The sequence below is a fragment of the Hyaena hyaena genome, unplaced genomic scaffold (assembly GCF_003009895.1).
Source record: "Hyaena hyaena isolate Hyena2069 unplaced genomic scaffold, ASM300989v1 scaffold_1258, whole genome shotgun sequence".
Classification (NCBI taxonomy): domain Eukaryota; kingdom Metazoa; phylum Chordata; class Mammalia; order Carnivora; family Hyaenidae; genus Hyaena; species Hyaena hyaena.
This window is the reverse complement of record NW_024081893.1, coordinates 325008-385980: the sequence shown is the minus strand read 5'-3', so window position 1 is coordinate 385980 and position 60973 is coordinate 325008. Positions and strand designations below refer to the sequence as shown.

The window sequence follows — 60973 nt, the reverse complement described above, 5'->3', positions numbered from 1 at the left end:
TCACCTGTCTCTCTTGTGTCTCTTTTCTACCTTATAAACTTCAAGGTCTTCTCAGTTTACCCTCTGTGTCTACTTCTAATCAAACTACAATACAGAATTTAAACACATTGTTTATAATAGTTGCTATATTGCTGACAAGTTTTGTTCTCTGTTCTTAATTACCAAACTTAGTATCTAAAAAGTTTTTCATTTCTCTCTTAAAACTTAAAAGTATCAAATTGGACCTATTTACCTAATTACTTTTGGTTGATTTTTAATAATTTCATCCAAACCCAAATGCTGATTTTCTTTATAAACTTTAATAAATAATGGGACGCCTGGGTGGCAAGGTTGGTTGAGCATCTAACTCTTGGTTTCGGCTCAGGTCATGACCTCAGAGTTCTCAAGATCAAGCCCCATGTCAGTCTCCACTTTCATAGCGCAGAGCCTGCTTGGGATTCTCTCTCTCTTGCTCTCTCTCTCTCTGCCTCTCCCTCGCTTGCTCTCTCTCTCAAAGTTAATAAATAAACTTTAAACTGCCTGGCTAGCTCAGTTGGTAGAGCATGAGACTCTTAAACTTTGAAAAATTAAAAATAAAGACATCAAAAATACTATAGCTGAAGTTTTCACACTCTTTCTTTAACCCTCTAAATTAACAATTCTAATTCTAATAAGCAAGATAAAATGAAAATATGGCTGTATTAAAAAGCAAGGAGTTCATACATTTCTGAAAAGTAAATCAGATAATCAGTTAAATCTTACTAGGCTGTTAGAACATTTTTATTATTCTTTATAAGAGTTTTCATGTCACATGCTGAGCAATATTATATGCACAATAATGACACAAGCAATACGTTATAAGTCAGAGAGATCTTAATTCAGAAATTCCAATTTCCAGTGACAACCTATCCACTGAGCATCTTTCCAATTCTGTTGTACTCACTATCCTGTACCCCATCGTCTCTCACCTCCGAATCGACTTATCTTCAACCCTCCCCACTCTAAACCTTGAAATTAGCTACTTTAACAAGTCCCTTCCACAATTTCTTCCACCAGCTTAGTTGTATACTTATTTAAATTAATTGTTGTTCTTTTCAAAACTGCATATCCTAATTGCACTGGTTATTGCAAATATGCAGTTTAATTAAATATTGTGTAAACTAATAAAAAGAAAGATATTTAATATTGCTTCAAAGCTAAGGTGAATGTTTTAGAAAGACTTGAAAATGATATAAATCTTAGTCTGCCATGCTTTAGCAAAAATACCATTGACTAGGTAGTATATAAATACTAACAATGTATTTATTAAAATTCTGGAGGCTAGGAAGTCCAAGACCAAGATACCAGCAGATTCAATGCCTGGTGACGACCCATTTCCTGGTCATAAATGGCAGTTCTCACTGTGTCCTCACATAGAGCTTTCTGGGGTCTGCTTATAAGGGTATTAATCTCATTCATGAGGGATTCAGCAAGTAGCAGTGCATGTCTAATAAAAATTGTTGCTAATTTCTCTTCAGGTAATATACCTATATAAAATTAAGATAATTTATTAGAGTATAGAATTTTCTTTTAGAAATTTTCTTATTTTCTTTTGTCTTATAATAGTCTAAAATCTAACATCACTAACTAACTAATTTTATATTATTCTTACAAGAACCATGATGATAATGGCTTATGCAAGAGAGATACTATAATATACTTATCAATGGATGTATACTAAAAACAAGGCATTGATTCAAAATCAGTAAATTGGCTAATAAGTATATAATTAGATGACTTAACTTAAAAGAATATATTCAAATAAGTGCTCCTTATGGTACTTTATTTTAGCTCACTTTCTTGATTAACCAAATAATTTTTACCTGATCATTTATCTCCTTTATCTTTAAAAAATTTTTTTTAAAAAAGTGGATGCAGCCTTTTGGAGAGAGATGTCAAATATAATACATGCATTTACTTTTTCCAGTTTCAAAAAAAATCAAACTAAAGGGAATAAATGAAAAAGGTAAAAAGGAAACACAAATGGGGACAACAGAAAAAAGATTTGGATGGTAGAAAGCATAATGAAAAATTGTAGCAAACTTTTAATAAACCACAGTAAGTTAATCCTAAAGGACCAGTGAAAAAAGTCAAGAAACAATGCAGCATGCACTGTAGAACTTTCCAGAAGTAAGAGGAAAAAAAACAAAAAGTAAAACAATAAGATCAAAGGGACTAAAAAAGAAAAAGGTGACAAATCAAAGAGGTTTGACATATTAATAATAAGAGTTTCAAAAAATATAATAAAGGAAAATAAAGGGGAAGTTCTCTTCAAAAATAATCATTTCCCAGAATTAAAGGGCATGAGTTTCCAGAATGAAAGTTTACAATGAATAACTGGCTAAGTGGAATAAAATTTATACATACCAAGACTCGCTATTATAAAATTTCAGAACACTACCATATACAATGTTTGAAGAATCCAAAAGAATGCAAACTTCTTAACAGCAACACTGGCAGATGGAAAACAGCGGAGAAAGGTTTCAAAATAGGTGGAAAAATACCTAACCCGTTATTCTATACTGAGTCAAAACTAACAATCAAATGAAACAATAATGACATGTTTCAATACCACTCATATATCATTTCTCAGAAAACTAAGGAAGGATATGTTTTTCCAAAATGAGAAACCGAAACAGAAGAAAGCCACAGGTCCAAGTAAAAGAGATCCACATGGGGAAGAGTAAAGGGAATCACCAGGAAACTGATAAGGTGAAATCTCAGAATGACAGCTTAATATCATAGTAAAGTACTGTCTGGGCACCTGGGTGGCTCAGTCAGTTGAGCATCTGACTTGGTCTCAGGTCATGATCTCACGGTTCGTGAGTTCAAGTCCTGCATTGGGTTTTATGCTGACAGCTCAGAATCTAGAGCCTGTTTTGGATTCTGTGTCTCCTTCTCTCTCTCTGCCCCTCCCCCACTCATGCTCTGTCTCTCTCTCAAAAATAAATAAACATTGAAAAAAATTTTTTAAAAATAAGTAAAGTACTGTCAGGTATTTTCAGAGCAAAGTTTCAAGAAATAATTTTCAAAAATAATAAATTAATAAAATATCTCTTGCATCTAAAGTTTTTGGGAATAACTGAAACTGAATTTCTAATTATACATAGGACACTTATACATAAACAACTAGGGGAGGAAAGTCAATTACTAACTTCATGGAAAAGAAAAAACTGACATGGAGCAGGAAAAAGAATCATGTAATAATACTACACGGCTCAACTGTGAATAGCTTTACATAATCATAATAATGTAAATACTAAATTTTGACCCTAGTAACATTACAATGCTTTATTAGAACAACTGTGGGAATTGAAAGTGAGCGTGTATACTTAGCAAAGAAAGACAGCTAAATCCTCATTTATCCAATGTGAGAAGTCAATAGGATATGCCAAAACTAAAAGATTAATAAATAGTAATGTAAGTACAATTTTTAGAGTTACTGAGTCAAAACAAAAGGGGGAAAATGTCACTCTTCTATTATGAGAATTAAGTACATATTGCCAAAAAACAGATAGTCTCTTATGCCATTCTAAATCAAATTTTTATATGACTTAGTGTCAAGTGATATAGCCTCTACGCTCCAGTCACTCAACATAGCCATTGAAGCTATCATAAGTACTTTCTTTCTATAAGATAAAGGACTGAAAACATCTATTGTCAGACATCTTCAACCAGAAGTGACAATTTATATTCATGATTACTTTTTAGGTAAAGTTAGAGTACTTCACATAATTTATATACCTAACACGTGAGTGTTCTCTACCAGGTTGCTGCTTTAGAAGATAATGTAAATTATTTACTTCTATTTCAGGTTTGTTGAAAATCATTCTAGAATTATTCAGGGGTGCCTAGGTGGCTCAGTTGGTTAAGCATCCTACTGCGGCTCAGGCCATGATCTCATGGTTTGTGGGTTTCAAGCTCCCCATCGGGCTCTGTGCTGACAGCTCAGAGCCTGGAGCCTGCTTTGGATTCTGTGTCTCCCTCTCTCTGCCCCTCCTCTACTCATGCTATGTCTCTCTCTCTCTCAAAAATAAATAAATATTTTTTAAAATGTTTTAAAAAAGAGGGATTTACAATCTGAACACATTCCCACCACCTAGGTAGTAGCAGAGTTACAGATAAGCTGTATCTTCTGCTTGAATTTAAATGATTTATAAATATTTTTTTCTATAAAATAGAATTGTAATCTGTACACAAAGTACTTAAAAACATAAAGATATTAGTCTCTAAAATAATAGGACCCAAGCTCATTTGAAAAATTTGATTTCCATTGAGTGCTGGCTGCTATACAAGACGGTAGGTAATAAATTGATGCTATATATTTCATCAATTTTATATGACAACACAAATAAATACATTTCTGACAGCATCATAAATTTTAAGTAATGAGTCTTTAATTAAGCAAACATACTTTAGAAAAAGAAACAAATGAAAAACAAAATGTCCAAGAAGACCTCTTTCTTTGGCCCACTAATTGAGCTTCTTCAGCGAAAGCCCCTTGTGCCTGTATGGTGTGTTTCAATCTCTTTACTTCAGAACTGTGACTGAGATGAAGTTGGAGTGTTCACACTGCTTCCTCCACTCCAGTTGACAAGTTTGTAATTATGACAAAAGCTTTAGCAATTTTATAAATATTTAACACTGCTACATTACTGTGGTAGATAAGATACACTTACATAGTTCTTAGTGTAACTTATAGATGAACGTGTAAGTGTTTTACAGATACGAACTCATTTAACCTCCCCCAAATTAAGGAGGTACTATTTTAAGCATTAAAATATTAAGCCACCACCATTTTAAGCATGGAGGAAGTGAGGTACAGAAACTTGCCCCTTTGCATTTACGAGAGCCTACCAGAAGCCATACAGGTCAAAGGAAACTGCTGCTGTTATTTTTTGATCTCTAAAATTGACTGATTTGGGTGGGAACTCATTTGACCACTTGCCCCAAAAATCAAATTGTCAATCTATTTTAGGAGGGCACAGGTACTTTTTACTTTGTGGGAGTGATGTTTAATATCATACATTTTAACTTTCCTAAATACTGAAAACTTCAGATGGAAATCTGCATAAGTAGAAGTAGGCCATTCAATCTGTAGAAGTTATGATAGTTGAAGGTTGAGGAAACAGGCAAAATTTTAGAATCGCATTTGCAGAGAATTTGAGACCAGTATGTGTTTCACATTATTTTTGTCTCTCCTTTCTGCTAATTTGACTTTTTCCCCTCAATTTTTTAGAAAGAAAGAAATCTTCTTGTAGAGAAAGGAATGCTTAAAAGAAACTGTTAAAAGATAATTAACATGCACACATGACTTTAAAGGATAAACCTGGGTGGGACGCCTGGGTAGCCAAATGAGTTAAAAGTCGGACTTTTGGTTTCTGCTCAGGTCATGTTCTCACAGTTTGTGAGTTCGAGCCCTGCATCCTTGCGGAAGCTGCTTGGGATTCTCTCTCTCTCTCTCTCTCTCTCTCTCCCTCTGTCTCTGCCCCTCCCGTGTCTCTCTCTCTCTCTCTCAAACTAAATAAACTTTAAAGAATAAACCAGGGTATTTAATCATGAGTGGGGATCAACAAACTTTTTTTCCATAAGTCAAATAATAAATACTTTAAGCTTTGTGGATCATGTGTTGTATACTGTAAGTACTTAACTCTGCCTTTGTAGGATGACAATAGCCATAGACGATATGTGGCCAGTGACAAACCCTGACATAAAATTTGATCAACAAATGTATACATTTATACTTTGTGATCTCTCCCTTAAAAGACTTTCTGTTTTCATTCTTTTAAATAAAAAGAAAATATGTAATAAAATATTCTATATATATTACACATCATTTTGAAAGTAAACATTTAATAAGAAATACCTTTAATAAGACACAGGAACAAACATATTTTTGCTTTTAAAAACTCCTTTCATCAATGTTCAATTTTCTGGAAGAATTCTTATTTAGCACATTGCCTCGTATTCTGTTTAGAGTCAGCAAAAGTAAATATAAGGACTATTTCCTCACTGTAATTTCCTTTCTTCTGATATGTTTTGTGTCTTTTATGAGGTATATACTTTTTTTCTTAGCATGTTTTTTAATGTTTATTTTTTCTGAGAGAGAGAGTGAGCAGAGAAAGAGCAGAGAAAGAGGAGGACAGGATCTGAAGCAGGCTCTGCACTGACAGTAGTGAGCCCAATGCAGGGCTCGACCTTATGAACCACGAGTTCATGACCTGAGACAAAGTCAGATGCAAAATTGACTGAGCCACCTAGGCACCTCTCCTTAGTGTGATTTATGATTTGTTCCTTAAAATGTTGATTGAAAAATGTGTTATTTAAAGTTCAAGACATCAAATTAATTTTCTAGATCAAATGTAATTTTACCCAAGGAAATTGACTATATTAAGAATTTATAGGGGTTCCTGGTTGGCTCAGTCAATTAAGTGGCCAACTCTTGATTCAGCTCAGGTCATAATGGCAGGGTTCATTGAGACTGAGCTCTGCATTGGGCTCAGTCAGTGCAGTGCCTGCTTGGGATCCTCTCTCTCTCCCTCTCCCTTTCTCTCTGCCCCTCCCCTCTTGTGTACTCACGCTCTTTCTCAAAATAAATAAACACTAAAAAAAATAATAATTTATAGGGGCACTTGGATGGCTCAGTCAGTTAAGCATCCAACTCTTGATTTTGGCTCAGGCCATGATCCCAGGGTCGTGAGATCAAGCCCCTCATCATACTCCTTGCTGAATGTGGAGCCTGCTTATGATTCTCTCCTCTGTCCCTCTCCCCTACTCGCATCCACTCTCTCTCTCTAAAATAAAAATAAAATAAAATAAAATCTGTAAAGAAAAGAATCTGTAAGATGTTAAACTTTACTCCTGAACTAAAAACTACTAAAGGAAAAACAAATTGGATGAATGATGAAGTCAATTATTTCACTTATACATATTTATGTGTATATATCTAATGTCCTTTCAGAAAATTCTTGGCTCTTTGTTAGTCCACTTTTTTGTCCCTTCATCGATGCTGCTGCAGTCCAGCACATGGATGGCAAACAGCAGGCTAACCATGCAGGCAGCTACCATAATCATTTGTGTGCAGGGGTACATGGAAATAACCAAATCTGTGAAAGTAGCATGAGATACATTAAAAGTCTTACTGTTATAAACTCAGTCTGCAGGAAACCAAATATTAATAAAATGTTTAAGAGATAGATGGGGAAAAAACAGTGAATTGTCCTAAGTCCATATTCAACATTGCTCATTCACCAGCATTTGTTCAATACCTACTATATTCAGGGACTATATGAGTCAAATGATTAGAGCCATTGAGCCATGAACATAAGATTCAAGTCTTTCCCCCACCACTCTTCTGAGACAACATATGGGAAGACTGTTTAACTCGAGTACTTCTCTTGCCAAAAAGATGTACTCTAATTGAGAGGATCCAGAGAGGAGTGACTAAAATGATTAACGGAATGATGGGATTCATTCTATGAGAACAGACTGCAGGAGCTAAAGTTTACTAAGTACCAACCAGGGGAAACAGTGTGTTGTTTACCACTAAGTTACTGCCTTCTGTTGAATTATTTAATAGGACTGGAAGAGCAAAGGATGCAAATTAAGTACAAGATTAAACCTATTCTTTCATTGTACAAGAAACAGTGGCAGAAAATGAAACCACAATAATTCTGGTTTTACTTCACGTTTGTGTATATTACATGTTACAAAACAATGTATGAGACACAAAGTTCTTTCCTTCCCAGCACTAACTGCTAAGGAAATAGGATAAAACATGACCAATGGTGCTAAGGGCCTAACTGATTTGTGAGAATAATAGATGAGTACAAAGGGGAGAATAGTCTTTCTTACCTACTCCATCAATCACAAACCATAGTTTAGTGTCAGCATGAGGCCATGACAACAGTGACGGAAGGATACTAGCACTTTACCCTTCTCCAGTTTTGTGTTCCAAAAGCTCCATGGGTTTGCTCCCCTTTCATATGTATCTAGTTGTGACGGACAACCAGACAATGGTCATTGAACACCCTTAATTGAAGAGAATATGGCCAAGCATTGTGAAGAGTAGTATTTGGGCTCCCTCAGGAGTTCTGGAACTCCTGATCACAACAGCTTCTGGTAGTCTCCTCCGCCTACCCAGCCTCTACCTCTCCCCAGTTCTGCTTAGAAACATTCCATTTTCTAAGGAAACAGTAGATCTGTTTACAGGACTGAGATTTTAAATCTATCATTAAAAAATAGTTTGGGCACAGCTGTGTAGAGGGTTAGTGATTTCATGAGCAGACACACATTGGCAGGGATTGTGATGATTTGTTGTTGCTGCTGTCTCTTCACTTGCTCTGGGAAGGGAATTTCTCTTGTCATCTGCCCCTTCTATAAATTCAAAGAAGCAAGAAGTACAAAACAATGCAAGTCTCTGAAAAAAGTACAGGTGACAATTATGTAGAGTTGATAAAATAAAAACTAGTTCAAAACCATTTTAACACAGCATTTTCAATCATTATTCATACATTTAGCCAAACCCCATAAAGCTAAATAAAGTCAATCATGAATGTAGGAGCATGAAATCTGAGTTCCAAGGCACATACGGAGCTTGCAATCACATATAATGAGTAAAAAAAATTACTCCAAAATGGCCAGAGCTCTACTTAAAGAAGAGGAGTGTCACAGAAAACATTTTTATAACACCATTAATTTAACAAATTTGATAGTGAATGTTGTCCAGACCATGTTTTCTTCTCTTACTAAGGACATCCTTCCAAATACTGGGACAGTGCTTAAAAATTATTGCAAATTCCAAAACCTTTCTTTTATGTAGTGTATGTCACTCAATATTTACCATATTTCAAAGTAGAATAGTAATAAACAGACTACCTGTTAAAATAAATAATATGTTTTTTAAAACATAACTATATCCTCCAAAACACAAAAAAGAAATATAGGCTTCACACCATTTCATATTTTTCAAATCTTGTTAGCATCTAGAAATTGAAAATCACTAGAATCTCACATCTGCTTCTGTATTCTGTTGCAATACCACGTGCTATGCAGCCCTTGAACAACTCCACTGTACACTCGGTGAGAGAATAAGAGTGAAAAAGGTAAATAACATCTTAGTATGGAAATAATTTTGATGTCACAATCTCCTCACAGAGTGTGGGGGGTCCCTGGACTGCACGGAGAACTGCTGCTGCAGCGGAAGGGCCAGCAGATTAAAAACCCAAGTTCCAGATGAAGCCTTGTTCCGTGAAGGCACATCACCTAATTTTCTGGATCTTGGTTCCTTTGCAAAATGAGGATTGGGGTAATATGATCTCGGTTCTTCCCGACTCTAATATTCTGTGATTCTGTAAAATATTAAAGAAAAGGAGACCCACTCATGGTCCTCTACACTTATTTATACTCCCTGTGGTGTATTCCAAATTAAATGTAACCCCTTCACTTCCATGCTTTAATTGTCATAATAGGAAACTGATCTTAGAAATTGACTTCAACTAGGGGTTGGAGCTTGGGTAGTTCAGTTGGTTAAGCATCCAACTTTGGCTCAGGTCACGATCTCATGGTTTGTAGGTTCAAACCCTGTGTAGACCTCTGTGCTGACAGCTCAGAGCCTGCAGCCTGTTTCAGATTCTTTGTCTCCCTCTCTCTCTGCCCCTCCCCCACTCACAGTCTGTCTCTCTCAAAAATTAATAAACGTTAAAGAAAGTTAAAAAGATTTAATTCCAACTAAGCACCTAACATGACTAGCCCAGGGAAGAACTGTACAGCTTCTATGTGTAGAGTTTTCTGGAATAATAATAAAATAAATAAAATAAAATAAAATAAAATAAATGGCATTCCTAAGGGTAAAATGGGCTCTGAAATAAATAAAGAACATTTTCAGAAAAATTAGTGAAATACAAATACATTATCTAATTAATAGTGCTGTGCCAAGGTTAATTTCCTAGTTTTCTTAGTTTTGGTAAATGTTCCGTGGTTATGTAAGATGCAAACATAAGAGAAAGCTTGGAGAAGAGCATACTAGAACTCTGTACTATTTTTGAAACTCTTTTGTAAGTTTAAATTATCTCAAAAAATAAGGTGGCATTGAGGACACTGTTATATCACTGTGACAGAGCTCATGGGGAGAGGGGTAGAGATGCCCTTCAGATCCCTCCATAGCAACTTTGCTCTTCAGGCCCTTGCCATCTCCTAATTATTTTTTAAGAACCCTAAAGAGAATAGAAGTAGCCAGATATCTCAGAACATGATGCAAGATACTATATAGGAATTTAATTTTTAGAAAACTGATTAAAACTGGTAAATTTACTTTTATAATATTTATTTATTTTGAGAAGGGGGAGGGGTAGATGGAGAGGGAGAAAGAGAATTCACATTCAATGTGGAACCTGCCTCGGGGCTCCATCTCAGGACCATGATGTCATGATCTGAGCTGAAATCAAGAGGCAGACACTTAACAGACCGAGCTACTGAGGCATCTGAAAACTGGGACATTTTAAATGTTATAATTAGTGAATGTTACAAGTACAGCTATTCAATTTGCTACTTGTTTTATAAATTCAATTAGATTCATAATGAACATTGTTTAGTCATAGCCCCTTATGGATATTGGTGCTATTTTTGTTTTGTTTACTGCCCAGAATCTGAAACCTTTCCTGCATTTGGGGGAAAAAATACCTATGTTGAGAGTCCTGGTAGAAGCAATAGACCAATTTTCACTACAGAGGCTGAAAATATCAGATTCTCGTATTTCTAATCCTATGATTAACATGTATGCACCTAATCTAGGAAGAGATATTTCTCTTCTGCCCAGCCAATCAGGCAGAGCTACCAGGATTCTCAGTCCAAAGCTAAGAGTCCAAGACTCTAGGGGAAACTATTCCAGATAGAAGCATATCTGAAGATCTGTAAGAATGCCTGGTGGGTCTGAATGTATTAAGGAGAGATTTAGACTATTGGTTGAGAGTTTAGGGTCAAACTGATGATAAGTTCATAGAGACATAAGCAAATGAAGAAAATAAGCTATAATTAATCCCAAGGAAAACAGAGTTGTAGTAAAGGAAAAATAATCATAGTATCATATTTGGATGAACCATCAACAACATTTATGTTCATGATAATACAAACACACAAAATACCGTAAACTTAACAATGTGATTTTATTAGAAAGATAGAGGACTGGAAATACATACTACTATCAATATTGATTCAAGCCCCTGTGTCTTTATCAGGACCCACTGTTTTCCTCTGTAGCACTGGCTCATAGGGAACCAAACAATCGTCCATTACTTTACTTCTATGAGAAAATATATTCCAAATCTTAATCAAGAAACTTACAAATGAACTTTTAGAACAGACACCATTATCCTACCAAAATAAAGACACCCCTTTAAAGAATGCTACATTAGCAGTAGAGAGATGAAACCTAGGCTCAGAAATATATGCTTTGGGTTTGAAGATTCTTTCTTTTAACATGTTTTAGTAAGGTGGTTTCTTTTTTATTTCTTCCTTTTTTTCACTTTTTTGTAAACTTTAAATTTGTTTCTTAAGTGTGTAATCAATAGTCTTGTATCTGTGACAGTTAGAACAGGGTTCATCTAGAGATAATAGAAAATCCAAAATAAGAGAGGCACAAACAAAATAGAATTGTATATTTCTCCAAAAATAAGATTTAAAGGTAGGCAAGCCAGGGCTTGTAGTGTCATGGATCCCTGTTCTTTCTATATTATTTCTCTGCCTACTACAGCCATGGTTTTTTCCACATGGGCCAAGACTGCTTTAAGATAACAGATAAGTGAGCCTGGGTGGCTCAGCCAGTTAAGGGTCTGACTTCAGGTCAGGTCATGATCTTGTGGTTCATAGGTTCCATCCCTGCAGTCAGGTTCTGTGCTGACAGCTTGGAGCCTGGAGCCTGCTTTGGACTCTGTGTCTCCCCCTCTCTCTGCCCCTCTCTAGCTCTCTCTCTCTTAAAAATAAATAACCATTAAAAAAAAAAAGATAGCAGATAATGTGCTTGTTTCAACCAGCAGGAAGGGAGAAGGGCAAAGGTGGCTATGCCTTTTACTTTGAGATCACAGTACTACCTCCATGCTTCCATCCCATCGATCTGGAATTAATCACAAGGCCACCCTACTGGAAGGGAGGCTACAAAGTATGGTCTTTAATGTAGGCAGCCATATTTTCAGCGGGAAATCATAGGTTCTATAACAAAAGTAGCAGAGAAGAATGGACCAACTAGTAATCTCTGGCCCAATATCTTTTGCATAATAATTTTTCCACTTCAATTTTCAAAACTAAATGGTATGTTTCTGAATTCCATATTACAGTCTGTGACTTTTTTGTTGATTCTTATACTAATTCTGCACTAATTTACTTACAACAAATTTAAAGTATACTTTAGATATGCAGCAGGGCAAATCTTCCTTCATCGTTCCTTTTTCAAAATTTTCTTAGTAGTTTTGTGCATTTTCCATTACAGATAAATTTCTAAGCCAAAACAAACAAGAAAAAAATCTGTTTGAAATTTTGAATTCACATCAATTGTAGAATATTTAGGGAAAACGGACATCTTTACAATTCACAGTGTTGTTATAATGACATGATTATCTATTTGTTTAGGTCTTTTTGTGTTCCTTAGTTAAGTTGTAAGGTTATGATTATTTTTCAAATGTGCAATTTTAAATTCAATTTTTTTCTCTGCTTCCATTTATTTTATAATCTGTCATTTTTCCATAAGTTCATTCACTTTTTTCATTCATAAGTTAATTCATTTTTTTCCAAAATCACTTAATTCCAGTATGTTCTAAAAGGGATCTCTAAGGTAAGGTATTTTTCACAGCTGACAACATGCATACATGTTTTATGAAATAAAATTTGATAATTAATGCCAAAGCCATTTGAAAATTCAGGAAATTACTAAGTAAATATCTGTTCTGTTCTTATTTTTAATTAATAATAACTGGAAATGTGCAAGCTGAATCACAGAATGACTAATCATGTTTCTGAAGCCTGCTTAAATAAATGGCAACTCATTTAAAGTCCAAAATAATGGCTGAGTCACACGCAACTCATGCAACAGAGTCCACTAGTCAAAGAATGCTTTGTAGAGAAATATTACTAATATTCACAGACAGTTAACTCTGTCTGTGAATGAGAAAATAAGGTAAAAGACTAAGTCTCTCTCTAGCTCTTGAAAGTTTTCTTAAATTTCAACAGAAAAACATGTTTAGGTAGGCATTTGAAGAATATAGTCTAACTTAAATACCACAACTCTGGAGTCAATGACCTTGAAAACTAGTTGCCACAAAAGAACAGACTATCAGCCTGAACTGCCAAAGATGTGGAAATTTTCATTAAACATTCACAATGAAGATCTATGAGTTCGTTTCTTAAGTTTATTTTTATTTATTTTGAGAGAGAGGAAGCAGGGGAGGGACAGAGAGAGAGGGAGACAGAATTCCAAGCAGGCTCCATGCTGTCAACGCAGAGCTTGATGTTAAGCCCAAACTCATGAACTGTGAGATCATGACCTGTGCAAGAAGTCAAGTGTCTGACACTTAACCAATTGAGCCACTCAGGCATCCCAGATCTATGAATTCTTGACCCCCTCTGGTTCCCAATTTGATTTAAAGACTCAACAAGCATTAGGCAACATAAAATCTCTCCAAGGTACTACCAGGTGTTGTAGACAGACAAACATGATATAAGTCCAGATCTGGCCTGGAAGAGTTTGCCATTCAGTAGGAGCAATTATTCCTTACAATTTTTACTTTCCCTAACCCAAGATGGAGAGCTAACTACACTAGAGATATAAACTTTAAAAAAAATAAAATAAAGCAAAGGCATTCAAAGGAGAAGAGGTTAATGCAAAGCTCTTTGGAGGAGTTAACACTGGAATGTAGCCTTGAAACAACATTTAAGATTTGTAAAGATGAGGGCAAGGAAAAGAGGGAAGAAGTCAAAGTACTGAGCTTGCTGTATGCAGGACACACAGGGTGAATTCTCCATTTAATGATGCGTGAAGGAAAGTAGAGGGAAACAGGTGACACAGATCTTGATTTTTAGTGACCTTACTTACCAGGAGAGACCTTCAAAGTGTTGGTTGTTTTATTATCAATTTAAGCAAGATATTAAATTTAATCAGAACCATGCTTTAGAAAGATTCATTGAGGGTCCTACTTTGTAATGTGAATTTATGGGAGCATTAAGTCAGGGACTGGAGACTAGAAGCCAAATTAGAAAATGCTTGTAGGTACACAGATGACAAGCATGGTGAGTAAAATTCTAAAAAGACCCCCAAAATGCCCAGCCCTTTTGTATGTGCATACCTTCTCTCAGTTATTCAGTCAAACATTAATCGAGGTGTTGCTGTGAAGGGATTTGGGGATGAAATTAAGGTCCCAAAATAGCTGACCTTACAAGACAAAGAAATCATCCAGGAGTGCCTGACCTAATCATGGGTCCCTTCAATATATGTGTGTCTAGAAGTCAGAGACAGGGAGGTTAGAAAGAGCCAAAGCATCAGAAAGGCTCAACAAGGGAAAATGTTTCCATTACTGACTTTGAAGATGGAGAAGGCTCTTTAGGGCAATGAAGGTCTGTGACCTCTGGGAGCTAAAATTGGTCCTTGGTCAACAGCTAGCAAGGATATGGGGACTTCAGTCAACGAAAGGGACTGAATTCTGTCCACGTTCTGAAAAACTTTGGAAGTGGATCATTCCCTAGAGTCTCCACACAAAAGCTCAGCCTGGCCAATACCTTGCTTTCAGCCTTAAGATACCTTCAGACCAAAATTCGCTCACCTCATGCCAATACGTCTGACCTACAGAGTAGTGATAGCGTATATTTTTGTTATTGTAAGCCTCTAAGTTTGTGGTAATTTGCTAGCAGCAATAGAAATAGTACAAGTAATGAAATGTAGTACTTTATACCATTTTAAAGGATTTGCTATTTACTAAAGCAAATATTCAGCACATACTGAAGGAAAGCAGCATTTGGGGACTTGCTTGCCCAGGTCAGCTTCACAGGATAAGAATACATTTCAGTAGATTTCAGTTAATAGAGATTTGTCCGAAGATTTGGAGGTGAATGGCATGATTTTTGAAAATACTTGAAAAGTAATCATTCAATAAGCAAAAGTTGAAAAAGAGTTGAGTAACTACCATGCAAATTAATTAAACCTACTCAAAAGAAATAATAAGTGAACAAGCTTAGGTATTAAGAGAATTGGAATTGTAGTTATTTGGGCCATGCAGTATTCAACAAGTATTGTGATTTCTTCCAGTCTTACTTTCTTTATCTGTAATACGGAAACAATTACTGTACTAATTATTTCACAGTATTGTTACTAGGACCAAATTTACTAAATTATACAAAAAAACTTATATACTGTAAAACAGCTCACAGATTTTAATTATGATTGTTACTAGGTCTAGAATAGTTATTTGTCTGTAAGCCATAGATTCTCTCAGTGCATTTAAATTAACCTGAAATAGGGTTGAGAAGATTTTAAAATTTTCACTTAATTTCTAGTTTGAATCAACATTGTACTTAAAATAGTGCTACATGCACCTCATGGAACTACAAAGTAAACATTGGTTAGTAGAATAATTGGTTATTTTATCCTAATAAAAAGAATTGACGATTACTGACATCTAAATATATTTACCTGGGGGAAAATAGCAGATATTTGCCTTGTAAATATCTGGAATTTGAATCTTAAAACTAACACCAATCCACTAATCTTAGCTCTTTTGAATTAGATTGGAGACTAATGTATTTTAAAATGGTGTTTCAGGAGAACCTGGATGGCTCAGTTAAGCATCTGACTTTGGCTCAGATCATGATCTCACATTTCATGGGTTCCAGCCCACATCAAGCTCTTTGCTGACAGTTCTTTGCCTGGAGCCTGCTTCGGATTCTGTGTCTCCCTCTCTGCCCCTGACCTGCTCACACTCTGTCTCAAATATAAATAAACATTTAAAATTTAAAAAAATAATAATAGATAAATAAAATGGGGTTTCCATTACACATACTATATATCTCTTCAAACCTAAAAATTATTTCAACATATTGGGGGAGATTTGAGGAAAATTAGGCCACTTCCTCCGGATTTCCTAGTATATCGGTGGAAGAATTTCTTGTGATAATTTTGTAGAGTACTTAAGAATAAGTGATTAAATAAATCATTTTAAAAGAAGAAGGATTTGAGATAAATATGGTCTTTGCAGAGAGAGAAGTGCAGTTAGAGGGAAGAGTATGGTTATATAAAGTGAATTATACTAGTATATTTCCAGGCAAACAGTAGGTGGCAACATCGCCACAGTCTTGGAAATGACTGTATAACACCGAGATAAAATAGGCTAATGATTCATGAAATATGGAACTTTCCAAAACTCATGTATTAAGAGGGATGTTTATGCATGAACATATTCTTTGTTTTTATTCTTGCTATTTTAGAATATCATGCTGCTGCCTTATCAGAAGGACTTCACTGAGATCATTAATCTTAATGTTTTCTTGGTGAGGCATATTAGAATGTTCATCTAAATAAAGGGATAGAATTTTTTTTTTCCTCCCATGAGTTGGCCAGAGGTGATGGAATTAGATAAGAGGGAGGATTAATGGAAGCATGGATATTTTATTTTATGTTTAAAAAAAAAAAAGCCATAGCGTCACCTCAATAACTAGAGTGTGCGGCAAGTTGCTGCAGGAGGCACGTCTAGTGGTCAAGGGAAGGCGGAAGTTGCATTGAGTTTCCTTTTCTCTTTACTCTCTTGGTAACACTGAAGGTTGTAGACCTGTGACCCCATGTGCCATTCTCACTGACGAGTTTCCAAACCTCAGAAGCCATTTTAGGAGATAAATGGCGGAAGTTACTGTGGGCTTTGAGGCCTGGGGTTATTTTTACTTTCCAGAACGATGAGATTTGTTACTGAATGTTTTCCTGGTGGACAATCAGAGCGCAGCCCTTGAAGGCGAGCAGAGACGCTGCTTTACATTAGCAGAGGTCAGTAACAGCAAAGGGGAAGGAAATGGAGCAATCCTGCCAGAACGTGCTGTCACTTTCTTTGAGTTGCACAACAGGCAAGAGGCTGACAACACACAGGATATCCTAATCCTAAGTACCCAAGAGAGTCTCCTGGGCAGGCGGTGTCTCCATCTTGGCCACAGCGCCTTCCTAGACATTCTCAGAGATGTTTAAGACTCTCCCTACCAGAGAATTAGTTCCTACCAGAGCACTTTTTTAGGGAGCCATAACAGAATATGAAGCAAAATTTTCCTCTATACTCCTCTACAGTTATTGACATTTTTTCCGACCTCTCCAATCCTGGACTTGGATTTATCTTTAGATAAGAAAGACTAAATAGTAGCAATGAAAAGAATAGGAAAAAATGAAATGTTTTATCCCTACATTTGGCAAGTATTTACTGAGTGCCAGGGACTGTTCTAAGTGTTTGGGGTACATAATAAACAAAATACACCATGCCTCTTTCCTCATGGAACTTGGAATCTGCCAGGGGCAGACAGAAGCAAAACAAATAAATGGAGCATGTCAAGTGGTAGATTCATTTCCTAGAGCTGCTACAACAAAGTGCTACAAGTAAGATGAGTTAAAACAGCAGAAATTTATTGTCTCACAGTTCTGGAGGCTAGAAATCTAAAATCAAGTTATCTGTAGGGCCATATCTCTCTGAAACCTGTAGGGACACTTCTTTGCCCTTCCCTAGCTTCTGGTGGTTGTCCAGTGATCCTTGGCATTCCTTGGCTTGCAGATACATCACTTCCATCCTCTGTCTTCATATGGTATTCTCCTCACGTCTCTTCACGTACTCTTCCTCCCACACATGTCTATGTCTATGCCCAAACTTCCCCTCTTTATAAAGGATCAGTCATATTGGACTAAGAGCCACCCTAATAAACCTCATTTTAACTTAGCTACATGTATAAAGACCCTATATACAAACGTCACAGTCTGAGGTGCTGGAAGCTGGTGCCTCAACACACACCCCCCTTTTGGTGGGGATACAATTCAACTCATAACCTACACAATGACAAAAATGAAACAGAACAACGGAAATTGAAAGGGGCAAAGATGGAGGAGAGGCATGTTTAGAGAAGGTGGTCACAGAAAGTGACATTTGAATAAAATGAGATTTGAACAAAGAAGTGAGAGATTGGAGCATGCAGATGCTGAAAGAAGAAATATCTGCTCCTTAAAATAAGAAATTTAAGGGACAATTGTCTACATTCTTTAAAAGATTTTCATGATTATAAAAGAAAGGTCTATGAATATTACAACCACAAATCATTCTTTTTAACCCTAAACAAGTTGATGATTTTCAGTTAACTTATTCTTAACAAGAATAGAGGGGATACTTGTTGACTGTAAAGTTAAATTGTTATTCTTTAAACAAATACTTATTTTGCCCCAAATATTAATATTGCACACTTCTAGTGCCTGGGGACAAAGCAGTAAACAAAATCGTTCAACTCTTTGCCTTCAATAAATTTACATTTCAACAAAAGGGAAACTGAATTTGACATTTCACACTCCCTCCCCCACTGGTTTGGAATTTGAAGAAAACTGCCCTGTAGGAATAAAGTGCATCTTTGCAGAAATTAAGAGTTGTAAGATCTCCTAAGAACCCATAAAAGTTATCCAGTCCAAGTATTCATCTCATAGTGAATCTTCTATAAGATTCTCCTTAACTTAGGCACTACCATGTGTGTCAACACCTTTAACAACAATCATTCACCATACCTCCAGCTTCACCATCTGCTAGAATTTCTCTGGCCCTTGTTCCCTCTACTCCAACAATACCATATTGCTGCTTCTCCTGGAAAACACCAGGTTCTGCATTTGTGTTCTCCAGATACATTCTTGGCTGGCTGCTTCAGTTCCTTCAAATATTTATTAAAATGTCACCTGCTCAGTAAGCCTTTCCTGCTTGACCCATTGAAAAATAACCCCCCGCCATGCTGCCCACGTCACTGTTTTTATTCCCTTTCTTTGCATTATTTTTCTCCAAATCTCATATCATCATCTCTTTTTTTAACTCATTTATTTTGTTTATGGTCTGCTTCCTACTATGGAATGTAAAATTCATAAAGGCAAAAATTTGTATGTTTTATTTACTGCAGTGTCCTCTAGAGTGAGAAGCATGCCTTGCACAGATTAACTGAAAAATGAATGTTTGTTTGAAGAATGATCATTTAAACTTGCAATTAGCAGCCCCTCTATTTGTGCTGAGGGAGAGTTGACAGCTATCAACTTGTCCCAGGTGGGCCACATCTGAATTAACATTGAGCACTATCCTTAATTATAGTTGTGGGAAATTCAAAGACATTCCTTCGATTTAGTGTTGCTCATATTTGTCTTCATAAAAGGAAAGGATGTGTCTGTAAGTCTCAATAAGAAAGGGAAGCTCAGTTCAATTACGTTATTTTATAATGAACTAATTCATACACAGATAAAACTTGGAGAGGTTGACCCAGGGAGTTCCTACAGTAATTCCACTAAACATCCAGCATGATCTGTAGGTGGAATAAGTCGTGTGTCTTGTACCCATATGTGCTGCTTCTTAAAATCTAAGTAGAGGTCCATTATGATTAGTAAGTACATATGGGAGAAACAATTTGGCGTTAGCTTGGTCACATTCATATGTAGATATAATTGTATGGCATATGAGGTAGAAATGATGCTAGGTGACTCGAAATTTATTCTTATAATGAAAAGACTCCTATAGTAAAAAAAAAAATGTAGTCCACATCAGGCTGCTTACGGTTATAAGTAGAGCACTGATTCTTGGCCCTACTTGCAAGCTAGAATCACCTGGGAAGATCTGCAAGCATGGATGCCCAATCCTCCCCGCAAGAGGTTCTGTTTTAAATAGTGAAGGGTAGGGCCAAGTATTACCTTAAGCCTCCAAAGTGATTCTAATGTGCAGGGAGGTAAAGAGTCAATACAGTAAAGAACTATCCTCTGGAAAATGACCAAGGAAATTGTTAGGCTTGTTTACAGAGTTTACAGAATTCTTCCCAGAAACACACTATATTAATAGGAATAGGGTCTTTAAAAAAGTTCAAGAAAAAGAGACAAAAGCCACATTTCTCTTTGAGATATTTACAACATGGAGATTTATAGGCAGTATCATTTATGATAGTGGAAATGCAATTATTTCAGTTTATGATAAAGAAATTTGAACTATTTATGACATCCCCCTCAAGTAAGAAATCACATTGCAAAGTTGGAGCAAACTGCTGTGGGTGCCCTAAGGTAGATCCCAGAAGAGAGTAACAACAAGGTGTACATGCATGGTCTCCCAGGCACAGGCATAGAAGTCAAACCAACCTGTCATTTAGCAGGTGTGCACATTCAGAGTTTAACTCCTTTATCTATCAAATAAAGATAACAAAACCTACCCCAGAAAGACTCGTGAACAGGGCCGTGTGACTGATAGAGTCTCCCAGGGTCCCACACTCAGATGGGCCTTTTGTTTGCAGTTTTATTGCTTTGTGGTCACTGTCTTGAAATTTTTAATAATTTTATCTTTGATTTTGACTTTGGTAAGCTAAGTCTTCTGGGTCAACGGAGTAGGCCCTAGAGGCTTGGAGCTTGGGGTCACATAGGGCCCTACCTACCCATCTCTCCAGGAAGAGATCTCAAGGATGCTCTCCTCACCCACAAGCAAGCATTGTGGCCTCCCACCCGCACCTGGGCCTGGGCATGGCTTGGGGTCAGATGTAAATGTCCTGCTTGCAAAGTCACAGGGCAGGGCCCTGGGCTCCTCTGAGGGCCTACACTTGCCCTGCAAGTAACTCCATGCCAGGGGGAGCAAGTTTCCAAAGAGCTATGACAGGTAGAGAAAGAAACCTTTGAAAAGAATAAAAAGCATTTTTCTTGCTTTTTGAATAAGAAACCTATATTTCCATTTTGCAGTGGGCCCCGCAAATAATATAGCTGCCCCTACTTGTGAGACATAGATTTTTATCATACATAATTTTTGTGCATGCATCAGAAAGAAAACATCAGACAAATAGATTGGCTCTGTCAGAGTGGAAAGCCTAGCAAACTTCTCATTGTTCATTGTCTTCATCCTTGTCAATGTGTTGTTCCCTTTCAATGATGGGAGTTTACTATTGGTGGGCACATCTCTAAGATTTTTCTAAGAACTTAGAGGATAAACTAGAACATATTTTGGATGCTTTTCTTCTAATAATTTCTATTTTCTAGATGTGTTGCAATAGGACTAAGGTGGGTCCCTACCACAGCAATTAAACTCATAGGACCTCATCATGCAAGAACTGAACATCTCTAAACCACTGAACCACAAGATTTGCTTTGTAAATCAATGAAAATGACATTTTCCTCTAGGGAGACTTACATCCAGAATAATAATAAGTTTCTACTCGGCAAATGATTTGAGACTTTGAGCTACCTTAACTTCTTTTTAGAAATAGGACATAAATAAAAAATCAATATAATCTCCTTTAGAGCCATCTGGTGTTGATTTTTCTACTGTACCTCCTGAGAACCCAAAGGAGCCAAAAAGAGAAGGAAGTAATTTTTTCTGTTCACTGCAGCTGCCAAAGTAGTCACTAACTTTTTTTCTACATTCACCTGTAAATGAGAACCAGCACACAAAACAATACATGTTTTATGAATCTAAAGACATATTAGCCAAATGTGGAATGATTTGGATTGGTCTGAGCCAATGTTAATGGCACTTGGTCTTTTTAAGTCCCTATAATTGGGCAATGTAATTTCTCATGTGGTAGTGGTAGGAGGAAAGTAGAGGCCCTGAGAGTAGTGTGATTGAAGTACTGCTCATTCCCAGTTCATTTTTTACACCACCAAACACACTTTCCCTTTAGCCTTTCCTTTGGTGAATAAATACAGTATTCCCAAATCTCTTCACTTTTCAGGATGAAGCCCTTTAATCTATGCTTATGGGCACTGATGTCCACAGAATCTTCCCCACCTGCATCTTCCTTGAGTTGTTGACTTCAGGAATTATGTGTATATAACTCATATAGATTACTAGGCAATTTTGTGACTGGAAGTTTCTGGTTATGCTATTACTCCTGTTACATTTATCATGCAAAAGAAATACGGCAAATAAGAGTCCTCTGTTAATGTCTCATTTCATCTTGAGAACCAAATGAGGTGAAAACTGTATCCTTATTTTGCCCAGAGGTTAAGTGACTTCCCTAAAGTCACACATTAAATATAAATCACACTGATAAGATTAGAGCCCAAGCAGTCCAGATCCCATGTTCTCTCCCCACAATGTATGATTCCTTCGTCCATAGATCCTAATTTATACCAGTTTATCTTGCCCATATTCTCTTGCTGCTTTCTAATTGTGCTTGAATTTTCTGTATATAGTCTCTCTGACCATTCATATACTCCTCAAAGGCAGGGAAGAAGCTTTCTCTTTCTGTTTTATGTACCCAAAGGGCTTATTACTAAAGGCAGACCACAGACCATTTCTGAAGAGACACCCTTGGGGCTCTCAGCAGAGAGCAATGCAAATAACAATTGCCCAAGAGTACTATCTGAAACCAAAGAAACATCAAAAATATTCCCCTTCCTCACTTCTCTTAATCAATACTTTCTATTTATTCAGGCCCAAGCTTATGAAGGGTGAAGATTGTCTTGACGAAGAGCAAGCCCTCTGGCTACTAATGCTGACATCTAGAAAAATCACAATGCTTGGATTCAATATTCTGCACTATAACTCCCTAATAGACTCAGAAAATGGCAATGGATACGTGCAGCCTTTTCTGAGCTTCTAAAAAACATTCATCCATCGCATTTCTCTTTAATTTCTTTTCTAATTATCTGACTGCCTTTTACTTGAGCCCAGCAGAATTGTAAATATGAGAAAGGAAAATTAGCTAGTAGGCTTAACATGAAGAGGAAAGTTGGAGATTTGTATTGTATTTGTATCAAGTCATCTACTTTCAGCGTTTGAATCAGTTTGCTAGCTGGAATAAGATTTCTGGGTGAATAACTTTCATTAAAACATACAGGGTGCATGTTAACAATAGTATATATTCACAAGTGGCCACTATTTTTAGTGGCATCACTCAGCAAAAGGAAGTGGTGTTCCTGGGTTGCCAAACCCATAAGAAAACAGAAACAAAAGAAAAACATACTATGTGGGGTCTTCGTTCAGCTTTTTCTAATCAGGAATAGACTGTTTCCATTTCAAGAAATTACTTGGAGTGCAAAGGCTACTTCAAAAAGAAGGAGATGCATATGCACTCATCCTCTTTGACATTACAGCAATCAAATTTTAGATTAATTTTACTCTTACATAGAAGCTAGATGCTGCTAAGGGAACAGCCTATCTTCATCTGGCTTATAGTAAACATTTGCCACTTGGTATTCAGGAGCCAGGTGGATTTTTTAAATCTTTGGCAATAGACACTAGCAGATCTCTGATAAACTGTGGCAAGTCAACCAGGAGAGAGCAGCGTCAGGACGGGTGCAATCGTCCCAGCAATGGAGCAGGCAGTAGGGTAAAGATGGATAACTATCATCAGCATGCCCTGAAGGCAAATGTTCAGCAGCCTTACAGTTGCTGCCTTGCTGCCTCCCTCTCTGCTTTTTGCCCTAGCTCTCCAAGCTCAGTCTAGGTATGTTGGTTCCTTCACTCATTCATTCAACAAATATTTATTGAGAACTTACCATGTGGCTGGTACTATTCTTACTGTTAAGAATATAATAATGGTCAAGAAATATATGGTTAGGTATGGAACATAAGAATAACTAAGCAATGGGCAGCTGTGTGGCCTAGTCAGTAAGCATCTGACTTTGGCTCAGGTCATGATCTTATGGTTCCTGTGTTCAAGTCTCACAGCAGGCGAGCTTGAGCCCCATTTCATATGGGTGTGAGCCCCGCTTCAGGTAAAACACGAGCCCTGCTTCTGGTGAGCCCCACTTCTCTCTCTCTCTTTCTCCCTCTCTCTTTCACTCTCTCTACCCCTGATAGGATTCTCTCTCTCTCTCTCTCTGACCCTTGCTCACCTTGCTCACTTGAGCCCTCTCTCTCTGGAAAAAAAAAAAAAAAAAAGAGTAAGCAAGGAATTATTTCATGGTGTGATAACCAGAAGGGAAATTCAAGTTGCTTACAGAAAGGGCATCTAATGCAAACTTAAAAGATTAAAAAATGTTTCCTGTAGGAGGTTATGTCCTGATTGAGAAAAAGAGGATGAAAAGGTAGACAAATGTGAATGAACTGGAAAATCAACCTAGGAAAGGAACACCATGTCCAAAAAAGGATCAGAGGTAGGCACGGTCAAGGAACGTGAAGTTCAGTCTGGCTGCAGCTGCATGTATAAGGAAGATAGCAAAAAAATGAAATGAGAAGGGTAGGCAAGGTCTATGTATCAGTCAGAGTTATCCACGTTGCACTCAAGTAACAAGTAAATACCAAAATATCAGTGATTTGATACAATGATAGTTATGTCTCATGCAAGATATATATCGAATGGAGGCAAGCTGGGAGTGGTGTGGTACAGTGCACATTGTCACTTAGGGATGGCTCTAGGATGGACACTTGTCATCATGTAGCTGCAGTACTAGGAATACCTGTCTTTCTTCACCACAACAGGGAAAGAGACATATTAATGTCTTTTATATATTTCAGCCTAGAAGAGACAGACATCACATATACCCATGGCTTGTTGGCTAGCACTAGTTACATGTCCTCTTTCCCAATGACTGCAAGGAAATAGAGATGTAGGGTAGCAGATGGAATGTTTAAAGTGTACCATTGTCTCTCGGTGTAGACATGATATTGTTGACCTTTGTAAAGCCATGTTAAAAAGTAGTTTGTGCTTTATTCTGAGGGCAATGAGGAGTCAGTGGAGAATTTTAAGATAATGAAAGGACCAGAGTCTTATTTCTTCTTGTAACACTCCTGGAGGTTTTGCCCCATTGGCCCCCTTACCTCTAATGGGATAGAAGTTGTTCAGAGTAGAAGCCATGGAAGTAATCCTGTTAGAGAATGAGAAATGGTGAAGATCAACAGGAGAAGGATTGATTGTACCCTCCCATCCCTCAATTAAAACATGTGCTTCTTTGAGTGCTGCATAGAATAAATGCCTCATTAAAAACTGAGCCCCTACTTATGATGCAGCAGCCCTGGGGAAGATGGACCGGCCACACACGGATATGCTTTGGTAAACAGAAGTAAGTAAAGGAGGCACCATGAGTCCTGAGCTCTGAACATGATGAGGAAGAAACATGATTGAAAAGTCCATTCCTTCCCTCTAGGCACATGCCTCAGTAGACATCCAGTGCCATCAGATCACAGTGAAAGAAGGCCCTTTGCATAGCATTCAGAGTTGGTCTTAGCCTCCTTGGGGGCTGAATGTTTACATATGGGAGGAAAAATAAGAGAGAAAACGGATGGGCAATTGATGTTATTTCTTTCTTTATCTCTGATAAAGAGATAAATGACTGATATTAAGAGATTATTTTGTGATGTGGGTGTGTCAAAGCAGATTACATCCTACCCCCTTTGCCTCCTCTTGTCCAGTCAGTGGTCAATATCTAGATGATTAGCAAAAGCTCCTCAAAACCTTTTTAAAAATACAGACTCCTTAGTCACATACTCATTTTACTGAATCTGATTCTCAGAGTAAGACCCATGGAGCTGTATTTCTTTTTTTTTATTTGCCAGGCTTGGAAGATGAAATGAAAATGAAGGAGCAATCCACCATGAAATTATTTTCTATCTAAAGATCAACTATAAATTTTAGTAATTTGAAGTTTTTCTCATTATTTAAATGTGGGTATCTCAACTCATTGCTCTAAAAAAAAAGTTTTCCAAGAACAGGAGACCCTAATCGTACTGTTGAATCTCTGTGCCACATTGCACATTGGTTGGCACCCAGCAGACATTTCAAAAATACAGAATAGGAGGCAGTAAAATCAAACTGAACGGGTATTCTGGGTAGAGAGGAGTTTGCAGATGCATATCACAAGGAAAGAAACAACATTCCTCCCTAGAGCACAAAACTATTTTTACGTTCAAGCTGCTCTCTTTTGGAAGAGATGTCATAAGCATTGTCAGCCTAAATCTGCCTTGTTTGACAGGCAGAATCTTACATGATTGACTCGAGAAGATTTACTTTCTAGATACATTTTTTAGCCCTCATAGGAAAATTATGAGGTAGCATTTTTATTTGTAATACTGTAAGTTGGCCAACTAGGTAAAATTGTGTCACTGTTGCATCAAAATGAAAAATAGTCATTTTATTTTCCCCCCTAAATCTGTGTGCTTTTTACCCTCACTCTACATGTCACAAATTTTTGCCTTTTGTGTGTCTGTTTTTTGCTTTGCATTTCATACAGGTTTGAATATTTTCAGTAACTTTATGTCAACATAGAAACTATTTAGAACTGGACCTCACCCTGTAGATGAAAAGCATGGGAATTTCTTTTTTCAGTTGAGAACCAAGCAAGTAGCTTTTAAAAGTGATAGTTGGGGGGGAGGAGGGAGCGCCTGGGGTGACTCAGTTTTTAAGCGTCTGACTTCGGCTCAGGTCATGAGTGTGAGCCCCATGTTGGGTTCTGTGCTAACAGTTCAGGGCTTGGAGCCTGCTTTGGATTCTTTGTCTCCCTCTCTCTCTGCCCATCTCCTGCTCACACTCTGTGTCTGCCCCTCAAAAATAAATAAATATTGACAAAAACAATTTTTAAGTGATATTTATTGGAGTGCTTTGGGTGGCTCAGTTGGTTAAGCATTTGAGTCTCGATCTCAGTTCAGGTCTTGATCTCATGTCCCTGGATTGGGCATGACACTAGGGGTGAAGCCTACCTAAACAAAAACATGTGATGAGTATTAAAACTGTGTACTAACAGTGAAACTTCCTAATATAAAATTTTATTATTTTTTCCAATCAAAAATATATGTTCAATGCTGAAAACCTTAGGAAACATCAAATCAAAAAAGATGCAGTTGACATCGGTGTTTAGGTCTACTGTGGCATATCAGTTCACAATTTGATTCCAATCCCCTGTAGCATTTTGGAGGATGGCGAGCTGAAGACTAAGAGACTTATGGAGCTCAGTGTCCCTGTATGCCCCAGCTTCCACCAAGCAGATACACCCACACAGACTGGGAAGACAGAAAAAGGTTGTGTCTACACTTCCACTTCTTGCTGTCAAGCACAGTCCTGCTGGCATTACTTCTTCTGCCACAGTGACGAGAGAGACAGCAGTGTCTGTTCCCCGGCTTAGTGGCTACACCATTTTGCTGGTGCGGCTCTCAGCTGAGTTTCTCTAGTCGTGGAGTCAATGACCATGGCAGCAGCTCCCAGATCACAGCAGAGAAAGTGGCCAACTTGGCAAGACTAGGACGCATTTCTGGAAGCTCAGTCAAGAACCTGCTTCTCTAGCTCTTCCAGTGATTTTGTAAGCACATTTTCTGATTAATTTCCTTTCTAGAATATCTTTTGTCACCTGCAACTGAACCCAAATTGTTTTAATGATAATCTCATAAACCAGAAGCAATCACTATTAACTTTTCATTGTCTCTATAGTTGTATCTGTATATATACATATATATGTGCATATTTATATTTTTCATGGAATAGTATAAATATACTGTGCTTTAGACTGAATCTTCCCTTAACTATAGAACATAAACATTTTCCCTAATCAATATACTCACTTCTACAGCATAATTTTAATAGGTAAAAGTCATTCCACAATTCATTTAATGAATCTTGTATTTTTGGACCACTACATTCATGCTCAACTTTCAGTATTATAAAACACTGGCAAATAGTCTTCTTATTCATGAAGATGATAACATCTTTGGCCTACTTCAAAATTTTTCTAGGCATGGTAGTGCTAAAACAAAAAGTATGAACATGTTAAGTCTTCTGTTACATGTTATTAATATTCTCTTTAGAAAGTAACATGTTTTACTCACACTAGCAGAGCAGATAGACACTTAGGTGGAAAAGAGAAAGGTTAACAAATATGTGAACAATATTTTTCAATTAGTCAGTGTACACTATATACAGGGAAAATACTTGGAAGGAAACAGTCAAAAAGAGTAACAGGGATTTTATCAGTATTGCAGGTTGATAGATGGTTAAGTCTTTTTTTTCCCCAAAGTTTCTATAAGATCACTTTTATCATTTAAAATGCATGTAATAATTATAAAGAAAGTAAGTTGGCCTTCTTTAAATGCTGTGTCCTTTAGTAGCTGTGGCAGATGGAAATATGCCATATAGTTGTATGAGAGGGCAAAATATCTGAAAATTATTTGCAACTTAAGAAAAGAAGTTTCTAATGGAAAATAAACAGGTGGGTGAACATTAGTTTAAACTCATTGGTAATCTGTGTGCCCATGTCCTTGGGAAATAGTTTGGATCAGAGTTTATGGTATTAAATAGGAGGTCACAACACACTATACTCTCTGGCTAGGAAAATACTTTCCTCTGTTCAAAATGTAACCAACTATCCTTAAACTAGATATTTAGGTATTTGACCTTGGTACTGAATGAAGACATTTATACTAAGACAAAATTTGCTTTCTTCTCTAGATCCCACTCTCCTGAGAAATAGCTTCTCCTGATAAGTAATATCAAACAAACTAGCATTTTCTCAGCAAAATTCACCCAATGGGAAGCTTTCTCAATACAACTTTTGATGCGATTTGAAATTGTTGTTCCTAAAAGACAAAGGTTACTACAACTTACCCCACCATCATAGGTTTGCGAAGCAACCCATTCATCTGGAAAAATGTTACCTTATGTCAATACATAGCCATTATAATTTTAATTATAGTAAGAAATCCTATTAAAATGCAGGTCACTGCATTTTAGTCCATCTTGTCCAAACCTCAACAAGCAAGAAATGGACCTCAGACATTGCCCCCAGAATATGTCATTATACCTGAAAGCATTGTGTCATCTAGGAAAACAGAAATATATCTCTCTGCCATTAACTGAACGTTGACGAAGAGTCACTAAGGGGTAATATTGCCTCTTTAATTCCAAAGACGTTTTTCTCTCACTACATGACAGCTGTTGAATATTATCTCATATTTTTGCTCTCATGATAGACCTACCAGCACATATGTTAAATTGTCTGATAACTTAAAAATAAGGGCAATTCCCTAAATGCCACTCTTTTTCAATCATTACTATTTCTTGTAATTTGCAAGAAGAAAAGGAAAGCATAAAATGGGACCTATGAATATTGTATTTCCTCTGCAAAATCTATTAAATTACATAGACAAGCACTTTAAAATACATAGAAGGCCATCCACATTGCAGAGGGCTTCATATTTCTAAATACATGCATGTAAGATATCTGTTCACTCTAAATACTTATCAGAAATAATATTTCTTTCAACAGTAAAACTTTAGTTATCTAAGGGAAACCTTAGTCAGTAGAGCATCTAACTCTTGATATTAAAACACACACACACACATACACACACAAAACAAAAACAACTTTATCCAAAATTATTTGCATGTATACACACATGCACACACACATGCACATACACGCGTACAAAGTGTATTGGATATGTCTTATACACCCTTTCCGATTCTCCTCATGCCACCTCTTTTATTCCATCCATGGGTGAAGCAATCAGTGTACATACCTTCAAACACTTCAGGGCATTTTCCCCTTGAGAATGCCTTGCCTCAGACAAGTTACAGAAGCCTCTTGCCTTCTGCCCAGGTGTTCTCCACTCATGCAACTGTGTGGGATGCAACAGAAGCGTGCTTTGCATCCATGCATGTGCTATCCAGAAGGGCAAGGCCAATTATTAACCAAGAGCAGGTTGAATAGGTCCTATCACAGAAGGACATGTTTTATATGGCTGAAATAATTGAATAGCTAGTTATCCATGGGATATCTACTTGACAATAGATTCTCATTTTGCATCCCTCTCATTTCCTGCTTTGCTCCACCTATCATTCATCTTTGTTCCTTATGCTCATATTCCCCAGTGAAGTGTTTGAAAACAAGTCTTTGTCTCAAGCTCTGCTTCCTGGAACCCAAACTAAGATATAACTCTAGAGCATACAATTATATGTAGGAATTACAACAGTCACATACAGTTAGGTTTCTACAGTGAGAGGGCAGGCAAAAATCAATATCATTACCATCATTAGCCTTGAACAAACAGAAGAGATTATTTGAGTCAGTGATCTTCATGAGTTAGTGTAAGACCCACATTCTAATTAATGAAATAGTTACAGGCATATGTATTTCAAATTTGAAAGACTGATTAACTTTTCCCACTTTTGTTTGCTTTAGAATTAAAATTTTAAATATCTTTAAAAGGATGGATTTCTTAGTAGAATCAGACTTATAAATACAGAGAACAAACTGATGGTTGCCAGAATGGGCAAAATGGGTAAAAGGGAGGAGGAGATAAACACTTCCAGTTATGGAATGAATAAGTCATGGACATAAAAGGCACATCATAGGAAATATAGTCAATTATTTGCAATAGTGCTGTATGGTGACAGGTGGTATCTACACTTGTAGTGAGCATAAAAAACATACAGCAAAGTTGAATCACTGGTGTACACCTGAAACTAATGTGACACTGTGTGTCAACTATACTCAAATAAAACTCTTTTTAATTTTAAAAAGGAGGGATTTTTAAAAAATACTCCTTCTCCTAAACGCAGGAGAGGGATCAACAAACTCATAAGTTCATACATACCCAGAAAAAAAAGAACATATATTTTGCTTAACACACACGCACATGCATGCATGCATGTACCTGGAGTGACAAGTACATAATCACCAGGGATAAGTACCCAGCAGAAGAGATTAGACTAGTCTACTAAAATTAGTAGACTAATTCTACTAAATCTTTAGTGAACTAGGCTCCTCTCTAAGGCTGTGCTGGACACAGAGAAGTCAAAAGAACTGAATAAGAATTGTGATTATACATTAATATAACTTCTAATATCTGTATAATACTTCATGGTTTATAACTCCTCTCACCTAGGTTGTCTTATTTAATCCTCCAAGTCTGTGAAATAGTTGACTTTACCATCTCCACTTTACAAATAAATAAAGTTCTGAGAGGGTAAATAACTCACATAGGGCACAATATCCTACCTGTCCTGAAAGTCAAAATTTGCATAACTATTTCTTGAGCCACCCTGTCAAACTGTCTTTACCTCACTTCTATCACTGGTTATCCATTAAGATCCTCTTCCATACACCAGCTTCTCTTTTAACTACTAAATACTTTATTATCTCCGTTCTTCTATGAGTGAATGAATGAATGAGACGTTCATATGATGTTGGGACCAGATAATATTCACTCAACAGTTTGGGAAGAATTAAAAGGTGAAATTATAGATATACATAAAATTTCTAATCAATTTTACAAATAGCCAGAGGTTTAAGAAAGTATTAAAAGACACCTTGGAATTATAGACTCCTACTTCCTTAGTTGGCTATTTGACAGAATCTTGAAAAGACTCTCAAGCAGATTCTTTGCAAATATGGGAAGATTGGACACATGAAGCTTAATCTATAAGCCAAAAATAAGTGGGAGAAGACACATCATAAGTAAACTTTTTCCTTTTTGTAGTTTAGGTGGCAAACAATTTATTCTAAGCTAGCCATTGGGAATGAAAACCAGTGACTTCTAGAAGGTTTTGTATTTTGCTTTTATTTGTTTTGACAGACTCTTCTTATCTTATTTCTTGACTCTACTTTGGCAACATCTTTACATATTTCCAAACCCATTTTCCAATTTTTTCATCCACTTTTCACAAGATATGGATTCCTCTGTTTCTAACCATAACCAGTTAGCCTAAATGTCATTCTTAAAAATTCTATATACCTGGGGCACCTGGGTGGCTCAGTTGGTTAAGGATCCAACTCTTGATGTCGGCTCAGGTCATGATCTCACAGTTTGTGAGTTTGAGCCCTATGTTGGGCTCTGCACTGACAGTGTGGAGCCTGCTTGGGATTCTGATCTCCCTCTTACTGCTTTTCCCCATGCTCTTTTCTCTTTCCCTCTCTAAGTAATTAAATAAATAAATAAATAAATAAATAAATAAATAAATTAAGTTTAAAAAAACATAAGGAGCTTCATTTTTTAATAATCTGCATACCTAATAATTCAATTTTAAGGGTTTTGATGCTGTATGATATTTTGACTATATACATAGACCTGAAGTTCAGGGAAAGAGTCCAAATTCCTTTCTGTAACTCAGTAAGTATTTAAAGAGAGTACAGTTGGCCTTTGAATAACATGAGTGTTAGGAGCGTCAACCCCCAACACAATAAAAAATGCATATATATATTGGATAAAGGGCTAGTATCCAAAATCTATAAGGAACCTACCAAACTCCACACCTGAAAAACAAATAATCCGGTGAAAAAGTGGGCAGAAGTCATGAATAGATACTTTTCCAAAGAAGACATCCAGATGGCCAGCAGACACATGAAACAATGGTCAACATCACTCATCATCAGGGAAACACAAATCAGGTACCACCTCACACCAGTCAGAGTGGCTATAATGAGCAAATCAGGAGACTATAGATGCTGGCAAGGATGTGGAGAAACAGGCACCCTCTTACACTGTTGGTAGGAATGTAACCTGATGCAGCGACTCTGGAAAACAGTGTGGAGGTTCCTCAAAAAATTAAAAATACAACTCCCCTATGACCCAGCAATAGCACTGCTAGGAATTTACCCAAGGGATACAGGAGCGATGATTCATAGGGGTACATGTATCCCAATGTTTACACCAGCACTTTCAACAATAGCCAAATCATGGAAAGAGCCTAAATGTCCATCAACTGATGAATGGATCAAGAAGATGTGGTTTATATATACAATGGAATACTACTTGACAATGAGAATGAATGAAATCTGGCCGTGGGTAGCAACGTGGATGGAACTAGGAGGGTATTATGCTAAGTGAAATAAGTCAGAGAAAGACAGATTCCATATGTTTTCACTTATATGTGGATCTTAAGAAACCTAACAGAAGACCATAGGGGAGGGGAAGGGGGAAAAAAGTTACAGAGAAGGAGGGAGGCAAACCATAAGAGAGTCTTGAATACTGAGAACAAACTGAGGGTTGATTGGGGGTGGAGGAGAAGGGAAAGTGGATGATGAGCACTGATGAGGGCACTTGTTGGGATGAGCACTGGGTGTTGTATAGAAACCAGTTTGACAATAAATTATATTTAAAAAAATAATAATAATAAAGTTTTAAAAATGCATGTATAGCTTTCAACTCCCCCAAAACTTAAATATTAATGGCCTATTGTTGACAGAAAGCCTTATTGATAATATAGTCAATTGACACATATTTTGCAAGGAAGATGTATTAGATACTGTACTCTTACATAAAGTAAGCTAGAAAAAATGTTATTAAGAAAATCACAAGGAAAAGAAAATACATTTACAGTATTATACTGCATTTATTGAAAACCATTCATGTATAAGTGGACCCATCTTGTTCAAACCCATTTTGTAAGGGTCAACTATAATCTATTGATAGAAGGGTAATGTGGTTTCTGTAAGGGCTCTCATATTTCTTTACTAGGATTCTTTAAAAGGATAAATTAAGGGTCACCTGGATGGCTCAGTCAGTTGGATGTCTGACTCTGGATTTTAGCTCAAGTCATGATCTCACTGCATGGGATACTCTCTCCCTCTCTCTGCCCTTCCCCTGCTTGCATGGGCACACTCTCTCTTTCTGAAAATAAATAAACTTTAATAAATAAATAAACAAATAATAAAATGGTAAATTAATAGATGAATAGGGACATAGAACTTTCCATCAGAGATGATCTTAAAGGTAAATCACTACTGGAACATATTCACAAAAAATATTTTATCATAGATAAAGGAAAAATTAGATAATGTAAAAAAATTAGAGCATAAAATAGAGAAATACAGCTAATGGAGATTCCACAAATATCAGAATTGTTATTAATTTTAATCAATAAATTTAGAAATAGGAGTACAAAGTATAATTTGAAAATGACTCTCCTGGGGCTTGAGTTATAAAGGTAAGGAATTTCACAAGCTGGGAAGTTGGTCAGAAAATTCAGATATGAGCTTCTTGGTCAGCAAGGTAAGGTTATATTATGAGCTAAATTACATCCTCCCAAATTTCGTATGGTGAAACCCTAGTTCCAGTACCTCAGAATGTGACTATATTTGGAGACGGGGTCTTTAAAGTGGTAAGTAACTTAAACCGACGTCATTCAGGGTGACTAGTGTCCTCCTTATAAGAAGAGGAAATTAGGACACACACGTACAAGAGGAAGACCCTGCGAGCACACAGGGAGCAGACAGCCATCCATAAGCCAAGGACTGGGACCTCAGAAGAAACCAAGCCTGCTGCTGGACCTCAGATTTCTAGCCTCCCAAATGAGAGAAATTACATTTTGGATGCAAGCTACCCAGTCTGTGGCATTTGTTATGGCACCCCCTGCAAAGTAATACAAGTCTAGAGCTACAGATACATAGTATAAATAATGGTCAGGGAATAATGGGTTCAGGAAAACAAGAGAGAACATATGATCAGTCTAATGTGGTCCTAGCCGTCAAAAAAAGCTACCAGATCATTGACTAGCATACGGCAATGAGTTGAAAGCAGAATAGAAGATATTCTTATCCTTTGTATAAACCATGTATATTCACTCAAAAGTCATCTTGGGAAGCACATATTTAAGCACTATGCACAGGAAGTGGTAGCTTTGCTTAGTCTACAAAGATGAAATACAAATAGAATGAAAAAGAAAGAGGAGGAGGCAGCAGGGATGGGAAAGGGCTAAACCTTATCCATGTAAACTCAATTTTTAGAACCACCTTAGGAGTAACTACATTTAACATTATTGTTCCCATTTTGCAAAGGGGGAAACTGAGTCACAGAGGTTAAGTAAATGGCCTAGAGTCACACAGTAAGCGGAAGAGCTAGAATAAATAACAGATCCGTAAGAAAAAAATCACAAACAAAAAATAAAATTTAAAAAAAACCCTCTATTTTCCAGGACTACTCTCATATTTTGTTACTGAAAGACTACAAAAGAACTTTATCTTTTTCAGATAGAGAGGGAATGATATTGGTTGATTCATTGCTTATCTTTTTGTATTTCTCTGTGTTCATTTTAAATAAGCAAACGTAACACAGGTTCACTTTAGAACACGCCAGGTTTATTCTAGCAAAACAACCCATTGTCTTCTTTTGCTTCTACCCTTGACCCCATTGCAAAATAAACACAATTGGATATAATAGGGGGAGAGAAAGGAATAGGAAAATTTGAATGAACTATGTGGTTTAACCTTCCTGAAAGCATGGCTTATGTTTTGAACAATGATTCTTTGTGGTTCCCTCCAATCTTATTTGTGTACAGAACTCTTGCTTGCTACTATGTTCTGTGAAACTGCTACAGGGTTGCATTTCAGTAGTGAGTATGTAAACTAGTGAGTAAACAACACTATTTTGTGAATCTACCTTTATTATTGGAAAAGATGGTGTCAGTACTATCATTTCAATACAGGAATATTCAAAGGCGGTGCATACAGAAATAAACTGTCACAATCATAAAGAGCAATAATTTTAAAATTATTTTTGGCAATAAAAAATAATGTGGTCAGGGCTCTCTGGAAATAAAGTGCATTAGTGATAAATGCATGCTTCAAAGTTTAACTCCTTTTTCCATCCCCACCACCCTGCCAAAAAAAAAAAAAAAAAATGAGAGAGAATTTTTTTTATGTTGAAATTAATCTAGCCTGAAGGATAGGTACCTTCAATGAATGCTAATAAGGAGACTGTGGGAAAAAGAAGGAAAAAGACCCTAAGGGTCTCAGAAACTGCATAAAGATAAAGAATAATTCTAAAGCTGAGGGATTTGGGCCCCTTCTTTGTGAATAAGCCTCTTTAGACTTTGCTACATATTATTTATTGAGCTCCAAAGTGTGTTTGCTGCAGGTGGGTTCTTTTTAAAGAGAAGCAGAAAAATCTAAAATTAAAAAAACAAACTAGATTTAGAATAGTTGAAAAAAGGAAGAAAAAAAAATACCTTAACTTTGATTTAACTATTACCTCCTTAAGGCACATTATTTACTGCCAAATTTGCCACTTCAATGTCACGTGTATTTTTTTGTTAGGTAAGGAACATATTATAGACAAACTGAATTTTTTATTGAAAATCAGAATTGAATGAGTTCAGATAATATCGTTTAACTTTCTTAATTTGCTTTCAGTTATTTGAATTATAACAATTTGAGTTGTAGAGTATGTACTACTTTTCCTTTTCTTTCAGATTAGAGATTAATTTATTTATTGAAATAAATCCATAGCCTCAGTTAAACAAATAGCATTACTAAATATTGTCAGACATATTTGCTTTATACGATATATTTGCAACACATAGATGCTCTTGGTGGTCAATCTTATTTTGGGCTTCAAAAACCATGGCATTGTCAAGTTATCTTAGTTGATGTAGGTTTGAAGATGCGCAAGGGAAGAAGGACCAACGTGCTTATATCTCAGCAACTACTCAGACAGGCAGCTGGAACTGTAATTCACTCAGGACCTGCAATATCCTTGGAGGGTTAACAGCAGCTCTTACAACCAACAGGAGCCCCTGCAGAAGCCTGTTCAGTAGTAAACTTCTGTTGCTTCCTATGAAGAGGACTCTCTCCTACCTTGTGACTGGGCGGATCTTAATCTCTGATTCTTCTCTTTCTGTCTACCCATAGTCTCTCCACTTGTCCTCTCTCCCCTCATGGTATCTGTCATAAGGCTTTTACTTCCCTATGACTTCTTGAAGCCTCAGTGGGTCTCTTGGCTTCTGCTCTATGAATTTTTTCTCCAAAGAGAGCTAGTCACCACCCAACACTGACCACCCTTATTGGACACAGTTTAGTAACAGGCTACTGCATGGGCCATTGGCCAGGGCTTTGGTTCTCCGTATTGTTTCAAAGGTTAATCCTCCCAACTAAGTCAACTGACCCATAATAGCAGGAGGTAAGTGTCAAACAAGCATGAGGGCCTGATGAGTTGGCTTGTTTCTCACAAAATGAGGCTTATGAACATGGAGACCTCGCAGAAGAGGGCATGGTAGGCACACAGGGCAGCATGCTCTCCTTTCCAGTTTTTGATATTAAAGTTAATAATATTAAATAATATTATTTAATGTTTAATGATATTAAAGATAATATTTTGATAATGTTAAAGTTTAAAAATTTATAAAATACAACAATGCTGGTTTCATTCCCTTACATAAAAGTTGTGAGTACTTAATTATTTTCAGGATTTTCCTGCTGTCAACTTATACCTAATTCTCTGTTAATATATTTCTACATAATTTTGATATAGATCTCATATTCATTACAAAAATTACCCTTGTTTTGTTTACTTCCTAACACACAGCATCTTGCAGAGTGCCTGGCATATGGAAGGTGTTAAATAAAAGTTATTCAAATTAAATCCCTGAAATAAATCAATAATGACAAAGATACTTAGGTTGATTTTACTAAGGAGAGCCTCGGCTTCAAGACTGAAAAGTGAGAAAACCTGTTTGGCAGAAGCAGGAGTCCTAGGCATCAAGTCCATTGGCAGGTGCACTGTTAACAGAGAGACAAGAACATTTCCTTACAAGCTCTTAACTTCTTCAGGATTCTAGGAATGGAGGAGGGGGAGAGAGAGAGGAGTATAGCAGAGGCTCCACCAAAAAGTGAATAAGGTGGACATCCAGGACCTTTAATAAGCAAGAGACCTTGCTAGACAATAAAAGACATCTTTCTATCTTAATGGAAGATGAAATACAGTCAACTGTCCCACATGAACATATTCATGACTTGTATTTACAAATATAGTTTCTGTAAATGTTAAGCAAATGCATATTATTTCCAGCAATCTTTTAGAAAATGACATTGTGTCCTGGGGAATTTTGTATAAAGATTCCATTACACTGGCATTATTGGTTATCCAATCCCGAAAAATTAATATTATGTGAAATAAAACACAAATTCAATATTAATAAATATTTGACAAAGCAGTACATAAAATGCACACAGTGAATACGTGACTATGTAAATTGAATGTTTATACTAACCTGGTCACAGGTATGTTCAATAAACTCTTCTATGACAATGTCCTGATCATACACAGGCATCAACTCGGAGTTGTATAGGATCTTACAGGTTTTTTACACAGAAACATTCTGTTCATTCTATTAGGATTGGTTTATTATATGAATACATATATTCATTCTATTAGTTCTATTTGTATGTCTGTATATGTCTCTACAAGTCCTATTTGTTTTGTTTTTTTCAGAGAATGCTGATTAATACAGGTAATGAAAATAGATGTTAACCAGGGATGCCTGGCTCAGCCAGTTAAGAGTCCAACTTTGGCTCAGGTCATGATCTCAGTTTGAGAGTTTGAGCTCCTCATTAGGCTCTGTGCTGACAGCTCAGAGCCTAGAGTCTGCTTCAGATTCTGTGTCTCCCTCTCTCTCTGCTCCTCCCCTGCCCGCTCTCTCTCTCAAGAATAAACATTACCAAAAAACATTTTTTTAATGGATGTTAACTGAGGCACCTGGGTGGCTCAGTAGGTTGGTTAAGCATCTAACTTAGGCTCAGGTCATGATCTCACGGTTTGTGAGGTCAAGTCCCACATCAGGCTCTGTGCTGACAGCTCAGAGCCTAGAACTTGCTTTGGAATTTGTGTGTGTGTATCTCTCTCTCTCTCTCTCCTAAAAATAAATTTTTTAAATAGATGTTAAGTTTAAAAAAATTGCCTTTGAGGGCTGGCAGCCATGAAGTACTTAGCAAGGTAGGACTGAGGTCAGGTGGATACAATACTAAGGACTGATCTGAATGCAATAAAGGCTACTTTTGAAACATAAAATGTTAAGAAGATATATACTATATATCAAATCTGCAAGATGACATAGAAGAATTTAGGGGGAAACTTAGAGCACTAATGCCTAAATTAAAAAATAATACAGATCTCAAAATATTGACGTCAGCTTTCACCAGAAAAATATGGGGTGCCTGGGTGACTCAGCCAGTTAAGCATTGGACTCTTGATTTTGATTCAGGTCATGATCTTACAGTCCGTGAGACTGAGCCCTGCATCAGGCTCTGTGCTGACAGCATGGAGCTCGTTTGGGATTCTCCTCTCTCGTTCTCTCCTTTCCTTTTTTTTTTTTTTTTTTTGTATTTATTTGTGTGAGAGAGACAGAGAGAGACAGTGTGATCAGGGGAGGGTCAGAAAGAGAGGGAGATACAGAATCTGAAGCAGGCTCCAGGCTCTGAGCTAGCTGTCAGCACAGAGCCTGTTGCGGGGCTCGAACCCATGAACTGTGAGATCATGACCTGAGACGAAGTTGAGTGCTTAACCGACTGAGCCACCCAGGTATCTCTCTCTCTCTCCCCCTCCCTCCTCCCCCACTTGTATTTTTCCCCTCTCAAAGAAACTAAGTAAACATTAAAAAAAATTTTATTAAGTTAGAAAAATAAAAGATCAAATGAAATCCAAAGTAAGAATAAAAAGAAAATAATAAAATCAAAACATCAATTGATTAAATAGAAAACAAAAACAATAAGGAATATCTCTGATACCACACCAAGAGATGATTGGGAAGATCAACAAAAGTTATTAAACTGTAGCCAGATTGATTGGAGGAAAAGAAAGAGCACAAATTAGCCATCTCTGAAACGAGGGAGTTGCCATTGTAATGTGGAGAAACAGTATGGCTACTGTATGCTGCCCCTAGTTCCCTGGCTGCTGTGATCTATAGCTTAGAAACCCCTGCTCTGCCCTACACATAGGCAGGTTACAGCTAAGATTTGCAAAGACTACTTTTTACCCCAAATCTACTTCACCCAAGGAGATAAGGAAATGTGTACAGAAATGATTATGCTCTGTTGAAGATTTACAGGATCGACATGACCAAATTCCTATACACAAAGATCAACTGACCAAGGACAAAGAACTTACACAACCTTCACAAGTAGACCCTCAGGTGCCTACGGGTGTCAATGCCTTTTGACTCCAATCCCTTCTTACTTCCCCCTTTTGCTAACATAAAAGAAGTTCGAATTTCATACTGGGAGGTGGTGGTTCCTTAAGAAAAGAATTCACCACTTCCTAGGTTTGCTGGCTTTCCAAATAAAGTCACCTTCTGTACCCCAACATCTCTTACCTCTCCACTTATTGGCTTGTCATGCAGCAAGCAGAGTGAGCCTGGACTCTGTTGCAACATCACTCTGGATTCTACAGATAGTAAAAAGTAAATAGGGTAATATTATTGTGATGGACAGACTTTAAGATGTCCCCCATGATCCCCACATCTTGTGTTCATGACATTGTATAATCCCCTCACCTTGAGTGTAAGCAGGACCTGTGATTTGCTTTTAACCAATGGAATGTAGAGAAGGCAATGGGATGTGCATGATTATCTAGATATGATTACAGAAGAGGATTGTGACTTTCTTGCTGGAGTGTCTCTTTCTTCCTTGCTGGCTTTTGAGAAACAAGCTGCCATGAATCCTACAACCATAAGGAAGTAAATTCTGCCAACAATCTGATAAAACTTGGGTGCAAATCATTCCCTGGCCAAGCCTCTGATGAGAACCCAGCATAGGTCTGCAACTTGGCAATGGTCTTAAAAGACCCTAAGCAGAGGACCCTGCAAAAGACCCAGGCTCCCAATCTTCAGAAACTGTGAGATATTAAATGTGTCTTTTAAGTCACTATTTTGTGGTGATTCATTACATAGCAATAGATAATATAACTGAGTGAACTTATACTCATGCATTTGATAACTTAGACAAAATTGATAATTTCTTTTAAAAATACAACTTATGCAATCTCTCCCAAGAAGAAACAGATAATATATAGACTCTACAAAGAAGATCCTAGAACTAATATATAAGCTTAGCAGGATTTCAAGATACATGATCAGTATACAAAGAATCTATTGCATTTCTATGTACTTGCAATAAGTAATCAGGTACTGGAATTCTTAAAAGTATCTTTTATAATATGAAAAAATATTAAATACCTAGGGTAGGTATATCTGACAAAAAAATATCAATGTCTCTCTAGATTGACAAAATCCTTTATTAGGTGACATTAATGGCCATCCAGTGTTTTCTGCTCAGTCTTCTCAAGCTCTTTAAGATTGTTTTATATGTGTCTAAACTTCATGATAATGTATTCATTTGACATCACTGTCAGAAACAAACAACTATTTTTTTGCTAAATTTGAACTATTTTCAATTATTATGGTAGTTCTTAACCACTGGGCTTTGAGGTCGATGACCTTATTTTAAATTCTAGCATGGGAATTAATAGTTGTATAACCTAAGACAAAAATTCTAATATTTTGTACCTTAATTTCCTGATTTATAAAATTGGGATAATAGTACTTAATGGCTTCAGAAAACAGAGTATTTCTGTGTCAGCTCTGCCACTCTCTTACTATATGAGTTGGGGGATGTTAAATAATATTTCTGGTCTTCGGTATTACCTCATCTATAAAATAGGATAATAAAAATATCTACCTCATAATGTGGCAAGAAGATTGAATGACATAATTGCATACCTGAAACTAAAATAACACTGTGTGTCAACTATACTTCAATAACAAATTTTCCGAAAAAGATTAAGTGACATATAATATATAAAATGATTTACATTAGCACTCAGTGTGCAATAAATGTTAGCCTCCATAGTGTTGGAAAAGGCTGATATACAAGTACAAGGTTTCATAATGTTGGAGGCTACAACTATTTTTTACTATTATCTATAATTGGACCATTTCAAAACTTAGCAAATAATACATATTTGTCAAAATGTTTTTATTTTGTCTAGGCAGCCATTTAATCAAAAGTATGATTTATATTATAAAATTGAGTATCTTTGATGGAATAAATATGTGAATATTTAATATGACCTTGAAATATGAGATACCTGAGACCATTAGGTTGGTTTTTTCTTTTTTAATGTTTATTTATTTTTGAGAGAGCACAAACAGGGGTAGGAGCAGACAGAGGGAGACAGAAGATCTGAAAAAGGCTCTGTGCCAACAGGCTGACAGCAGCAATCCCAATGTGGGGCTCAAACTCACTAACCACAAGATCATGACCTGAGCTGAACTTGGATGCTCAACCAACTGAGCCACCAAGTGCCGTGACCATTGCTTTTTTTTAAACTGTATCCAGCAGTAGACCTTTATTTCAAATAAAACTCTTCTTAGAAGACTAGATACATACATACATACACACATACATACATATGTATATACACATACATAGATCATCTCATGTATATAAAGCAAATAAAATGGAAGTTCATCAAATCATAAGCGTACAAGGCTACATTTAGTGAGCATCTATTATGAGCCAGGTACACTTCTAAAATTGTAACAACCTCATGGTTGCAATAAACATAGCTTACAATCCATTCCTTTGAAACTGTAAGCCACTTAAGGATAAGAACTTTATAATACATATCTTAACCAAATCTTTAGTACAGTATTGGCCACTTAGTGAGCATTAAGTAATATATTGTTAGCTTTGGCTACACAAAAGGATATAAGGAAAATATAAGTGACCCCATAGACTAGCAAGTGGCTATTACTTCATGCTATCCTGAGTACTTCTCAGGATGCACAATGATAGTCCATCTCTGAATGGCCTCGAGACTCCAAGGACTCCTTCTTGAAATTTACCAAAAAAATCTGACCAGCTCTCCAAGGAATAATATTCACTGCCCCAAAGACCTCCAAAGTTTTCTTGGTTAAAGTCTGTGATTGAGAATTTCCCCAAGCACCAGAAATTATGATCTGAGCTAACACCTGGACACAGGCACTCTCTCTATTGTTTTTAGTTTTCAATTTCAAGTTAGGTATCAAGTAAGGGGAAAGTAGAGGGAAAGTAAAGGGAAAGTAGGCAAGGGCATCAGAGATAAGATACACCAGGACATACTTGTCTTGTGTGTTATCTCCCTTCTAAATGCTATATCTCTCTCTTTCATTACTGAATTTCAGGCTCTGTTCTTGAGTACATAATCTTTGATCTATAGTTCTATTGCATTGAGGTTTTTTTTTAATTTTTTAAATGTTTTATTTATTTTTGAGAAAGAAATAGAGACAGCGTGAGCAGGGGAGGGGCAGATAGAGGGAGTCACAGAATCTGAAGACAGGCTCCAGGCTCTGTTAGCTGCCAGCACAGAGCCCGATGTGGGCCTCGAACCCAGGAACTGTGAGATCATGACTTGAGCCCAAGTTGGACGCTTAATTGACTGACCCACCCAGATGCCCCTGTTGCATTGTTTTTATACTACTAATAGTTCTAAAAACAATAAAATGATCTTTTTTTGAGGCTTTATGAGGTGACTGATACTGTGTAAAAATACTTATCAAGCATTATTAAATGCTCTAGTACTCAATAAATATTGGGCAATTAAAAAACTCCAAAAGAAAATATTTTATGTAGAAGTATAAGATAAACAAACAAAACAAATAAAAATAAAATGAGTTTTTATTACAGCCTAACAGTAAGGGCCAAGAGAAAAACTAAAAATAGTGATATCTGAGGTTTGTTTTTAGGAACATAATAAATGAGGGCAAATTAGGAGCAAACTATATTGATTAGAAAGTTATTTTCTGGTTTCAGTATATGGAGGGAGAATAGAAAATTTTAGAGAGCATTATAATCCCTATAAATCAAAGACAATTTCTGAATTAAAGTAAAAATATCGAACACCCCAATTAATAAAGTATAAAGCAATACCATATATTACAGAGGTTACTCATTAGCATACAGATCTGTGATTTAATACTAATCTTTAATTATTTGGCATCTAATCTTACAAGACATCCTTGAGTCTCTACAAAATGAGCTCTGCATACAACTTCTGAATCTCAACAAGGGCAAATGATAATAAGAATATACTTATATACTTCTCCTAAATCTATAAAACCTTTCTTCTAAGAATTGGATAGATGATATTATAAAACTAGTTCAAAAAAAGATTAGTTGGCATTTATTACATAAATGATTATTTATCCTAACATCTTATTTTTACTCTGTTCTTACTTAACCAGATTTATCTGTGACAAATAGCATTGCTTTATGAATAGCCTGAGCCCTGTTTTAACTAAGTGGATCACTGGACTAGAAATAGAGATTCCTGTGCTGTATTTCTAGCTCTGAGTAGTTCTGTGACCTTAGGCAACCTTCTCAGCAAGAATCTCAAATCATCATAATCAAAGCTAAAATGTCATTTTCCATCTACAGGATGTATTACATAAGAGCTGTTAAATGATTGTCTTCCTTTATATAAATATGAGTTATTCCAAATAAAAGTAAAATATAGATTATTTCTACATTCATGTCATACTTAATAACTGGTAATGATTTAGCTTTAATAGGATAAGATCATAAGTTCAAAAAGAATAGAATTTTGATTATTTAGTTAGTAATTCTTATAAAATATATAGTAGCTTTCATGTGTGTATATATAATTCATTTATCTTTGGCTAAATGATCAAAACTATCTTAAATATTAGAGATAAGAGGATTCACAAGTCTTCTGGCTGTTATTGGTCTTGGTGGCTGTAACAAGTATAAGGGTGGGAGGGCAATCAAGAAGAGTGGGCATTAGAATCATAAAGCTTGCACTGCCTCTGCAGTGTACTGTTTGGTGGCCATGGTCAAGTTACATCTCTAGCCTTCAGGAAATGAGGATAATAATACTATCTTAGTATGGTTTTGTTCTCTTTTAGGAAGGTTAAGTGAGTTCATGGATACAAACTGGTACCTGATGCACATGAGGTGCTCAAAAATGTCAAGTTTTGTGGTCTTTCAGGAAATTCTATGAGAATCTTGATCCTTTTATTGCCATATATACCATTAAAAATCTCCCTGTTGCTTGAGATAGCTAGAGTGACCCCCACACCCAGAAGTCAAAAGAGCCTTCCTAATATACTATGCCATTACTTCATGAAGTTCTAAATTGCTGATGGATTTTTTTTAACTTTTAATTTTTTTTATTTAAAATTTATTTTTGAGAGAGAGGAGAGGGGCAGAGAGAGGTGGACAGAAGATCCAAAGTGGGCTCTACACTGACACAGCAAGTCCAATGTGGGGCTCAAACTCACGAGTGGTGTCCCTGTTGATGGGTTTTACTTTCCACATGGATTTTACTTTCTACCACAGATATTGGATAAGTGGTGTTGTATGAACTTTCTTTAGATTCACACGGGCATTTATTATTTTTTCATCTGATTTTGTCAGATACATGGAGAATGCATATGTTGGGGTAAGGCCATTTATTTGATCTAAAAGATAAGATAAAAACTGTCCTCTTTTCCTATTTCCCTGGCCATTGAGGGAAGAAGAAAGCTTATGTACCTAGGTCCTTTTATTTTTATCTCACATTTCATCTTCCTCTTCCATTTCCAAATATGATACAATTAAAAAAAGAAGAAAAGGGTCACCTAAGTGGCTCAGTCAGTTGAGCCTCCAAGTCTTGATTTGGACTCAGATCATGATCGTATGGTTCATGGGTTTGAGCCTGTGTTGGGCTCTGCACTGACAGTATGGAGCCTGCTTGGGATTCTCTGTCTCCATGTCCCTCTTCCCCTCTCCTGGTCATGTTCTCTCTCTATCTTAAAAATAAATAAACAAACTTTAAAAGAAGGAGGAGGAGGAGGAGAAGGAGAAGAAGGAGGAAAGGGGCACCTGGATGCCACAGTCGGTTGAACAACTGACTCTTGGTTTCAGCTTAGGTCATGATCTCTTGATTCATAGGATCAAGCCCTCATGAGGCTCTGTGCTGACAGTAAGGAACCTGCTCAGGATTCTATCTCTCCCTCTCTCTCTCTGCCCCTCCCCTTTCATTCTATCTCTAAATAAATAAATAAACAAAGTTTTCAAAAAAAAGAAGAAAACAGAGTAGGGTTTAGCTAGAGTTGTCTTCCATGCCTCCTCTCTAAAAGAATTACTGAGAGGCAGCATGATTCATTACCACTGTCTCAAGTGTTCCCAAGATAGAGAACTTCTGCCAATGCTGGAATACATGTTTATATTAGAAGAATTCAGCATTCCCTAGAGAACAGGTGAACAGTCAATGGCCCAAGAAAACCTACAAAATGACAGTGAGGGCCTAACTGAGAAATAATGAATATGTATTTTTGATGTACTATATCCTGTCCTCTTTCAAGTCCCTCAGCCCTGCTTTATATCTCTCCTTACTGCCCTCAGGCTGCCACTAACGAATGAAATTTTTTCAGAAAATCTTCTAATAGCTGAATATGGTTTAAAGTGAACTAAGCCTGCTTATAAATTAGTGGTTTCAGTATTTTGTACCTATAATCTATGAAATGAATATATACTTTACACTTGATTTTAGCCAAAAGGCCGAGAAGCAATTAAATGAATATACACTTTAAAGGAACACTGAACTCAGAGAAGAGAAATAAAGAACACAGTAACACAGTCTTTGTTAAGAACTTACATCGAACAACACTGAAAGAATTACCAAGTATACTTAGTGCCAGTTATTAAGTTCCTGTCTCTTGGCTCCAAACCTCCCTCTGGACGCTGCTTTGCAATGCTGAATCTGGGACCCTGAAGACCATGTATCTGCTTTTTCAGCTGGTTCTTGGAGGCAGCAGAGGGAGCCTACGAGGAGGAGGAAGAAGAGAGACATGCTTCTTCCTGTCTGTTTCCCATTCCTGTGAGCATCACCCCATTCATGCTTCTTCACCTTGGGAACAGCAGTCCCTTCCCATGGCTGTAATTGAATCTTGTTTTCCGTTTTACCAAAGTTCACAGAACCAGCCCAGCGCCCACACATCCCCCACAACAAGGCATCTGCAACAGCTGAGCAGCGGAAGTCTGAGTTTCAGCTCTCCAGGACCTGTCCTCTGGGTTTCTAAGTTGTTCTAATTCTAGAGTCTTCTTTGTTCTCTCAGTCCTATGAGTAGCTGCCACCTGATAGCTGTCACCTCCTTGATAACTAGAACTCACCTCTTACCCTTTCAGTTACCTGGTTAACAAATTTATATTTAGTTCACAACTCTTCAAATTCTCTCTGTTGAGAGAACAACTTAACCCATATAAAGTGGTAGCATATAAACTCACTACACTGAGATTGTTTCAAAATAAAGTGTTCAAACGGGGCAGGAAAAAGGTAAAATAAATGTGTAATTGTCAAAGAGTGTAAGAAGGAGTGGAGGAGAAAAATGGTAAAGAAAAGGAAAGGAGGGCTAATGTTTCTTCTTACAAAGTGGGAAGACAAGAAATACTGTACATCTAGTTGCAGCAACAGAAGTATGAGTATAATTTGAAGTTGTGTTGGTGACCTGTAGAAGAAGTAGGAAAAATGACATAGGATAACAAAATGGAAGGGAGGACATATGAAAGATCGAGTATAAGTGAATTAAATTATGTTATATCATAGCAGGATGATATTTAGAGATGATAAATTTTTTAAATTTTTTCAAAATGCTTTATTTATTTTTGAGTAAGAGAAGCAGAGCATGAACTGGGGAGGGGCAGAGGGAAAGGGAGACACAGAATCCTTAGCAGGCTCCAGGCTCTGAACTGTCAGCACAGAGCCCAATGTGGGGCTAGAATCCATGAACCGGAGATCATAACCTGAACCAAAGTCAGATGCTTAACCAACTGAGCCACCCAGGGCCTCCTCTGTTAGGTTTTAATTTACCATCTCTAGGGATACCAGAAGATACCTAGTAAACACTCCAGATTTTCACCACCAAGCAGAGATAATGAGAACATGCTCCACTCACCCACCTTACGGTGTGTGTGGAAGCTACATAGAGAACATTAGAAATGCACAGAGGATTCTGGCTCCAGGAGAAAACCTTACTGTGATTTTTCAGACCCGATCATAGGGAATTGCAACAGTTTCCCTAGTAGGCCTCAGCAGGGAAAGCTGCCCTCCCCACACCAGACTTGTATACAGTCAGTGCACTTCAGACTCTAATGGGAGTCAAGGACTCAGGCCCACCTGATGGGTCTTGCTCTTATGCCGAGCTCCATGCTTAGCCCAGGTGCATCCATTTGGAAGTCTTCCTTTGGAAACCTGAAGACACTGCCCTCCTCCGAGTCAGAACTCTCCTACTCCTAGTGTCCCTTTCCCTCTCCTTCCTCCTCACCCTTGGATCCTTAAAAGAGTAGTAGCCTTTTCTTCAGGGATCTGCCAACAGTAAGATTATACCCAGACCCCCACATCTGTGTTGATCTATTGATCCTCAACTGGCTCCCCATTCCATGGGAGGCGGGGAGGGAAGAGAGGAGACATTTTCTCCAGTTTAGTCTTTAGTTTATATCATCACAGTAAATGACTAAAAGCTTGACTTTTATTTTGGATTGTTGCTGATTTTTTTAATGTTTTATTTATTTTTGAGAGACAGAGACAGAGACAGAGAGTGAGCAGGGGAGGGGCAGAAAGAGAGGGAGACACAGAATCCAGAGCAGGCTCCAAGCTCTGAGCTGTCAGCACAGAGCCTGACTTGGGGCTCAAACTCACAGACTGCGAGATCATAACCAGAGCCAAAGTCAGGCACTTAACTGACTGAGCCGTCCAGGTGCTCCAAAAAAAAAAAAAAGTTTAAATAAATAAATAAATTTCTACAGATTTAAAAGAATTAAAATTATATTTAGTGTATCTCCAACTACAATGGAATCAGACTAGAAATCAGTAGCAATTCTAAGAAAATTTCTGTGCATTTAGAAACTGAATAGTATACTTCTAAGTAATCCATGGGTCAGAGAGGATGTCCCAATGGAAATTTTTTAAATGCTTTGAACAGAATGAAAATGGGTATGCAACATACCAAATTTATGTGGACTACAGTAAGAGCAGTGCTGAGCAGGAAATTTATAGCACGAAATGCATATATTAAAAAAGAGGAAAAGTCTCAAATCAATCATCTAATTTCCCATTTCAAGAGCCTCGGAAAAGAAGAACAAGATAAACTGGAAGAAAGCAGAAAGAAGTAAATGAAAAAAATTAAAACAAATATTAAGGAAATTGAACAGAGAAAAACAATAGGGAAAAAAATCAATGAAACAAAGAGCTCATTCTTTAAAAAACTGAATAAAATTGGCAAACCTCTAACAAGACCAACCAAAAAAAAGAGATGAAAGAGAGAGAGGAAGAGAGAGAGAAGATACAAATTACCAATATCAGGAATAATATAGGAATGTGAGAGAATTTCAATCTAAAATGAAACTGGAGGACAAAAAATAGAAAATCTCACGCATGTGCTCTCAGAAAAACAAAACTTAAGGACTGAGAGAATGATTTTTCACAAATGCCTGGTTTATAGAAAACCGATAATGTTGGAATTTTCTTAAATCCCAGGGAATTGGGGGCTACTTCATAACAACTTTTGGGAAATTTTTACTTATGGTTTCTAGAGACATGAACAAGAAATGACCCAGGTCAAGTTGTTCTCACAAAATAAGCTAAATTAAGCTTAATTGTATGACTGGGACTAGTTTTGCTTACTTGGGGAATTTTCAAAGCTGGTCTCTGTTTGTTTTTGATTTCACAGATTCTCACTGAACTTTCTCCTCTTTACATTCTCTGTCCATAAATACAACCTACCCCAAACCCTCAACAGGCTCACCTGTAACTTGCTACAGTTTGTGTGTCCTGAATCACAATTTCTCTGTTACTCCCAAATGAACTCATCTTCTCGACAATTTTGAGTTTGCTTTGGTTTACTTCTTTTTAGGTCAACAAGGGGATATCACTATAGATCCTGAAGACATCAAAAGGGTAACAGGGATTACTAGAACAGGTCTGTACACATAAATTTGAAAACCTAGATATAATGGACCAATTCCAAAACAAAACAAAACCATAAACTACCATAACTCACCCAGTATGAAATGAATCATTTGAATATCCTCATAACCATTAAGGAAATTGAATTCACAATTTTAAAAGTCTCAGAAAAGAAATCTCCAGGGCAGATGGCTTCACTGGAGAATTCTACCAAACATTTAAAGAATTAACACTAACTCTAGATAACCTCTTCCAGAAAGGAGCAGAGCAAGGAACACTTCCCAATTCATTTTATAAACCTAGTTTTGCCCAGATACCAACACCAGACACATAGTATAAAAAAAAAAGAAAGCTAAATGGAAAAAAAAATTATTTGAAGACCACATATGCAACAAAGAACTAGTATCTATTTTTTTTAATTTATTTATTTCTGAGACAGAGAAAGTGCATGAGCAGGAGAGAGGCAGAGAGAGAAGAGAGAATTCCAAGCAGGCTCCATGCTGTCAGTGCAGAGCCTGAGATGGGGCTCTATTACACAGTCTGTGAGGTCATGACCTGAGCAAAACTCAAGAGTTGGATGCTTAACCCACTTAGCCACCCAGTTGCCCCAAGGACTGGTATCTAAAGGACTAGCTTCTAGAACTTAAAAATAACTCTTAAAACTTACCTATAAAAAAACTAATAAACAATCCAATTTGAAAATTGGCAAAAGATAGGAAGAGACCTTTTACTGATGCCAATAAGCAGATAAAAAGATGTTCTTTTTTTTTTTTTTTGCAAATCAGGGAATTGCAAATGCAAACCACAGCAAGGTATCACTACATACCTACCAGAATGGCTAAACGAAAAATAATGATACTAAATGTTAGCAAGAATGTGGAGAAACTGGACTGCTCACTGACTGCTGGTAGAAATATAAAACGGTACAATCTGGGAAGCAGATTGGCAGTTTCTTAAAAAGCTAAGCATGCAATTACTACACCCAGCAATTGCATTCCTAGGCATCTATCCCAGAGAAATGAGCACTATGTTCTCGCAAAACCCTACCTATGAACGTATATAGCAACTTTATTCATAATACCCAAAACCTGGAAACAACCCAGCTATCTATCAGCGAGTAAACAATAAAACTGTGGTATATCTGTATCATGAAACACTGCTCCATAATAAAAACACGTGGACCTTGATACATGCCACAATTTGGGTAAGTATCCAGATAATAATACTTCATTGGGGAAAAAGCCAATCCTACAAGGTTACATACTCATTCCATTTATATAACATTCTTAAAATGATAAAATTATAGAGATGGAGAACAGATTAGTATTATCAGAAGTTAAAGAGGAGATAGAGTGTAGGAGGGAAGTAGATGTGGCTATAAAAGGCAACATGAAGGATCCTGGTGGTGATAGAAATGTTCTGTGTCTTGACTCTATGTCAATATCTTGACTGTGATGTGTACTATAGTTTTGCATGATGTTACCATGGGAGAAAACTGGGTAAAGGGTAAGCGATATCTCTATACTATTCCTTACAACTACAATTACCCAAAATCAAATATTTTAGACATTTCAATTTTTTTTTAATGCAAGGAAAAAGACCACAGTTCTCAGCCAGTTGACATGACAAGAAAACACTTGGAAAGAAGGTGCAGTTCCTTCAGGTCATGGACCATGATACCCCACTTTTTCTCAAAATACAGAGTGGTGGTTTCACACTGTGTTTAATAAGACATATTAAGTCCCTAGCATTCAATTTTTTTATGATCTATAGGGATTTGATTTCCCTTACCAAATTTTGCAATTCTAATACAAATTAAATTTAAGCTGATTCAAGTGGGCGTTGCTAAACCTCATAAAAGCAATTATAGTCATAAGGAGATGTTGTAAAATTGATATTAGAACTAACTATTCAACCCACAACCTCTTCCGACCCTCCACCTCCTCCTCACACACACACACACACACACACACATGCACGCGCACACACACGCACACAGTGCTTTTCTTGTATGCATGTGCTGAGAGTATATTCCAGGTCACCATCAGCTGCATAAAGATATCGATTTTAAATTCCCCTTCATTAAGTTAAAGTCAAGAAAAACCATTACCTTGACTTTCAAAATAACTACAGCATAAAACAGCTCATGAAACAACATGCTGTGTTTTTCCATCTTTCGTGGTTTTTAGACACTGTCCTTTTGTATTCATATGAAGAGCTCAAAGCTCCTAAGAGTTACCTAAAAAGACTTGCACTTGGGAATTTACAGACCTTCCCTTTTTATTGCAGTTCCTTCTTTTCTTCCCCCTCCCAAGGTAATAAATACCAAGGTCATTGTTCTGTTGCAAATTTGTATTTTTTTCTCACCCCAGGTGTAGAAAGCTAAAACTATAAGCAGAGAAAGATTATAGGAAGAAAAATAGGCTATTTTTTATGTGCCCTCACAACATAAAGTGCCTCAACACAGATTCTCGTTTCTTTAATGTGCTAATCTAAAATGTCTGGAAAAAAAAACACGCAAAGCATGAAAACAGCTCATAGTAATTTGCCAGTCAAATTGGTTCCCTTCAATTATATACTCTCTAACTCTTTTTCTAGCAATTCAGAGTTTTTTTAGTTACTAAATTATTATAAATTTGTTTTTCTCTTTGTGGATAGCTTGGTTAAAATAAGATCATGAAAAGGGACACTGTCTTCTTGTGACCAGATGATGGAGAACTGTTAACCAATAATCAAATTACCTAGATGTTAAAAATACTCCTGCTCCCTCAAAATTCTGCTCCCATCTAAAATCAACCTGAGATATAATGAGCAGATAAAATGTATACCAATCAGTTAAAATAAATTATAGCCTATGCTGAGACCTGTTTTATTCAAGTTATTGACCTGAAAAGCTATAACATGTACCTAATTATCTCTACATCTCTAGTTTTTCATAAGATAGCACAATAAATACTAGCGTAATTATTTCTAATTCCACATGTAATTGCAGCCATATGACAGAACATAAATTATAGCATTTAAATTATGTTGTTTTCATAACAAATTAAGCCATTAAAAAAATAAAAGTTATTTATGTGAATTTTCCCTATGCTCAGGCCAACATTCCAGTTGCACTAGGTGTTTTTTTTTTCTGTAACCAAACTCTACTATTAATAACACCTCAATATAAAAATAAAATGTTTTCACAATAAAGCAGGTCCCCCACCTCCCCTCCTCCCCCAATGAAATGCTTCTTGTGTTCCAGTTTTCATCCTCCTCCTTAAGTAAACCTGCTTTTAGTTTTGTGGCCGGGATATGAGATATTTGTCCACAGGGTTGGACAAACAAACAGAGACATAATTCCTTTAACTAAGCAGGACATTCCAGCACACCCAGCACAACAACCTCTAGGCACTCAATCTTGTGACCCAGAACTATCTGTACATTGCTGTTCCTATTCAGTCACTCACAGTCAAGTGAATATCCTCAAATATTAATGACTGGTAGAAATACCAGAATCTCCGATGTTTCAGTTCTTACAAGATAAAATTTTACCTGAGAAGCTGTGACTCAGAAAACTTTTAATCCAAGAAAATTATAGCAAGTTCTTGACCTCAGCAAAGGTCAAGGAAAGCAGAGAAAAGTCAATGTTTGACTTTAATGGCTGTGACACTTTGGGTTTAAGTCAATAACTAGCTATGGGGAGCATACTCTTCGTTAGGCAAACTGCATGAGGCCCCAGGACTAGGCAGACAGGCATGGTCCCAACCACACAGAGCCTGCAGTCCAATCAAAGGCAATTATCAAGCAGATATTACAAGTGGGAAAAATGTGACTAAACTGTTGTAGTAGTCACAACTACTATTGTGTCCAATAGCACATTTTTGTGCACATTTGTGCTATTGGGCAGAAATTTCACTTTTACATTTTGGGACTACACAAACCCAGATGCCATATTTTTGCTTTCTCAATCACGAGCATCCTTTATCCTCACTACTTTGGGCTGTTTTTTAATAGGACAGATTTTATTGTATCTCCTCAGACTGACCTTGAAAGTTATACAATATATCGTGTAGAACTCAGACCAGATGAAAGTAAAGAGACTCAAAAATTACTTACAGAAGCCTAAAGGCAGTGATTACAGAAGCGTATTCAACTGCCCAACAAAGCTACCAGAGACCCAGGCTCCTTCTATCATTCTGCTCCTACCCTGAGCCTATTGTCCTTCACCTCCATGCCCACTGCCTCCTGATTGCAAGATGATTGCTGCCCTCTGGCCATCATGTCTTCATTCAAGGAAAGAAAGGAAGAATAAAGGAAAACTGCCATCCATGCCTGACCCCTTTTATCAGGAAAGCCAAATTTTCCCAGAAATGGCTGCAACAGACTTCTTACAACTTACTGAACAGAATGAAGTCACATGATGAGCTTCTTTGTCTTCTGGTTCCTGATGAGGTTTGGGCAAGTAAGTGGTATGGGCAAAGACTGGAGGGTGAAAGTTGAAAGAGGTCAAGTGAATTCCTTCCCTATTCCTCCACCACCCACTATCCAACCCCGTCCCTTTTCAGCACTGCAGGTGTGGCCGTGGCCACATCTTCCCACAATGACAATGCCTGCTGGACACGCCTCATGGCTCCAGCCCTCTCTGCGCTCTGGCAATGACACTTCACTTCTTGGCTTTTTGGGCCTTGGAGTGGTAACAGCCTGTCACCATAGCTGGTATCTGGGCGCCTTATTGAGAACTCTAACCCCACCTATATCTCTGTAAACAGAATGGTTATTAAAATAGTTTTAGTCGGCCATCTGAGTAAAATCCTATTCCAAACCAGGACTCCAAGTGAGGTTCATTGACCTTTACCTGCAAAGGTGGCTAGAAAAGCAGCGGGGATCAGTGGGACATGCACTCTGGACAAATGTTTAAGTAAGTTAACCAAAAAAAAAAGTAGGGATATGGCAATTTGATAGGTGCCTAAGATTGCCTACAATACCTGATTTACGATTAGAGATGGTTTAAAAAGCAACCCGAATAATAGTATCTTTTTCATTTTTGTATTGCCTTCAACTAACTCAGTATCTGACAAAATACATATCTGCTAGCAAGTAGATAATAATAATACCTTACTCTTCCAGAAAGCTTTGCAGTCTACAACGTGCCTTCATGTATATTATCCCATTTGATCCTCACAAAGAATCCTATGAGTAAAGCAAGACAGGCATTTTTGTCCCCATTTTATAGATGAATTATCAGAAGTTCAGAGAGAAGAACCATTTTGCCTTGGGTCACACAATTAGTAAGGGGCAGAACTCAAAAACAAAGCCACCTTTCTTTTAACTCCTGAATCAGGGTTCCAGAGCTAAGCCTTAGCCAGTACGTATGGCTGCAGGTTTAGGGCACAAAACCTAAATCTAAATGTTGGGTGAGGCGGTGCAGAAGAGAAAGAGCAATGTCTTCCACAACTTCTCTGATTCTCAGATGTGGGCCAGCAGAGAGAATGGAAGAAGCAGTTTACCTTGAAAAACGTAGATGAGTTCTGAAGTCATATAAACATGTTTTGGGATCATGACTCTACCACTTACTAGTTTTATGACTTTGGGGCAAGTTACTTACCCTTCACGAGCTTTATCTTCTGATTCCATAAAATGCAAGTATTAAGTACTCATCTTACAATATTGCCAACAGGCCTAAATAAGATAATTTTTGTAATGTGATTAGCTTTAACTCAATAAATGTGACATCTTACATTCATAATTATTATGATTAGAAATGATCTTGGATTCTATACATTTTTTGGCCTTTCATTAAAAAACTGCTTTCTCTATACTTTTACATTAATGCTGATGAGTTTATCAAACAACTCTCAATAGGAGTAAATGTCTCAGGTTACCATACAACTTCCACTCTTCTAACCATTCACAAGATCCTGATAGCTGACACTGACATAAGTTTGCTATGTGCCAGGTGTCAGGAAGTAAATTTTTAATGTTTCTAACAGTTAGGGCTTTCTGGGAAAACTTTACTAGGACTTAAGGTTAAAGGACAAGCTTTGAAATCTAAAAGATTATTGAATAGATAACAAACAATTCACCTCCTCAGAGATAAGTGCTTACACTTCTAGGGCAGATGAGACCCCAAGCTGTAGAGACATTCCAGGGGTTGTAACTTAAAAACACTTGTCTTATCTTCCCCAAGTGACACTTACTTACATTCCAGAGAGTAAAAACCCAAGGTCTTTCCCCTTCTCTTTCCAAAGAGAATTTGTTTACAGTAGAGAGGACAAGTAGCTTGGCCATCCCTCTCCTATATAGGCTCCAGGCTCTTTTGGGAGGGGAGATCCTGTCCTAAGTACAACATATACTCCACGTATAGGCCTGTCCATTGGTCCTAACTGCATCATCCCATAAGGAAGATAATTAGGGGGGAAAGCAATAAATAAGGATTATTTTTGTAAAAAAAAAAAAAAAGTAATAATCTGTCTCTATCCCAGAAACTCATTTCTACTTTCAGAATAATACAAATAAACAGATTATTAAACATTTTTCACCAGTCACTATCTTAAGTGGTTTACATAAATTAACTCACTTACTCCTCATAACAATACTATGTTAGGTTCTCCTATTTTTCCTGCATTAACATGGGACACTGTGGCACAGAGGAATTAAGTAACTTGTCCAAGGCCTCCCAACTAGTAAATAGTAGAGGCAGGATTTGAACTGAGAAAGGACAGCTCTAGGACCTTTGCTCTAAAATGCCATGCCATGCTACCTCTAACCAACAATCTTTCTCACTGGATATTCATGATTCACACTGAACCAGTATTCACTGTGTCTCACAGCTACAAATCTCCTATTCATTCATATCCAATTACTTTTGTTGCCAGTTGAAAAAAATTTTTATAAAGAAATTGTCCTTCTGCCTAGTCTTTGTGGGTCTTGAAAGTATGCAAGTAGCTATTTAATGCTTAATATAAAATACTCAGTCCTTAAAATAATTCTGCCAATTCTTCTTTGTTTTGTTTTTAGCAATCTCTACATGGAGCTAGAACTCATGACCCCCAGATCAAGACTCACACATTCCACTCGGTGAGCCAACCAGGCACCCATGCCAATTCTCCTTTGAATAGACTACAAGCCAAAAGTATACATGTGTTGATGGCCATAGGCTAAACTGACAGGTTAATTTGAAAGGTCCCCTTTTTTCTGTCACTTTAAGATAAAATTGTCTCTGATACTTGAATAGTTTTAAGTATTTCCCTGTACAGAGGTTTATACTTTCCCACTCAGCTACTCCTGCAGAGAAACTTCTGTGTTTCCATCTGTGAGACCAGCAGGAAACAGGACAACTGAAGAGTTAAATAAACCATCCATGTACGAAAGAGTAAACCGTTGTTAAGAGAAACCCGCAATAGCGGGTGAAGCTCCCCAAGAGCAGACCTTGTCAGGAGCTATCACCACCCCTTGGTCTGAAGGGTTAGAGAGAGCTACTAGAACCCAGAGAGAGAAGCTATACGGACCTATTTCTTTTTATCACTCTTCACTTTGGAGTGCTTTGCAGATATTGTGTTTTTTAACAACTTGAAGGTTTGTGACAACCCTGCATGGAACAAGTCTATCAGCACCAAATGGTGCCATTTTTCCAATAGCATCTGCTCACTTCATATCTCTGTGCCACATTTTGATAATTCTCACAATATTTCAAACTTTTTCATTATTATTATATTTGTTATGGGGATCTGTGTTTAGGGATTACAACTCTGAAAACTTAGATGATGGCTAACATTGTGTAGCAATAAAGTGGTTTTTTTTTTAAGTTTGTTTATTTATTTTGAGAGAGAGAGAAAAAAAAAGAGCAAGAGCAGGAGAAGGGCAGAAAGAGAGAGAGAATCCTAAGCACTCTCTGCACCATCAGTTTAGAGCCTGGTGTGGGGCTTGAACTCATGGACCGTGAAATCATGACCTGAGCTGAAACTAAGAGCTGGATGCTTAACCGACTGAACCACCCAGGCACCCCAGCAATAAATTTTTTTAATTAAGGTATATACGTGGATTTTTTAGACATAATGAGTATAAATATAACTTTTAGACTACACTGAGTATAAATATAACTTTTATATGCACTGGGAAACCAAAAAATTCATTTAACTCACTTTATTGGAATGGTCTGGAACAAAACCCACAGTATCTCTGAGGTACACCTGTAGTTGTAACAAAGGGGCAGCCCTCAGGAATTGTGACCTTTAGTAAAGAGACAAAATCAACCAGTGGCAACCCAGCATAAAGGAAGCTGGAAGAATAAATACTCCAATCCCGTTCCCCTCCCATTTTCAGATCTCACTGATGTTTCTACTTTGCCAGACCCAACCTGAAACCAGAGAGGGAGGGAGCCTTTGCTGTAGTCCATAAAAGTCAGCCTCCCAGGACACAAAGCAAAGTGACCAAGGAAGGAAAGCCAACAAGAAGAAAGAAACAATAAATAACAAGCATAGTCTGCAATAAAAGAGCTTCCATACTCTGTTCTTTGCAAAGGAACTTTTCTCCTTAAAAAAAGCAGTTTCTCATTCATTAGCTACTTGTGTTAAAGGGCAAGGTGTACACAATTAAGAGTTTCTCTGCAATCAGCAGCAACAGTAAAGTTATCACGTGCCCTGAGCCATTTATGAAGGACAGAAGCTCTGATGTACCATGGAGATGCCTGCTGAGTCTGAAGACATTGGCTGTGTAGGTGGAGATCCCAGAAGATAAGTAAGTGTGGCATCGAAGGAAGACTGCCTGAGGCCAACCAAGATGGAACAGCTACATGAGATTTGTAGAGAAACTGAACGCTGCTCCAGATAAACCGTGTTCGGCCAAGGAGAAGAGTCAATGAAGACTGAAGGATAGAGAAAATTGAAGTTTACTGATCACCAATCCTGTCAAGGTTTTACATGTGTTGTTTCATTTAAGAACACACACTTTGGAACATCTACTTAAAGCTAGCTGTTACTTGCCTATTTTTAGCATATCTGATGAAGGCTATGTGCTGAACCCTAATGCTATAAGTAAATAAAGTTACAGCAAGGACTGAAAGGACAAGTCTCCCAGCACCCATATTCCCCCAAACTATCCACCCATAAAGTCTATTTATTATCCTTAGAACATCAATTCTTTTGAAATATAAGTCAGATCATGTTATTTTTCTGCTTGGAATTTTCTAATGCTTTCCCGCTACATTTACAACAAACTTCAAACCTTGCCAAGTTAACAAAGTCTTATCACAATTTTCCAGACCATGTGTCGAGGCTTATTAATGGGTCATGAAATAAGTTTCTCCAGAAACCCACAATTAAGGCTCCCCCTTCTAGTTTTCAAATTCAAATGTTACTTATCCAGAGAGAACTTTCCTGACCACCCTATATAAAGCAGCTCTACCAACATTTTCAGTCTCTTTTTTCCTTACCCTGCTTTATTTTTCTCCAAGGCTTTTATTATCAAATAAAATATAATGGATTTGTTTGTCTGTTTTATCATCTTTTTTCATTTTTATTTTTGAGAGAGAGAGAGAAAGAGAGAACATGAGCAGGAGATAGGGGCAGGAGGAGAGAGAGAATTTTAAGGAGACTCCATGCTCAATGCAGAGCCTGACACGGGGCTCAATCCCATGACCTGTGTTTGCAAAATAAATTGTTTTCAAAATAAATGGATTGGTCCACTCCATTTGCAAATGTGCTGGCCCTTGTGACCAATGACCCTCTACCCCTAGGTTTTGCCATCCCTTCACTCCAGATTGGCCTTCTTGGCCAATTTTGCCTATTCGTAAAAGGAAGGAAGCAATGACCATCATTCCCCACACAGCAAGGCTGAGAATTAACACAGAAAGGCTGAAGGAGTATAAGGAGGATTGGCCCAGAGCATGCTGATTGGGATTGGAGGCCCGGCAACTCCACAAAGTTTTGAAGAATAAAAAGACATTCTACACAAACAAACAAAACCAAGGCCTTATTAACTCATTCATTCAACAAATCTTTATTTGCTAAATATTAGTGGCTTAACAGATGCCTGTCATAGTTCTAAGCATGAGGATAAAATGATGAGCAAAATAGAGAAGGTATCTACCTTCATAAACTTGTATTCTAGTGAAAAAATAAGGGAAATAAGTAAGCCACAAATGAAATAGAATCCTATTAGATAGTGATAAGCTCATGCAAAAAATAAAATGAAACACCTGGGAACAGGGCTGGGTAAGGTGGGAGTTACTTTAGCCAAGGAGGTTGTTGAAGGCCTGTGACATCTCAGCTGAGTACTGAAAAGGAATCAAAACCATGTAAAGATCTAGAAAAGAAATCTCTTGGCAACAGCAACAGCAGATGCACAGGGCTTGAAATAGAAACAAGTTTGGGGGGAGCCTGGGTGACTCAGTTAAGTGTCCGACTTCGGCTCAGGTCATGATCTCATAGCTCATGGGTTCGAACCCTGCATCGGGCTCTGTGCTGACAGCTCAGAGCCTGGAGCCTGCTTCTGTGTCTCCCTCTCTCTGCCCCTACAATGCTGTGCTTTCTTTCTCTCAAAAGTAAAAATAAACATTAAATTTCTTTTTAAAAAGACATAGAAACAAGCTTGGAGTGCCTGAGAAAAATGAAAAGGAGTAGGATGGCTAGAGCCTGGTGAACAAGGAGGAGAATTGAAGAAAAGATCAGAGAAATTGGACACTCCAGATCAAATATGTATTCAGTCCAAATACATGTTATTAATGTTGTTGTGAAACAATGTAAATGCCAAAATGATTCTTAAAACAGAGGAGCTATAATTATCAAGGGAAAAATCACAGTTGATACTAATAAAAACTGGGAAACATTAGAGGATTAAATCGGAAGTAAAAGGGAAAGAGGGAGCAATTTTCATTAAAACTTATATTACAAATAGCATAAATTGAAAACTATTAGAATTATACAGTAATGCAGCAAGCAAATGAAGCCAAACCAGAGAGAATTTCAGATCAGTGCAGGAAAAATAGATTATAGATTCTTTGATAAACAGTTGAGATAACTGGCTCACCACTGGGAAAAAAATATAAGTTAAACTGAAATAAACTCTAAGTGGGTTAATGAAATTATAAAAATACCAAAATATAGAAGCATTTTGATAACTGAAATGTCACT

General features: G+C 37.0%; 1 long non-coding RNA gene across 1 annotated transcript; it reads right to left on the bottom strand.

Annotated features, from left to right (window-relative positions):
- Positions 1-12404: 12404 nt before the first annotated feature.
- On the bottom strand, positions 12405-40286 carry LOC120224820. Its single transcript, XR_005526668.1, has 3 exons — positions 40231-40286; positions 24984-25030; positions 12405-12507 (listed from the first exon to the last, which is right to left on the bottom strand). It is a non-coding gene; the product is annotated as an uncharacterized LOC120224820 (long non-coding RNA).
- Between the last annotated feature and the right edge of the window lie 20687 nt (positions 40287-60973).